At 35.3% G+C, this 72,089-nt stretch overlaps 5 protein-coding genes across 5 annotated transcripts; 1 reads left to right on the top strand and 4 right to left on the bottom strand.

Annotated features, from left to right (window-relative positions):
- Nucleotides 1-1,715: 1,715 nt before the first annotated feature.
- LOC142635017 (uncharacterized) lies at nt 1,716-2,499 on the bottom strand. Its single transcript, XM_075809236.1, has 2 exons — nt 1,930-2,499; nt 1,716-1,778 (listed from the first exon to the last, which is right to left on the bottom strand). The coding sequence occupies exons 1-2, from the start codon at nt 2,497-2,499 to the stop codon at nt 1,716-1,718; spliced, it is 633 nt and encodes a 210-aa protein (XP_075665351.1).
- A 6,143-nt stretch (nt 2,500-8,642) lies between these two features.
- Nucleotides 8,643-23,808, top strand: LOC142637052 (pre-mRNA-processing-splicing factor 8A). Its single transcript, XM_075811340.1, has 25 exons — nt 8,643-9,144; nt 10,236-10,359; nt 10,487-10,579; nt 10,757-11,147; nt 14,051-14,537; nt 14,659-15,449; nt 15,565-15,833; nt 16,005-16,319; nt 16,408-16,712; nt 16,817-17,271; nt 17,397-17,523; nt 18,042-18,283; nt 18,372-18,495; nt 18,576-18,765; nt 18,851-18,958; nt 19,045-19,298; nt 19,908-20,524; nt 20,613-20,719; nt 20,804-21,058; nt 21,190-21,663; nt 22,000-22,161; nt 22,347-22,544; nt 22,626-22,904; nt 23,018-23,260; nt 23,382-23,808. The coding sequence occupies exons 1-25, from the start codon at nt 8,903-8,905 to the stop codon at nt 23,574-23,576; spliced, it is 7,047 nt and encodes a 2,348-aa protein (XP_075667455.1). The 5' UTR covers nt 8,643-8,902; the 3' UTR covers nt 23,577-23,808.
- A 708-nt stretch (nt 23,809-24,516) lies between these two features.
- Nucleotides 24,517-30,519, bottom strand: LOC142636633 (PTI1-like tyrosine-protein kinase At3g15890). The gene is made up of 4 exons (XM_075810906.1): nt 29,973-30,519; nt 29,304-29,451; nt 25,494-25,756; nt 24,517-25,419 (listed from the first exon to the last, which is right to left on the bottom strand). Exons 1-4 carry the CDS (start codon nt 30,014-30,016, stop codon nt 24,777-24,779), a joined length of 1,098 nt encoding a protein of 365 aa, XP_075667021.1. The 5' UTR covers nt 30,017-30,519; the 3' UTR covers nt 24,517-24,776.
- A 14,347-nt stretch (nt 30,520-44,866) lies between these two features.
- On the bottom strand, nt 44,867-46,394 carry LOC142634487 (protein TOO MANY MOUTHS). The gene has a single exon (XM_075808781.1). The coding sequence runs from the start codon at nt 46,390-46,392 to the stop codon at nt 44,917-44,919; it is 1,476 nt and encodes a 491-aa protein (XP_075664896.1). The 5' UTR covers nt 46,393-46,394; the 3' UTR covers nt 44,867-44,916.
- An 18,574-nt stretch (nt 46,395-64,968) lies between these two features.
- On the bottom strand, nt 64,969-68,743 carry LOC142635018 (uncharacterized). Its single transcript, XM_075809238.1, has 6 exons — nt 68,511-68,743; nt 67,850-68,124; nt 67,368-67,513; nt 66,545-67,265; nt 65,648-66,164; nt 64,969-65,134 (listed from the first exon to the last, which is right to left on the bottom strand). The coding sequence occupies exons 1-6, from the start codon at nt 68,741-68,743 to the stop codon at nt 64,969-64,971; spliced, it is 2,058 nt and encodes a 685-aa protein (XP_075665353.1).
- Nucleotides 68,744-72,089: the final 3,346 nt, after the last annotated feature.

The raw sequence follows: 72,089 nt of genomic DNA on the forward strand, positions 1-72,089 counted from the left end.
AAAGAAAGAAAAGATTAAGAAAGGGATAGAATATAAGAACAGCTCTCGACTTACATCCGAGGAGGCCAATTTACAAAATTCCTTCTTGTTTCCAAGTATTCAAAATCCTTAGTTTTTCATTTAGTCCCCACATACTTCTAACCTGGGTTTCAAGCCCACACTCTACAAATTCATATTGTTTAAGGCTCATTGGGCCTGGGCCCGTAACTGTTCTTGGGGCCAGGTGCACTTGTGCACTTACAATCATTTAAATTAAATTTTAGATTTTAGATTTTTAAATTTTAGTCTTAGTTGTGGAAGTAGCACTTCTCTAAGAATTAAGTTGACCCCAATAGTCCCAAAAAAGGAAAAGGAACCTCTCATCCACACCTATATTCCCTCCTAAAAAAAACCATATTATTTTAAAATTTGAGCCTAAAATACTTGGCACCCTAAAAAATTTTAAATTGGTCTATTGCTTTCAACAAATTGCGATGCAATAAGTCTATGTTTGATTTGAAAGAAAATATTTTCCAACTATAAAATATTTTTTGAAAATAATTTTTTTTTTTTTTTGGAGTGTTTGGTTGCATTTTTTAAAATACTCCGAAAAATATTTTGAAGTATTTTGTTGCATTTTTTAAAATACTATGAAAAACATATTTTCTACTACTTTCTCACATTTTTTCATCTCCCAAGCACATATATAATAAAAAAGAAAAATTTTAGATTAAAAAAAAACTTATTTTTTTAAAATTTAAGCCTAAAATATATGGCACCCTCAAAAACTTTAAATTGGTCTAAAGGACCCAACGAGATATTACTTTAACAAATTTCGATGCAATAAGTGTTTATTCAAAGGCTTTCATGGTAACAAAATAATAAAGGCAACAAATAGGAAATCTAATTAGTTGAAGAAGGATATTACGGCAAAAATTTTATTGTAATAAGGTATTGCTCCAACAATTTGTAGCGATAAATGTTAGAAATGTTTAGAACCCCAATTGATAATTGGCCAAAAAAAAAAATGATGATTCTTTGTCCTACATACCAAGTTCAAAAAATATAAAAAATAAAATTAACAGCCAAAAAGGACTATACAATTAATAACACTCAAACAGACAAACAAACACAATTTTTTTGAATATAAAGACATGAACCTCAAAATTTTTTGTCCACTTCAATATTTGGATTGCCAATACCACTCTTACATTACATCAAACCAAATTCACAACTCTAAAAGGCCAATATGCAAAAATTTTGAATTTAATGCAAAACGTTAGAATCTAAAAATGAAGAGGGCAAATTTGCATTCCATATTCCTATTGAAAGAAGTTATACAACTGTTCAAAAACTAAAACCTACAACTGGTTTAAGTTTAACCACTTTCTATAATTGAAAAAAATGAGGAAGAAAATGCTTATGCTTGAGAGATAAGTGGGAATGGTTAAGATCCAAAAAATGCACTAAATATATATATATATATATATATATATATATATATAAATTTTGGTTGAGAAATAGGCCAAATCGGCAATTTATATTAAACCTTGCAAATCAAAAATGTAACAACGATAAAGATCCAAAGGAATAGACTCCATCCAAACTTGAAAACTCAACAAAGGTGGTGCTTGGATTCAACTTATGTGCGTTTGCGTTTTCTTCAACGCGTTTCCTCCTTTTTTTTTTTTTTTTTTTTCTTTTTTTCTGCTGCTGCACAAAAATGGGTGTTATGGCTACTGTTCATGAACAGTAGCCGCAACTTTTGACCAATTCAACCGTGAACAGTGCATCGTATACTGTTCATGGAACCCACAAATTTCACTTTTCAACCACTTTTCATTAAAAATGGGTTCCACGGCACTATTCACACATTTAAAAATTATTTTGCTATAGTATTTTCAGTTTTCAGTTTTCAGTTTCAGCAAAATAAGTTCTATCCAAACGGACCCAAATTCTCGCTTTCTTGACTGGAGCATGAGCCAAAGCGTTGCCTTGCTTAAGAGTATGCAATAATGAATAGTTTTGAAAAAAACTAATTGAAGACATTATGTCTTTTATCAAGTGACCGAAAGAAGAATTTGAGAAATTTTCATGTCGAAGAGCATTTGTAGAGATCTCTGAATCACCTTCAAGGATAGAACTGGGAGTACCAATCTTGTGAACAAAGTAAACAACTTTTCTTGCTGCCATTGTTTCCAAGAGTACCACTAAAGGAGGCTGGGGAATTTTTTCAGATAACACTGCCAAAACTTCACCCTTTGAATTGCGAACCACCTCACCAACACCCGATACATTCTGCTCAACAAACATAGCACCATTATAATTTGTCTTCCATGTACTAGGATCTGAAGGTCTCCAAACAGCTTGCTGAGGCCAAGCTATGCTTGTAAATCTATTTCGCAATTTGTGGAACTCTTGCAGATGAGCTCGAGCTGTAGTTGAAGTTTTTTCAGCAGGCAGAATTGGTTCATTTGCCCGAGCTTTGTTGCACCTTTGCCAAATTGTCCAATACACCATTGCAAACAATTCTGAGTTGAGAGAAGAAAGCTTGACTAGGCCAAATAAATTTGCGAAAGAGGTTAGAGAAAAAAAATGGGATTTAACAACCAACTGTCTGATGCCAAATTGGCCTGATCTTATCACACAACCACAAAGCATGAAGGGTGGTTTCAAGCTCTTTTTAGCATTGACAGCAGTTGAGATTTGAAACAATTTTTCTCTTCAACAAATTCTTTAAGGTAGGCAAAGAATCTATGCAAGCTCTCCAAGGGAATGACTTCACCTTATTAAGGACTTTCAAATTCCATAGGCTAGACCAAAACTGTTTGGATCCATCTGAATTTGAAAATGAAGCTAAAAGTCACTGTTCTCAACCTCACACAACAACTTATAACCCAACTTAACTGTGTAGACCCCGTGTGTGGAATCTGGCCAATATAAGTGTTAACGTGTATAGTGTTATGGGTTTAGGCCCAACTAGATTACTTGTATAGCACACATTCTTGTACTACACTTTTACTTGTATTGTATTCTTATGTCTCTTATATAAAAGCACATATGTATATTCTTTAATTGAAAAATACAATACTATTGAATTCAGTACTTCTAACATGGTATCAGAGCCAAGGCTCTGACCTTTTTCTTAGCAGTCTTGTCTTTATTGGTGTTACTCCATTCTCAACATCACTTCCGCCTTCATAGCAGCTATCGCATCCTTTCACCATTGAACCTTCGATGTCTTCCAAACATTGTCCTTTGGTTCCAGACCTATAGCAGCCACCGTTGAGGAGTTCCACACTACAAAGACCACTGCCAATTTCAGCACCGCTGCGTATCTTGCTTCAATCAATTTTTTGCATGTACCATTAAGATCGTCTTGCACCGATCTACACAGTTGTGGAAGTCATGAAGCCATAGGAGCCCACACGCACCCTTACGCGCTGCTCAAAGATTCTATGCTGCAGCCCATGTGACCCACGCTACCACACGCCAATAGTCTTCCTTACGAGCTACACGCGCTTGCACATGCCAGATCTACACCTGCTGTCGTTAGCCCTAGGTGATGTCATCACTAACACGTCATCAACCGACATCATCGTCCACTTGTCTGCTAACGTAACACTCCATGTCATCGTTAACCAGACCGCTGACTCGCGTTGACCGTGTTGACCAAACCATTAAGTTTGACTAAAGGTTGACTTTGATCGTTAACTTTTCTCCACGGTTGACTTTTTGTAGTCCAAGTGCTTCTTACCCAGTTTTTCACATAGATTTCATTTTTGCAGTCCATTTTTGTATATTTTACTTCTAAATGAAGAATAAGGACAGATCTTCTTCTTGTTGCAATAATCATCGCCGACAATTTACCAAATGTTTTTGCAAACGTTTTGCCCACAATATTGAGACTTACTATTATCGCAATAAATTAGCTGTTTCAATTTTTTCTACTACTGTTGCTAACACTGAGAGTGTCCAACCAATGGCTCCCGTCTCTGCACTGTCTAAGTCTTTAGGTCGCACTTTCACCATGTTCACAGATGACCTTAAAAATATCATCGTCAATGTCATTCGTATGGTTGGTAATGCATCTTATTCCTCTTCTCTCTCAGCTTTATCTAGTATGTCTCCTTCCTCTTGGCTTATGATTCTGCTCTTTGTAATCACATGACATCTCACTCGTCCTTATTTTCTGAACTTAAACTTGCACCACACCATCTTAATATTCGCACAACAAATGGTTCCACAATGTCTGGTCATAATATAGGTTCCGTTTCGACCTCCAACCTCTTAGTTCCTGGGGTCTTTAATGTTCCTGACCTGTCTTAAAATTTGTTTTCTGTAGGACTATTAGCTAATTTGGGTTATCGCATTATATTTGATTATTCTGGGTGTATTGTGCAGGATCCAAGGATGAGACAAGAGCTTGGGACCCGTCCCAGAGTTGGGCATAAGTTTCTCGTGGACAACTTTCGTCTTCCACTTGTTGCTCCTGTTTCTATTGTCGTAGCTGCTACAATTTCTTCTATTCCTTCCCTTACACTTTGGCATGCTCGACTTGGTCAGACATCTTCTTCTCGGGTACAACAATTGGCTTCTAGAGGTTTGTTAGGTTTAGTGTTTATAGAAAATTTTAATTGTGTTTCATGTCAGTTAAGAAAACAATCAGCTTTGCCTTTCAATACTAGTTAATCAATATCCACTAATATCTTTGACCTTGTTCATTATGATGTTTGAGGGCCTTCCTCTGTCTCTAGTATTTGTGGATCTTGATATTTTGTTGTCTTTGTTGATGATTACTCTCCCTACAGCTGGATTTTTAATATGAAACATCGTTTTGAATTATTGCAAGTATATTCTAATTTTGCAAAAATGGTTGAAACTCAATTTTCTTAACGTATCAAAAATTTTCAATCTGATAATGTTTTTTAGTACACTCAATATGCTTTCCAAGCTGTTTTGCATTCCTATGGCACTGTTCATCAACTAACTTATCTAGGTACCTTTCAGCAAAATGGTAGAGTCAAACGAAAACTTAGTCATATTTTTTATACTGTTCGTGCTCTCCTTCTCTCTGCTCGAGTTCCTGCTCATTTTTGGGGTGAAGCTGCTCTTCGTGATTTTCATGCTATTAATCGCATTCCCAGTCCTATCATCCAAAATCAAACTCCATATGAGTGCCTTTTTGGGTCACCTCTAAACTATCACCACTTTCGCTCCTTTGGTTCTGCTTGTTTCGTTCTTCTTCAGCCACATGAGCATAACAAACTTGAGCCTACGTCAAGGTTTTGTTGTTTTCTTGGCTATGACAAAACTCAAAAGGGGTATCGGTATTATGATCTTATTTCTCATCATCTTCGTATCTCCCAAAATGTTGTCTTTTGGGAACATCGCCTCTTTGTCAAGCTCTCTCACTTTTGTGCTTCTCTATCTTCCTCCTCTATCTTAGATCTATTTTTAGATGAGGCACGTGTTCCTTCTATAGCTGCTCCTGACCCTTCTATAGTTGCTCTGATCCTCTTGTAGCTGCTCTGATTCTTCTATAGACTTCTCTGTCCAACCACCAGATATCCTTGATCCCTTTCCTAGTTCCCCCTTTAATGAACAAGTTGAAGATGAGCTACCCAACCTTGAGCTTGGGTCCCCTGCTCTTGCTCCGCCTAAAGATCATGCACAAGACATTTCACCTTGTCACTCAACTCGAGTAAGATTCATTCCTGCACATTTGCTTGACTATCATTGTTACACTACCCTTGCTACACTACACGAGCTTCACACCTATCGTGAGGCTTCCACTAACCATTTTATGGAAGATTGTAATGAAAGAGAAACTTGATACATTATCTAAAAACCATACTTGGGACTTGGTCACTTTTCTCCCTCAGAAATCTGTGGTTAGTTGTAAGTGGATCCATTGAACGCTACAAAACTCGTCTTGTTGCAAAAGATTTTACACAAGAGTATGAGATTGATTATAAAGAGACCTAAAGATTTTACACAGGAGTATGAGATTGATTATAAAGAGACTTTTGCTCCGGTTGCTTGTATCTCCTTTGTTCGTGCCCTTTTAGTTGTTGCTGCTGCTAGTAAATGGGACCTTTTCCAGATGGATGTCAAAAATGCATTCCTTAATGGGGATTTAAGTGAAAAAGTTCATATGCAACCTCCTCCTAGTCTCTTTGTTGAATCAAACAAGGTTTGTCATTTTCGACGTGTACTTTATGGCCTTAAACAAGCTCCACGAGCTTGGTTTGCCAAATTCAGCTCTACCATCTCTCGCTTAGGTTACATGGCCAGTCATTATGATTCTTCCTTATTTCTTCATCGCACTAACAAAGACACTATTTTACTTCTCCTGTATGTAGATGATATGATCATAACTGGTGATGACCTCAGTGGCATTCAAAAACTCAAGAATTTTCTCAGTCAGTAGTTTGAGATGAAAGATCTTGGACGTCTTGGCTACTTCTTCGGTCTTGAAATCACTTATTCTACAGATGGACTTTACATTACTCAAGCGAAGTATGCCTCTAAACTCTTGTCTCGAGTTGAACTCACTGATAGCAAAACTGTTGATACTCCAGTTGAACTTAATGCGCATTTAACTCCTTTAGGGAGAAACCGTTGTTTAATCCCTCTCTTTACAGACGCTTAGTTAGCAGTTTAGTTTATCTTACTATTATTCGTCCAGACATTTCCTATGTTGTTCACCAGGTGAGCCAGTATCTATTTGCTCCACGATTGACTCACTATACTGCTGTTCTGCGCATTCTTCGGTACCTAAAGGGCACTCTCTTCCATGGTCTTTTCTACTCTGCTCAGTCTCCTCTTATTCTCCGTGTATTTTTTTATGCTGATTGGGCAAAAGATCCCACTGATCACAGGTCTACCACTAGTTATTGCTTTCTTCTTGGTTCTTCTCTGATTTCTTGGCAAAGAAAAAACAAACTCATGTGGCCCGCTCCAATTCTGAAGTAGAATATCGTATCCTTGTTGATACCATATCTGAGCTTCTTAGACTACGATGACTTAGGTATGTTTACATCCTCTGCCACTCCTCTTTATTCTGACAACAAGAGTGTCATTCATATTACTCACAATGATGTCTTCCATGAACGAACTAAACACATCGAGATCGATTGTCATTTTATTGGTTATTATCTTGTCCATGGTGCTCTTAAGTTAATCTCAGTCTCATCTATAGATCAACTTGCAGATATCTTCACCAAGTCACATCCTAAGGGACGCCTTCGTACTTTGGTTAACAACCTCAAGTTGGTCTCATATCCACCTTAAGTTTGAGGGGGGCTGTTAATGTGTATAGTGTTATAGGCTTTAGGCCTAACTAGATTACTTATATAGCACACGTTCTTGTACTATACATTTACTTGTACTGCACTCCTATACTTCCTATATAAAGGCACACATGTATATTTTTTAATTGAGAAATATAATACTATTGAATTCAGTATTTCTAACAATAAGAAATCTGGTTGTGAAATGGTACTTAGCGGAATAGATTTTATTTTTTCAACTTTGAAAGATAGGAACACCTAATCCAATAATTGAGAATTCCACTAGCCATCTTGTTAGTTCGTCTTCCCTCTTTTGCACTCTATCTCCTTTGCTCTCTTATAAAATTTGTTTTGTATTTCGCACAAATTTTTATTTTTATTTTTATTTTATTTTTTTGTATTTGGTACTACCTTATCACTCATATGGTGAAATCAATGATGGGATCAATCAAGACGTTGGCAGTAATGTGGTGAGAACAACGACTACTAGAACTTCTCTTTGCCCTTTGCTTTTGGCGTTTTATTTTTTGAACACAAGTCAACTAAAGGTCTATTGATTGGCAACAGCATGGTAAGAATGACAATGAATCTTATCAATGATAACAGCTTGGGATTAGTTTTGTGTTATGAAATGAGTGGTTTTATTTATTTTTATTTATTTTTTTTAATACAAGATAGAATTTCTAGTTTAGCATAATCTAAATGTATATGTGTGTGAAGTTCCTTTCTAGAGATTTGAATCCTGACTTTTGCCTCTCATACTTTACAAGTATTTATATTTGTAGAGTGACCATTGTACTAAAGGTGTGTGGTGGTAATTTTTTTTTTTTTAAAAGTTCAATTGTGTATAGAAAAAAAAAACTTAGAAAAAGTTATTTTAATGTAATGTATTGTACAAGTAGTTATGTTACTTATGTAAAGTAAAACATGATTTTTTAGTTGGTTAAAATTAAAAGGGTCATGCTAACGCTGGTGCCCTTAAAACAATAGTTAATAATTTATTTTAGGAAAGTTTTGACACTATTTTTATGAAAAATGGAAAAAATGTCAAAACATTAATTACTTTTTTTTTTCCTCATAAAAACTTTCTTTAACTAGATTATGACCATTATTTTAAGGGTATCCGTTAACATTTTTCAAATTAAAATAGAAAAATTATAGTTTCTAATTTTTATTATATTAAAATAAAATAAAATTAGAGAAACTATAGATAACCTCTTGCTTTTCCAAGGCCCAATCCTACCAATCCAACCAATGAACAACACAATGCCCAAACCCAAGTGAACACCCAATACCCCCAAGTCACGCGCCACAGCCATATATCCATCTCCCAAAAAATATAAAATATAAACCAATAAATCCACACCCATTTTCTATCTATTTTCTCACTCTCTCTCTCTTTCTCTTCCTCACTGAGAGAAAGAGACTCTCACACACAAATCCCCAAAACCCTAGAAACCGCCATTGAAGGAAGCTTTGAGACTTCCCTCTCATTCTTCTTATTCAGACCTAACCCTACAAACCAAAACCCTCTCATACACTAACTAACCTTCAAATCCACACGCACTATACTTCGGTTTCTTCTTTTCATTAGGTTTTGCTAGGGTTTTAGGACCTCGTTCTCCACCATGTGGAGCAGCGGCCAGATTGCGCCGCCGGGGACCACTGGCTCGTCCATTCCTCCTCCGCCGGCAGCGCAGCCCTCGTACACGGTGCTGCCTTCGCCGGCCGAGGCCGAGGCGCGGCTCGAAGAGAAGGCCAGGAAATGGCAGCAGCTCAATTCGAAGCGGTACAGCGACAAGCGGAAGTTCGGGTTCGTCGAGACGCAGAAGGAGGACATGCCTCCTGAGCACGTCAGGAAGATCATTAGGTCAGAGCTTTTCCTTTTCCTGACAGCTTATTTGGAGTGTTTGTTGAAAGATTTTGAATTGCTGTTACTTTTTTTTTTAATCACTGGTGATTTAATTATGTGTATTTTTTAGGGATAGGAGATAGTTTAGGTGAGTAGTTATAGGATTTTGTATGTGGGTACTTGATTATTGGGGTAGTTCTGGATTATAATTTGGTATTTTCAGTGAAGATTTTGATGGGGTTTTTACTTATTTCCTATTTGTTAATAGTATTACACGATTTCATACGTAAACATACACACACATGTATATAAGCACAATTTTGTATGATTTGTTTGAGCTTAGTTGGATGATTGGTTATATTATCTATAAGTTATAATTGACCCTTCTCTGAAAGGGGAGGAGGTACCATTTAAGCTAAAACCTATTGGTGATTTTGTGAATCTAATCGTGTGTTTTTAGCATTGAAGATAGTTAGGTGAGTAGCTGTTGGATGTTATATTTGGGTACTTGATTTATTAAATTTTTTTTTCCCGGGGTACTATTATAAGAAATGGAGTTCCTAGAAAGCCTGTATACATGATCCAAGTAGTTTGTTAGGCAGGCAGGTTTTCATTCTTCTGTTTGATTTGGGATTCTTTTGATGTTATAGTATGTGATTTCATGTGTCGTTTTTCTACCTTTCATTTTGGTGTCATAAGTTTAAACATTTTTTTGATGTGGATGTTGGTTTCGCTGAAGTATGAATTTAATGGCTGAAAAGAGAAGAGATATTGATACTATATTTTAGGATGTGAAATCATTGTTCTTTTCTGGTGGGTTGAAATCATTGTTCTCTCTCTCTCTCTCTCTTAGTCTGCCTTTCTTCTTTCGCTCATGGTATTTATTTTTAAAATGTCCCCAAGTAATAGATTTTGTCTCACGCCTTGCTATATTATGGAAGCTTCTTGTTTTTTTATTTAATGTATATTGTTTGATATATTTCTATACTCCTTTTCATTTAAAGTTTTACCCCCTGTATTCCCTTCCGTTGTTATCTTAAAAAGTATGTTTGTGTAACTGTGGGATTAATACAGTTGGTCACCATGAGTTTTTGTGTTCTCTTTGACAGAGACCATGGGGACATGTCCTCTAAGAAATATCGTCATGATAAACGTGTCTATCTTGGAGCCCTTAAATTCATTCCACATGCAGTTTACAAGCTTCTTGAGAATATGCCTATGCCATGGGAGCAGGTATGCCTTCTTTGCTTCTTTTTCATTTCTTTAGATTTTTATTGATTGATTTATTTATTTTTATGCTTAGAATGTGTCTTATGTGTTTCCCCTTGCTAAAGTTTCCTTGCTACATTTGTGGTTCTAGGTCCGCGATGTGAAGGTTTTGTACCATATTTCTGGGGCTATTACATTTGTGAACGAAATACCATGGGTTGTTGAACCTATATATTTGGCTCAGGTTTGTTTCTCTTCCCTTCCCTTCCCTTCTGAGGATATTCTTTTTTAGTTCATGAGGAGATCATGAGAGGTCAACGATGGTATGGATATCTGTGCCATAAATATTGTGCTGTATTGTTATCATATTGTCATTATCCCTTTCAACGATGATGGCTGATCGAATCATAAAATTTTACAGTGGGGTACAATGTGGATCATGATGCGAAGGGAGAAGAGGGATCGTCGGCATTTCAAGAGAATGCGGTTTCCACCATTCGATGATGAGGAACCTCCATTGGACTATGCTGATAATCTTCTAGATGTTGATCCTCTGGAGCCTATCCAATTAGAGTTGGATGAAGAAGAGGATTCTGCTGTATATACTTGGTTTTATGACCATAAACCTCTTGTGAAAACAAAGCTTATAAATGGTCCAAGTTATCGGAAATGGCATCTCTCTCTTCCTATCATGGCAACTCTTCATCGGCTTGCAGGGCAGTTGCTTTCTGACTTAATTGACCGCAACTATTTCTACTTGTTTGACATGGAGTCGTTTTTTACAGCCAAAGCATTGAATATGTGTATACCTGGTATGTCTTCCTTTCTCTCTTCTTTTCATTTTATTTTTAATGTTTTGCTTTTCTTCTGAGTTCTTTGGTGCTGTCAAATATCTTCTTTGATAATCTCTGTATATAATTGGAGTAGAATTTTTGGTGTCCAGATTTGGATACTCTCAAAAATAACCCTATAGTATATTTTAGTCTACTCCTACCCCCCCTCACTATACATGCAAATAAAGAGAGGAATAAATGAAGGAGATACAGAAATTTAAACACTCAATGCATTGGAAATGCTTGGTGTCCACTTTCCAGTAAATCTCAAAAGTAACCTTATAGTATGGTTGAAACTTGTCCTTTAATGAAATAAGCTCAAAGGGCATAAATTAAATTCATTAGCACAAAACAACCCTAGAAAATTTGAAACCTATTATCAAGTGGTTATGCAAACTCAAACTTCCCCATTAAAGACCAGTTGCTACAACTTAGAATTACACCAATGTACATCTCTCCACTCTTGCTTTTAAGTTGCTACTATCTGTTTCTAAAAAGAACACTACCACACAACTGAAAAAATGGTGCCCTTCTAATAACCAATGTCATCATCACTCCAAGAAATCTAACAACAAAAATGCTAGCTTGATTTCACAAAGAATTTCCAAGAGGAACCTGATAATCACTACAATAAAACCAACAAGGGTGCTGCCTTGGTTGTGTCTACTATCTGATTGATATTTGTTTTGTTGCTGGTTATTCTCATTGCCCTGACTTGTGTCTTTTCCATGGAACTTTCAAGGCAAACACTCAATCACTATTATATTGAAAGGGTAGAATATTAAAAAGTCATTTGTACTATCAGTGTTATCTTTAATAGCAACTTTTCATGTCATCTTTACTTTTCAGAAATGTTTTGAGCAACCCTCCCAAGCTACCAATCCAATTCTTCCTTTGATTAAAAAAATCAAACATAATGCATAATCAAATCCCCAAAAGGCTTTCAGCTTTTACAAATTTTGGAAAGAATATCTATCTATTCCAAAGTGAGATGGGAAAATCAATGTAAAAAAAATCCAATTGAAAGTGCATGGCCAGACAATGCTAAAGAAGGAACGTCTGTATTCTCCTCTGTTTTTGTGCTAGCTGGAGGTGACATTTTGGTGGCAAATGTGCCACAACGACAACAAAAAGCTATTGTGGATAAAGGTTGTGATGGGTGGGCTAGAGAAGGAGGTTTGATTATCAAATTACATCTAATCTAAACTTCCAAGGAGATGGGGGTAATAAACCAAAACAAATTTTGGAAAAAAAATCAGTTTATTTTGTAGTGAACAATCTGTTATGAAAGAAAGTTTCCAAACTGGTAAAGAGGTTGGGGGAGGGGGGGAGGTGTTCAGAGGGTGGGGGAAAATCATCCAAACAATATCAACAAAAGGGAATATAACCTTAAAACCACAACCAAGGCCAAGGAAGCCAACACTGATCGAGAGTGATGGCCAGCGTTGCATAATTTATTTTTTCTGTAGTGTTGTAATTAAGGAAATCCCATGGAGAGAATGACAACGACACAAACTTAGCAAGTGGTAGGAAAGTGAGAAGAGTGATGTGGGCCTGTTACAACAGCCAGTGCTTGGTTGAATTGTATTGCCATGAGTAGTGACAGTAGTCCCTAAAGCTGCAAATTGTAATACATTTTATATCAAATGTACATAAACCATTGATTTAGTAGTATATTCTATAGGATAGCAATTTTTGTGGGAAACAATTTGAATAGGCAATGAAAGACATAAATCCATTTATTCTTCATAATCTGTATTTACTTTTGCATAAGAATTTGTACCATAGCATAATGTAGTGAATTATTATGCAATTTGGTTGGATGTAATTCTGTATATACACATTTTGATGGTCTAAATTAATTTTAAGGATAGGTTGTAATGCAATTGTCTCATGGGACAAATGTATAAACCCTGAATCGGGATTAATGGAAAAAATTTACAAAGAAAAAAGAGTATATGAGCTTGCATATAGCGTGTGATGAGGCTAGTTATATATCATATGGCTAGAATACTCTAATAACTGGTTGGGGTGGTAAGGAATACCATTAGTGCCATATGGTGCCTGTTTGGCATTGTTGTAAGAGATAGCTCTTTTGAGATAGAGAGCTTTAGTTGAAAAGGTCTTTAGTGTTTTTGAGTTAATGAGAAATTACAGTGAATAGCGTGTTAAAGTTCTAATTTTTTTGGGTAAGAAATATTGTGTTAAAGTTCTAGATAAAGCAGTAGATGTTTCTCCTAAAAACTCCAAATTTCAGCTTTAGCCTTGTAGTTCGTTTTTAGAGGGCTGCAACTAGACACCCCAATTTTTCTCAGGAAAGAGCTTTATATCTCTTGAATTTCTTCTATGGTGTGATGTGATATCAATTATTAAATTGGGCTTCTTTTGATCTATTACTTAATATAGAATAAAAAAAGCTTCTTATGATGTGTTATGATGGTTTAGAGGCTGTTTAATTTTAAGAGATCTGCTGTGTGCTCAGGTTGGCTTTCTTTTTTCAATCTATATTACTTGGTTCATTTGCCATGCTGGTATACAGTTGTGCTGGCAGTTGGTTGTATGCTGTGCTGTGGTCCTATTATTACCCAGTGTTTGGAACTTAGTAAATAATTTGATATCATCGGAATTTGTAAAAATTATTGTTGTTATTATTTACTTATCTGAAAAGGGGGAACTAAATGGAAAAGAAAAAGTGAGTTATGTGATGATTTTGAAATTTTATATGCTAGGTAATCTAGTATCCTTATTGTGAAGATAATCAATTTGGTTACAATTAAGGTTGGATATACTTTGAGAGTTGCTGTTAGATTGCTTTCTGTTGGCCTTCAATTGTGTTCATAAGTGTGGTTTGAGTTTGTATTTAATTAGTTTCACTTATGCAGGTGGACCTAAATTTGAGCCTTTGTATCGTGACATGGAGAAAGGTGATGAGGATTGGAATGAGTTCAATGATATTAACAAGCTAATTATTCGATCACCTCTCCGGACAGAATACAGAATTGCATTCCCTCATCTCTACAACAATAGACCAAGGAAAGTAAAGCTGTGCGTGTATCACACTCCCATGATCATGTACATAAAAACCGAGGATCCTGATTTACCTGCTTTTTATTATGATCCCTTAATAAACCCAATAATTAGCATTAACAAGGAGCGGCATGAAAAGAAAATTCGTGATGATGAGGATGATGATGATTTCTTCTTGCCGGAAGGGGTGGAACCTCTGCTGAGGGACACTCAACTTTATACTGACACCACAGCTGCTGGAATTTCCTTATTGTTTGCCCCACGCCCTTTTAACATGAGATCTGGTCGGATGAGACGTGCAGAAGACATCCCTCTTGTGTCGGAGTGGTATAAAGAGCATTGGTGAGTTCTTTATGGTTTTTTATTTTATTTTATTTATGTTGCTCTGGCGTATATAAAGCATATGAACTATCTAGTACATATTAAATATCATTTAAGTTGATCCCTGCCTTCGCTTTTGCAGTCCTCCATCCTATCCGGTTAAAGTTCGAGTCAGCTATCAAAAATTGCTAAAATGCTTTGTGTTGAATGAACTGCATCACAGACCTCCTAAGGCTCAAAAGAAGAAGCACTTGTTCCGATCTCTTCAAGCAACTAAGTTTTTCCAAACCACAGAACTTGATTGGGCTGAAGCTGGTCTTCAAGTTTGTAAGCAGGGCTATAACATGCTAAATCTGCTGATACATAGGAAAAATTTAAATTACCTCCACCTTGATTATAATTTCAATCTGAAGCCGGTGAAGACCCTCACTACAAAAGAGCGCAAGAAGTCACGTTTTGGTAATGCTTTCCATCTGTGTCGTGAAATTCTGCGCTTGACAAAGCTTGTGGTTGATGCCAATATCCAGTTTCGCCTGGGTAATGTGGATGCCTTCCAATTGGCCGATGGCTTGCAATATACATTTTCTCATGTTGGTCAACTGACCGGCATGTACCGTTACAAATATAGGCTTATGCGGCAGATCAGAATGTGCAAAGACTTGAAACACTTGATCTACTATCGGTTCAATACTGGTCCAGTTGGGAAAGGACCTGGATGTGGGTTTTGGGCTCCAATGTGGAGAGTGTGGTTGTTCTTTCTACGTGGTATAGTGCCTCTCCTGGAACGGTGGTTAGGGAATTTACTTGCACGGCAATTTGAAGGGCGCCATTCGAAAGGAGTGGCTAAGACTGTTACTAAGCAACGTGTTGAAAGCCACTTTGATTTGGAACTAAGAGCAGCTGTTATGCATGATGTTCTTGATGCTATGCCAGGTAATCTTTGACTCAACCTATTGTATTTCTTTTTGGCTTGTGGTTTTCCCCTTAATTTCTTATATTTTGGTTGTTATTGTCTTTGTGATTCCAACATTGTATTATTGAATTGCAGAGGGCATTAAGCAGAATAAAGCCCGAACAATATTGCAGCATCTCAGTGAGGCATGGAGATGTTGGAAAGCAAATATTCCCTGGAAGGTTCCTGGTTTGCCAGTTCCCATTGAGAACATGATTCTTCGTTATGTGAAGTCAAAAGCTGACTGGTGGACAAATGTTGCCCACTATAACCGTGAGCGTATAAAAAGAGGAGCCACTGTCGATAAGACAGTTTGTCGGAAGAATCTTGGAAGACTGACTCGTCTTTGGTTGAAGGCAGAACAGGTGCAGATACTAACTTCTTCATTCTTTTGTGTAAACTTCCACCACATAATATGTGCGGGTGCACATTTTTCTGAAGGAGTTATTGGCCTTTTTCTTTTTCAATTGTCTTTGAATACATGTGTTTCTTCTCTATCTTATTTGTCTTTCAATTTTCATTTTCAACTGTTATAGGAACGACAACACAACTACTTGAAAGACGGTCCATATGTCACACCAGAAGAAGCAGTTGCCATTTACACTACGACAGTGCATTGGTTGGAGTCAAGAAAGTTCTCTCCCATCCCGTTCCCTCCATTATCATATAAGCATGACACAAAACTTCTTATCCTTGCTCTGGAGCGGTTGAAGGAATCTTATAGTGTAGCTGTGAGGTTAAACCAGCTTCAAAGAGAAGAGTTGGGTCTTATTGAACAAGCCTATGATAATCCACATGAAGCACTGTCACGAATTAAGCGTCACCTGCTCACTCAGCGTGCATTCAAAGAAGTAAGTTTTTTGATTAATGCATCAATCTGTCCTTTGTACTTCACAACCTAGTAGAATGAGTTTGAACTGAGTTTTTTTTCCCCTGTAGGTTGGCATAGAATTTATGGATTTGTACAGTTATCTCATTCCAGTTTATGAGATTGAGCCTCTTGAGAAGATTACAGATGCATATCTTGATCAATATTTATGGTATGAAGGTGACAAACGCCATCTTTTTCCGAATTGGATCAAGCCTGCAGATTCAGAGCCTCCCCCACTTTTGGTTTATAAATGGTGTCAGGGTATAAACAATTTACAAGGAGTATGGGACACAAGTGATGGCCAATGTGTGGTGATGCTTCAAACAAAGTTTGAAAAGTTCTTTGAGAAGATTGACTTGACAATGTTAAACAGGTATGTAATGGTTGGCCCCTTTGCAACTGTAATCAGTGGATTTTTAGAGTTCTTGAATTATTATCTAGTTATCTATTTACGTATTTTTTACTGTGGCGTTGCAGGCTCTTGCGATTGGTTCTTGACCACAACATTGCTGATTATGTCACCGCAAAGAACAATGTTGTGTTGTCTTACAAGGATATGAGTCACACAAACTCATATGGTCTTATCCGTGGTCTCCAGTTTGCTTCTTTTGTTGTACAGTATTACGGACTTGTGCTGGATCTCTTGCTCCTTGGATTGACTCGAGCTAGTGAGATTGCTGGGCCCCCACAGATGCCTAATGAGTTCATTACTTATTGGGACACGAAAGTTGAGACACGTCACCCTATTCGGCTTTATTCTCGATACATAGACAGGGTCCACATATTGTTCCGCTTCACCCACGAAGAGGCTCGAGACCTTATCCAGCGGTATCTTACCGAGCATCCTGATCCTAACAATGAAAATATGGTTGGATATAACAACAAGAAGTGCTGGCCTAGAGATGCAAGAATGAGGCTCATGAAACACGATGGTATGTATCTCATTCTTTTCTTTCTTTAGAGTTTTGACTTATCATTTTTAAGCGAATGATGCCATGGCTTTCATTATTGTTAAAAATAATGTATGTCATGAATCTTTTCTAAATTCTCCTTACAGTAAATCTTGGGAGGAGTGTTTTCTGGGATATGAAGAACCGTCTTCCTCGAAGCATCACTACATTGGAGTGGGAGAACAGTTTTGTTTCTGTATACAGCAAGGACAATCCAAACTTGCTTTTCAGCATGTATGTTTATCTAACTAGCTACATTATTTTGTATGTGTGTGTGCATATATATATATATTTTATCTGTTTCTTGTGTTGGACCTATGTTTTCCAGCAATGATCATGTGTTCAATGTTGCTTGGATATTTTTTTTAATTGATACTTGGAATTTCTTTTGCGCTGGTCTGTCTGCCTTTTCTATCTCTCATACTGGTAGCTCCTGAATATTTTACTTGACAATTCAAAATGTGAATCTCAACAAACAGAATTAGTTCAGTGTTGCTCCAGACCTTATTCAATGCTGAGAAATTGTTTCTGAACCTAAAATTTTAATTAATTTGTTCTGCGTTTTGGGTGAGCCTTTGTTATATGTTGTATATGATCTTATAGGAGAGGTTTCCGAATCTTAGGACCCATTCTGTTTTCTTTGCCTCTCTAGGCTCAATCTCAAAGAGGTTTGTCAGGTTATGATTGTGATGTGTGTTTTTTGATGAATGGACCTGTTGTCTGAAACATCTCCTCTCCTCCTTGATCTTTAGGTGTGGGTTTGAAGTTCGGATACTTCCTAAAATAAGGATGACCCAAGAAGCTTTCAGTAATACAAGAGATGGTGTTTGGAATCTGCAGAATGAACAGACCAAAGAACGGACTGCAGTTGCTTTCTTGCGGGTTGATGATGAGCACATGAAGGTGTTTGAGAATCGTGTGAGGCAGATTCTTATGTCTTCAGGATCCACAACATTTACAAAAATTGTCAATAAATGGAATACAGCCTTGATAGGTATTTATTTTGAAATTTTTATTCTGCCTTGTTACTGTTGTTTGACTTCATGAGGATTTTTATGAATGGTTTTTATTTTTTTAAATAGGTCTCATGACTTATTTCCGTGAAGCCACTGTGCATACTCAAGAGCTGTTGGATTTGCTGGTTAAATGTGAAAATAAAATCCAAACCCGTATTAAGATTGGGTTGAACTCAAAGATGCCTAGCAGGTAAAGTTATTGGTCACATAAAATAATATATTCTAGTTGAAATTTAATCTTGGTACTGATGAAACTCAACCTGCCTTCAGGTTCCCTCCTGTCATTTTCTACACTCCAAAGGAAATTGGAGGACTTGGCATGCTTTCTATGGGTCATATATTGATTCCACAAAGTGACCTCCGTTACAGCCAGCAGACAGACGTTGGTGTAACTCACTTTAGGAGTGGAATGAGCCATGAAGAGGACCAGCTGATTCCAAATCTTTATCGATATATACAGGTAATTTAAGATTCACTCTTCATATGTATATGGTGTGCTTGTGTATTTTCTTCAATTTTTTGACAGCATATTGGTTTCTTGACAGCCATGGGAGAGTGAGTTCATAGATTCACAACGTGTTTGGGCAGAATATGCATTGAAGAGGCAGGAAGCTCAGGCTCAAAATAGGCGTTTGACCCTTGAAGATTTGGAAGTTAGTATTTATACCTTTATATATATATATATTAGGACTTATACAAAAGTCATCTATTCTAATGGCTTTCTCAATTCTTTGGACAGGATTCATGGGACAGGGGCATACCTCGCATAAACACTTTGTTTCAGAAGGACCGACACACATTGGCATATGACAAAGGATGGAGGGTGCGTACTGACTTCAAACAGTACCAAGTTTTAAAACAGAACCCTTTCTGGTGGACACACCAGAGGCATGACGGGAAACTTTGGAACTTGAACAACTATCGAACTGATGTCATTCAAGCTTTGGGTGGTGTTGAGGGAATTCTTGAGCATACCTTATTCAAAGGAACATAGTGAGTATACTGTTTTGATTTTGTTTACAGTAGTAGTTACAGTCGTTGTTGTTGTCATTATCATAAATATATTAGGATTGCACATGAATCTATTCTGCAAATAGGTGATGTGAAAGGGACAATTCAACATATATCATCTGGTTGGTTAATACACATAGTAACATTGTAGGTTAGAGTTTATTGCACTGTAGTTCATAATTGTAACAAAAGTTGAACTTGGCCTTCCATCTGGTTTGTTATATTGTAAGATTTTTTTTGATAGGTAATTACAATACACATCCTTAGTGGATTGAGCCCATGACTTACCTTTCACTTTTAGCTTATGGGGCAGAAATGCTATTTGGTCCAAAATTCCATTAGCATCTGTGATTCTGTATTGGAAGATTTGTTCATCCTTAGGTTGGCAGAAATGCTATTTTGGCTCTAGAGACTGAACCATATCTGAAAGAAGTATGTGTGATATGATAAAGAACAGATATAATATTTATTTTTCTAATTGTTACTATAGTTGTGATTATTTATACAGTTATGGTTGTCTTTCTCTCCTGAATTAATATGCTTTTAAGAAGAAAAAAATTTGACTGACTTTGCTTATCTAAAAATTTTCAGCTTTCCAACTTGGGAAGGTCTCTTCTGGGAAAAGGCATCTGGTTTTGAGGAATCAATGAAGTATAAGAAGCTGACAAATGCTCAGAGATCTGGTCTCAACCAAATCCCTAACCGTAGGTTTACGCTTTGGTGGTCACCTACGATAAATAGAGCAAATGTGTATGTGGGTTTTCAAGTCCAATTGGATCTAACTGGAATCTTCATGCATGGGAAGATCCCTACCTTGAAGATATCACTGATTCAAATTTTCCGTGCTCATTTGTGGCAAAAAATCCATGAGAGTGTTGTCATGGATCTTTGTCAAGTTTTGGATCAGGAGTTGGATGCTTTGGAAATTGAAACTGTGCAGAAGGAAACAATCCATCCAAGAAAGAGTTACAAAATGAACAGCTCTTGTGCAGACATTCTTCTCTTTGCTGCACATAGATGGCCGATGTCAAAACCTAGTCTTGTAGCTGAACCAAAGGATGTGTTTGATCAGAAAGCAAGCAATAAGTACTGGATAGATGTGCAGCTCCGCTGGGGAGATTATGACTCTCATGATATTGAGCGTTACACTCGGGCCAAATTTATGGATTATACAACAGACAATATGTCTATATATCCATCTCCTACTGGTATGCTTTTTTTTCTTTGTTTGCTTTACTCTGTTCGATCCTTCAGTTTTGTTGGTTTGAAGTAATCAGCATTGAACTATCCTTTCAGGTGTGATGATTGGAATTGATTTGGCATACAACTTGCATTCTGCATTTGGTAATTGGTTTCCTGGGTCAAAGCCTCTGCTTCAGCAGGCCATGAATAAGATCATGAAGGTGCACACCTTAATTTTTTTTTCTCATGTTATAAATTAGTGTAGGCATGTAGCATTGAACTAATGGTTCTTTGTGCATTTACAGTCAAATCCAGCTTTATATGTCTTGAGGGAGCGGATAAGGAAAGGTTTACAGTTGTATTCTTCTGAGCCCACTGAACCATATTTGTCATCTCAGAATTATGGAGAGATCTTCAGCAATCAAATAATTTGGTTTGTTGATGACACAAATGTCTATCGTGTTACTATCCATAAGACGTTTGAGGGAAATCTTACAACAAAACCCATCAATGGTGCCATCTTTATATTCAATCCAAGGACTGGACAACTGTTCCTGAAGGTCTGTTTGTCTTTTTCTTTCTTTTTTTTCTTTCATTTTTTCTTCCAATGATACTTTTAAGTAGTCTCTCTCTCTCTCTCTCTCTCTCTCTCAGACACTGGAAATTTATTTCATGATATGATTTCTTGCAGGTCATTCACACAAGTGTGTGGGCTGGACAAAAGCGTCTTGGTCAGTTGGCCAAGTGGAAAACAGCAGAAGAAGTTGCTGCTCTAGTTCGGTCTTTGCCTGTTGAAGAACAGCCAAAACAAATTATTGTGACTCGTAAGGGAATGCTGGATCCATTGGAGGTTCACTTGCTGGATTTCCCGAACATAGTTATCAAAGGAAGTGAGCTGCAGCTTCCGTTCCAAGCATGCTTGAAGATTGAGAAATTTGGTGATCTGATTTTGAAGGCTACAGAGCCGCAAATGGTCCTTTTCAACATTTATGATGATTGGTTGAAAAGTATTTCCTCATACACTGCATTTTCCCGACTCATTCTGATCCTGCGTGCGCTACATGTTAACAATGAGAAGGCAAAGATGTTACTAAAGCCTGACAAAACAATCATTACTGAGCCACACCACATCTGGCCATCTCTCACTGATGATCAATGGATGAAGGTAAACTCCATTATTGTAATAGTGTACATTTCTTTTCTTGGATTTGTAGCTTAGGCCCCCAAAAAAAAGTCACTTTTTCTTCTCTCTAAATATTTCACCTTAATATATAGGTAAGAGAAGTCTGTACTTTTTGTGACAAATATTTTCAGAGATGTACTTTATAAATTTATTTATAAAATACTCATTCATATCCTGTTCTGCTTTTGGCATAATCAGATTCCTAATTTTGATTATATGTTCAGCAGCAATAACAACGCTCTATCAAACATCTATTTATAAACAGATGGTCATGCTTCCCTTTAATGATGTGTTATGCTAATATATTTTATGGTACAGGTTGAGGTTGCTCTTAGAGATCTCATACTGTCGGATTATGCCAAGAAGAACAATGTGAATACGTCAGCTCTGACACAGTCTGAGATCCGTGATATTATACTTGGAGCTGAGATTACTCCTCCTTCTCAACAGAGACAACAGATTGCTGAGATTGAGAAACAGGTGATGCTTCTTTTTCTGCTTCTTATTGGATTTAACATTGTCTTGGTTCCTGATATAAACTAGCATTCTCTCTGGACAAAAATGGCGTTTCTTGCAAATATTGTTTGGGAATCTCCTATTTTGACGTGTCTATTGAACTCAGTTGTGTGTTATTAAGTTGATCATCTTCTGTGTAACATTATCAGGCGAAAGAAGCAAGTCAGCTGACAGCAGTTACAACAAAGACTACAAATGTGCATGGTGATGAGCTTATTGTAACCACCACAAGTCCATATGAGCAAGCTGCGTTTGGGTCTAAAACTGATTGGCGTGTGAGAGCAATATCTGCAACAAACCTCTATCTTCGTGTCAATCATATTTACGTGAATTCAGAGGATATAAAGGTGCTGATCTACCTACTCTATTATATCTGATAATCATTGATTGTTTATATTTACTGAAATGGAGTATACTTGATAATACAGGAAACAGGATATACCTATATCATGCCAAAGAACATTTTGAAGAAGTTTATCTGCATGGCAGATCTGCGGACACAAATTGCTGGTTACTTGTATGGTATAAGTCCCCCTGACAACCCTCAGGTTAAGGAGATCCGCTGTATTGCCATGCCACCACAGTGGGGAACCCATCAACAAGTCAATCTTCCATCAGCTCTCCCAGAGCATGATTTCCTGAATGATTTGGAACCTTTGGGATGGATGCATACACAGCCTAATGAACTTCCCCAGTTATCACCACAGGTATTTGTCTAATCCAGTACGCTTTATTTATTAAATAGAAATGCTGAAGGTTTTCTTCTCATAGAGTGGTTTAAGTCCATGATTTGTTATCTTACCTGAGATTTTGCTTGCAGGATCTCACAAGTCATGCTAAGATCCTGGAAAATAACAAGCAATGGGATGGGGAGAAGTGCATTATTTTGACCTGCAGTTTCACTCCAGGTTCCTGCTCCCTAACTGCATATAAGTTGACACCATCAGGGTATGAGTGGGGCCGTGTCAACAAGGACACTGGAAGCAATCCTCATGGTTACCTTCCCACTCATTATGAGAAGGTCCAAATGCTTCTTAGTGACCGTTTCCTTGGTTTCTACATGGTAAGAACATCATCTGTCTTTGAAGTATGCTTTGGTTGGTATGCTTTTGATTGGATTTTGTATTGACATGTGTCTTCATTCTTGGAGTTAACTTGGTCATTCTGTGGCTTTTGTTTCTTAGATGCCGGATAATGGTCCATGGAATTACAACTTCATGGGGGTGAAACATGCACCTAGTATGAAGTATGGGGTCAAGCTCGGGACACCACGTGAGTATTATCATGAAGACCACAGGCCAACTCATTTCCTGGAGTTCAGCAACTTGGAAGAGGGAGAGACTTTTGCTGAGGGAGATCGTGAGGATACCTTTACATAGGAGTCGAGATTATTAACAGATATTGTTAGTTACAACTAGAAAATGTAGTTCATTTGCACACTTGGGACAGACATCGTAGAGCCCGTTGTTGTAATAATCATGTATATCATGATATGGATGGATATATTATATCCAGATTGAGGTTGTAAGCTTTTTGTAGCGATTGTAAACTAATCGTTTGTATATATAATATTTTGGTATCTTAAGTGCATACATTCGAATTCAAGCTTAAGACTCGAATCGCACCTCTTTTGTTAGTGTTTGCTTTGGCATTTGTGTTGCATTTGGTGGAATATGGTTGGTGGTTTCTGCATGTAGGCATTTAGTTGTTGCCTTGCCCGTTCAGAATATGAGGCCTTGCACGTATGCTCAAAGAAAATATAAAAATAAAACTTGCACAATCTCTATATGTAATAATGATGTTTGTTATTATATTTTTTTTTGGAAAGGATAATGACGTTTATGAGTGTGTTTAGATAAAACTTATTGCTAAAAATTAAAAATACTGTAGTAAAATAATTTTTAAATGGATAAAAAATAATGTTTATATAAAAAATTACTGTTTATTAGCCTAAAATTACTGTTCATAACCAATAAACAGTGACAGACGCGTGAAAAAAAAAAAAAAAAGACACAAAACTCAGATGTGAACGCGGACGCCAATCCAAACGCCCTCTGTTTATTTGTGCGAACTCCCTACTTTTGAGACTTTTTGATTAATGATATGGTCTGTTTTTGTTGAGCATGTAAGATGAGAGTATCTAATGACCTGCTGATTCTATTCATTAATTACGATGGCTCTTGTTTCTTGACAGCTCCAACAAAGGCGCAAATCTCAGATTGGGCTGTACTGAGATACATACATACATACATACAAATAGATATATATATATATATATATATATAGACACACACACATGAAATGGTAAAGCCAAAAATATGCGAGAGCCAAAAATTTAGCACAATTCAATAAATATTAAACATAGTTTCCATGTCATCCACTCCAGGATAAAGTAAGAAAAGTAGACGAGCACACACAAATCTTACATCAGTCACAAAACCATGCTTTCATGTGGTTCCTAGCAATAGTAACAAAAGGACAGCCAGTGCTACCTTGCCTTGAGAAAAACCAAATAATAAAATAAATACAAACTTCATATCGAATGTATACTGGAGTTAGTAGTGTGATTATGTTCAATTTTAAAGCTCATTCTCCTCTTTCAATTCCTGTTTTGAATCCCTCTCCTCTGAGATGAAGTCTGTGCTGTCTTCAGCAATGGAAGTCCCATCATTATAATCTGCAGCATGAGGGGCCTTGAACAGTTCATCATTTTCCAGCTCAGATAATTTCTCTTTTGAGATTCCCTTCAGAAGCTCCACCACCTCGGGCATTGTGGGTCTTTTCTCAGGCCGAACTTGAGTACATATTAGTGCAACCAAGACAAGTCTTTTCAGCTCCTCATTGACGTACTTACCGTTAAGCTTTGGATCCGCCAGTTCATCATACTTGCTCTCACAGACCAATGGCAGAGCCCAATCAGTAATTGAGCGTTTTACGGCTGCATGTTTTTCAATGGGTTTCTTGCCACTTGCAAGCTCTAGTAGGAGTATTCCAAAGCTGTAGACATCACAACTCTCATTTGCTTTCCCTAACATAGCATATTCTGGTGCAAGGTAGCCAAGGGTACCCTTAACTCTTGTTGTCACATGTGTTGCACCCTCAGGGATTAACTTGGCAAATCCAAAATCAGCAACCCGAGCCTGAAAATCTAAATCTAGCAACACATTGCTTGCTTTGATATCTCTATGGATTATATGTGGAGTGGATTGGTGGTGGAGATAGCTGAATCAAACAAATTAGGAGGTTATGTATATGGTACAAGAAAGATGAACAGGAAAGTTGGGATCAGTACTTACGCAATGCCCTCAGCAGACCCAATTGCAATACTCATCCGTCGGTCCCAATTGAGATGGCATTCTGCGGAGTGCTGCCCATGAAGATGAGAGAGTAAGCTTAAATTTGGCATGTAATCATATACAATCAAACGCTCTTGCCCCTCAGCACAATAGCCACGTAAACTGAGCAGATTCTTGTGGCGTACTCGTGCTAGTATCTCAACCTCAACAGCAAATTCCATCTCTGCTTTGTTGCTCCAAACCTTCAACCTTTTGACTGCAATCTGCAAATATATATCACCTCTCAGAATGGTATTCAGTTTATAAGACGCATCACAAAAATATTGAGGAAAGGCTGTATATAACAAATATATGCCATTGCAAAGATTACCACAGGTGAGGAATGTTGAGGAAAGGCTGTAACTAGGTAACAATCAAGCACATAATAAGTTGTGATAGCATCCAAGACTCAACGCCAAAGAATAAAATTTAAAATGAGTGTGTTTAGGGGAAAAAAGCTTCTAATAGCATTAAAACGGAAAGTTGTTTTTTGATGACTACAATGCCGGTCAACTATTAAATGTTTTACTATTACAACTAAAGTGATTTTTAGAGAGATAACTCCAAGCGATATTTGTAAAAAGCCTATCATGAAGTTCTATACCCAAGCACTTTGAATCTGTTATCATTGGGTTTCCACCCAAATCAATTAGTTCCATTTGCACTCCTGCAATTCAGAACTATAATTTTGACATTATATATAGGAAAAAATGCACATTAATTTCAGAGGATGACTAAGAAGTCCTAATCAATTTGCATGAAAAAGGTGACCAATACAAGAACAGCATTAATTTTATCCTCGAGGGATTAGTGCACCGTGTACTTTAAGAGGCATCAATTGATCCTATTAGCAGAATTGTCCAAATTTGGCCCAACAAAGCACAGAACCATCTTCTTACTATGTCAGTTAAAGATGCAAGGTCTCTGTGTCTCAACATGGACTGTAAAATTATTAATATCCATCAGGAAGAACAATTATGATAAAAGAAAAAAAAAAAAAAGGTGTACTATTGGCAATAGCCTACCTGGAAGAAGAGGGCTTCAAAACAGAATAATGATGGCAAAAGTTCTTCAACCTATGAGGTTGAAACTTAAAATTAAAGCACTTAGCTTAGGTACTGATTAAGTACCTTTGAAGCCCACAAATTTCTGGGTTACAGGACAAGTCTAGTGAAACAGAAGTGGCAATTTTCCATTTACAAGTATGTTATAAGATCGATACTCTCACTAGCACCTTATGTCCAACATTACTTCAGTGCATTTACATAGTCCAAGCTAATTATCGCGGTGACCAATTCCCCACCACTCCATGCATATCAACCACAAATTTTTTTTTTTTTTCTTCTCAAAATGAGAGAGAGAGAGCTCATAATTTTTTTCTTATTCTTCTCCTTCTGAGCATGAGGATGAAATCATTTTTGTTTATGAAGTCACTTAACCTGGTGTCTTAGGGAAACTTACAACCAGCTAAGCTGAATCACCTGTCTTGCATACCATGACTTCTCAATGCTATGTTCTTGCTTGACTTAAAAAGTCTGCCCTGACTTATCATTCCATTTTACAATGCTAAGCTACCCGATTTTTGAGGCATGTAGAGTAAGGATAAGTAAACAGGACACCACTTGCTGTCAAACTTGGGAAAAAGGGAAGCTCAATATTTTTTTTGTTTGCAAGTAAGTTACATGTGCATCCAATAGGTCTAGAGCCCAAGACCTCACTCTCCACCTAGAACTTATAAGGGGAGGAGGTGCCAGTCAAACTAGAGAGCTCGAATGTCATATTGTTTTGTTATATGCAAGTTAAAGTTTGATGACATAGTTTTAGATGTAATGTCAGTGTTTAATTCATTCAATGTAAATCCTGCCTCACTAAAACAGAATATAATGGAAAGAAATAAGAAAAAGCTTTTAACTCACTGAACTTCTTGCCATGGAAGTAAAGAATGTTCCAGCTCAAGCAATCTAAATTGACATTCTGGTGCGTTGGAAAGCAATGCTGACACTAGGAAAAATCAATCACTGGTTCAGACCTAAAAAACATCTGTAATGTAATTTCATATAATTCGAAGAGACCATCAACATGTTCTGACACTGAGGCTCCACCCCACCTCCTCTAGTGGGGTGTGCTCACACAGGTCTGAAATAAGGTTGGACCGGATTCAAGAAACTACAATGCCCCAAGCAAGATTGGGTGCAATAGCAGGTTTTATGGTTGCCCCATAATATATATATATATATATATATATATATATATATATATATATATATATATGGGTTAAAAGTCTGGATCTATTGGTATTATTACAAAGTCTGTTATGATCAGTACTCAACTCAACTCTTGTCTCTCGCCTTGATTCCAACTAACTGGGGTTGATCTGTTTTTCCATTGTCAGCTAATGGGGTTGGTTATGGCTTTCTTTCTTGGCCATTCCACCCTAAGGCCAAATTCTTTGGTCACCTCTTTGTTTATCTTATCCATATTTACTACTTGAACCTCCCTCTAACCCTTTTCATTTATTCAATATGAAATCAAGCCTCTCTTTCTCATTGATGGATTTGAGATTTGTTATACACAGTCAAATCATCTTGGGCATCTCTTCCTCATTTTTTTAATAGGTGCTATCCCGCTTTTGAATGGATATCACAATCCTCCTATTCATCCTCTAATATATAAATTGAATAAAGTAAAATAACAGGGGTGGAAGGATAGGGTTGCGCCACCTCACATTCACTCCATTCCCAATCTTACTTATAAACCATTTCTGTCCTCCAAAAACTAATTTCTTCATCATATTCCACTTCAGGACACTATTCTCTCTCTCTCTCTCTCTCTCTCTCACACACACACACACACACACAAACAAAATTCACAGCTTCAGGCTACAACCTTACTCAGTAACATTTAATAAACTTGATTTCCCTTTTTTTCTTTGAAACAATATTATGTTTTTTTTTAAGAGTATAATAATACTGGTTATAGTCTGATTTTTCTTTCACTTCAATGCTTGAATATAAGCCTCAAGCAAGTTGACACGGGAAACAAACCAGAATCTAAGGAGACAATCACCATTAACAACAAGAACACAACATACAATTAACCAGGGCAATTCATACTATTCAGCCTCCAATATCTGTACATGCACGACCTCCTAGACTATACAGTTAGAAGTGAATGTTTGCTAGAGCAAGCTATGAGTCTTAATTACAATGTTTAATATCCATAACGCTCATTTGGATGCAATTGTTTTTATACAATATTTCATCGGGTCAAGTTTGAAATTTTACCTTTCAAGAATGCGTTTCATTTAAAATTTTGAACATTTAAAATATATTCCTTGTTAAGTATTCTTTCTGAAATAAAAGAAAATTAAACGTTTGACAAGAATGGAAGAAAGTAAACAAAGGTCACATTGCTGTTTAGCTTTATTGGCATTGTCTTATAGTCACAAGTGTATTGCTAATTTGCTATTGATCAACTTCAATATTCAAGACCAGCAAAAAAGGGGGTGACAAACTACCATAAGTGGAACAAAGCACTATGAGATAATATAATTCGTAATAAATTAAACAGATCCAGAACCTAAAGTTAAATCAATCAAAACCAACACTCTTAAGATAGTCATTTTCTATATGAATTTTACACATATATCAACAACATAGCCATTGAATGTTTTGTGATAAAAATAACTGTTTTGCAATTGCACAATCAACAAACAATAAGCAGAATTCACAGTAGAAAGTTTAAGCAGAAACTGAGAAATGGATTCATTACTTGTGATCCATCCCAAAGCTGACCCCAGTAAACACTGCCGAATCCCCCTTCTCCAAGCTTGTTGTCATAATTAAAATTGTTTGTAGCTGCATGCAGCTCCCTTAAAGAAAAGACTCTCCAAGTTTGCTGCTTCTTCCCTAGTTCACTCCTGTACAATCAACCACTCTATAATTAAACTTGCATCAAAACATTATAATGAAAAAGTGAACGCAATTAAGCCTGATATAATTTCATATATGTGTAAATGTATTACTCTTCGTTTAGTTTCTCACATAAACTAAAACATAACATGTTTTTCTAGAATCAAACTAATCAAATACTTAGTTAAGTGATGCTCAGGTATTCTGTACTATTGGGTCATTAAGATTACATTTTTAAGTCTCCTTATTCTATTTTCCTTTTCTATCTTTTCCCACCGAAAACCAAACAACCAAATACAGCTATTTAAGAGAGATTCCTCTCAAGTCTCACCCACACCCAAGAGCCTGTTCCTAAAATCTAAGCTAAACCCAGAATTCAAAACTCTTTTCACTCTCATTATCATCAGAATATAAAGCATATCACAACAAAAGACTCAAGCTTGAATAATTAACACCATTGAACCAATACTATATTTCAAAAGAACAAAAACCCACAAAATAAATCAACATAATAACTTCATATACATACCGATTTGTACCCTTTCCACAACATAGCATTGAAAGAAAAGCCATATCCCCCACTCCTATCAAACCCACCAAACAAAAAAGTCAAAAAAAAGAAAAGAAAAAGACTCCCCCTTTAAAATTCTGGGTTTTGAAAATCAGCTCCTTCTTCTTCTTCGTCTTCTTTAACTTAGCTTGTTGGAGACTAGAGGTAAGAGCAAAGCTGAAGCTGAAGCAAGTTTAGATTCGAAACACAACCGCTTTGGAATAAAACACAGACATTTCTTTCTTTTGTTCTCTCTCTCTCTCTCTCTCTCTCGGTCTCTTTGTTCAGTGTGTTTGTGTTTGAGAGTTAAGAGCAAAAAGGCTAAAAAAGTATTATTTGTTTAGGCAAATGTTAATGTTAAGTTACCACGAGAATTGAGGAACAACAACGACAATAAAAGAAGAATTGTACTTCTGTTTTACTTTTGTAGAAGAAGGAAGCGTGTGTTTGTGAAAATTGTGGAACATGGAGAATAGTATCATTGGGTAAGCACTTGCTGTTGGAAACAAAGTCTTCTTCTTTAAGCATTTTTTTTTTTTTTACTTTCTTTTTCTATTTGTTTCTATTCTAAGGTCCTAGCTGTTCTCAATTTTTTAAATTCACATTGATGGGGATGGGGGCCATTTTTCAAATAGTTTTCCGTTACATGATAGCATATCATTATAATTTAAAATTAATATTGTTTTATTCAAAAAATAAAATTTTATTATTTTTTTGAGAAGGAAAAATAAATTATACTCGGTGGTTGTTGTACTGTGGATTGAATTCAAAGGAGAGTCCAATTTTTGTACCAAACACAAGGAATAAATGGTAAACTCTAATTTGCACATGGGATTTTTTTTTTTAACTGACAGTTATTGTTATTATTATTGTCGGAATTTAGACAAATCAACTCAATCAACAAAATTTTTGCTTTCAAATAAATGATATGTGTTTAAATTCTGTCTATTCAATACAAAATCATTGATGTTTTAACTTAATAATAGAAAGTTATAATGATGGAGTGAATACTATAAATTTTTACTATTTATATTTTAAAAAATAAACAAATTTTATTTTCAAATAAAGAACATGAGTTTGAATACCATCTATTCAAAAAAAAAATCATTGATGTTTTTATATGAAAATAAAAAGCAATTATAATTGTGAGGACCCGAGGACCTAAGTACCCGAGGACCCGAAGAAAGAAAGGCCAACATTTAGAGTGAAAGATGAGGTCTCTCCGGGTGTGCCCGAAGATGAGGTGGCGTGGACGATAACGACATAAGGGACATGTTACAAATATCTGGATGTATTAGGCTGATTTGGAAGGTTGCATTAAATGCTTGGCAACAACCATTCTGGCCGCATTAATTAACAAGCATCACCTCTATCCGTCGCATTAATGTGGACATGACCTGAACAGTGCGGGATGCAAAGTGGAATCTTGTTCCATTGCCGACGGACAAGTGTCACAGGAAAAGGACCGCAGATTGCAAGGTGTAAGGCTACGATGAAAACAGAGAATAGTATAAATAGGAATCAAGAGACTACGAATGGGGGCTTTTGGTTGTTGAACCCTCTCTACCAAATGTATTGTATGAGGACTCTTAAATGAATAAAGTAGCAATAACGTTTGGAAGTTGATTTTATGAGTTTTTGGTCCTCACAATAATTAAGTGAATACCATCATTTTTAAATTCTATCTATCTAATAAAAAATATTTATTACATATATATATATATTTCTCTATCTCAATTTAAATACTTGTACTTTTCCAAAGAAAATCTTTTTTTATAAAAAAAAATTATAATTTTTGACAAATTTTAAACTATTAAAATAATTTCTTGAGAGTAATGCTAAGATATTAAAAAAATTTTCATGTTGAAAAAAAGTCAATTAAAGTCAAGCTAATACTAGGGTGGCAAACTCTGACACGACCTGCGAATCCTGACATGACTAACTTATTTAATAAATGGGTCGGGTTCGTGTTTAACATGTGAACCTGTCTGACTCATTTAGTTTATAAAGTTATTAGTTATTTTGACATTATTATTTACTTTTTGGTTGTTTTTATATGTTTATTGTTATATTTATAATTTTAATATATACAATTATTTAAGGGACTTTTCCTGTTTAGATTCCTCATTTTTTGGTTCAACAATGCCCTATACTCTTATGTTTAAGTAAAGACAAAACTAAAGAATGCTACGGTAAAAATGCAACTCTAACTCCCACTAAAATATTACCTAAAAATAAATACATGAGAATTGATAAAGATTATATTAGTTAAGTATGACCTATTAATTAAATAAATTATAAAACGAGTCTATAATAGCCCACCACTTCTTCTCCTACTATTTACTTATATATATTTTAAAAAAAATTATAAGATTCCTATCTTTTATAATAAATTAATAATCATGTTATTTAAATTTAAGATACTTTATTTTGAGACAGGCAAAAATGCTAATCCAACTGGTGTGTGTGTGTATATATATATATATTTTCTTTTTTTCTTTTTTTCTTTTTGAGAACCAATCCAACTGGTACTTCAACATATGTTCTTATCCGTATAATTGTTGAATGAGGACATAGCTTTTGGAAGACGCTTGCAACTGTGGTTACTGGTTAGTCATTAACCTTATCCATGTAATTTTCTGTGTAACTCTTTCTTGGATTGAAGAGGCTCTGCACAAAATTTCATAACACATACTAGTTATTTACTGAACAGTAAAAGACAAGGTGTTTCTTGTCACTGTATTGCTGTGTATATGTTCAAATTATTTGAGGATAAAAAATGTCAGTATCACAAAGCTTTTTGGGAAAATCTTCTTTAATTTGTGCTTACTTTAAGGTAGAAAAACTACGGCACTTACCTAACCCAAAAATTGCTAAACAATTAAAGGATAATCAAACAATCAAAATTTTAATTGAGAAATTAGTTGGTACCTGAGAGTCCAACTATTAAAATTATATTGAGAAATTAGTTGCTCTCTTCTTGAGACTATGTAACTATTACGACATTATGACCACCTCGATCTCAACTCTCAACTAACACGATGTCTACCACAGAGAGTTATGGTAAAGTGCTGTAACTATTTTAGTAAACAAAAGAGAAAATGAGTTTAATTCGAGGAAAAATTAGACCTCCCAAAAGACTAATATTTGCGATAATTTTTTTGATTGGTAATATTTTGCAAAAGTGTTCAATTGTTTTGATTGACTCCAAAGTGTTCAATAAACAATCAATCAACCTAAACAACATACTCAAAACAAATAATCTTAAGCAACAATCCTGTGGACATGACATGCAACTTACCTGTAAAGGTAATGTAAAGAATATGAATGATTTTTGAGGTGATTTTTGTTCCGTTGTGTTTGTTTAAAGTGCAGTGAGCCCACGACATGTGTTTTCAAAAACATAAAATCCTTGAACTTGAAAGGAGATCCAGTGGCGATAAGGTACATAAGGACAACCGCATGATGCTGTTTTTCTTTTACATTCATACTTTAGCCCTTCGTATTAGCATAATTAGTTTTTTTTTATTATTTACACTAATTTTTTATTATTCATCTAATTTTAAGATTCTTCTTTTGTCTTTTGTCTTTCATTGGGTAATTTTATTCTGAAATTCGGAATTCCCCTTTATAAAATAGTCTGATCTGGCAGATAAGCAGCCAAATTACTACGTTACCAAGTGTATCAAGGTTTGATTTTTATTGTTTTTTTAATTTTAGAATCCCAAAGAAAGTGATTTCCGTTGCCGGGTATCAATGTTTGATTTTAGTTAAATATACTTATCTACTTTGAGCCTGGGGCTTATTTGTAATATTTACACAATTTTTTTTTTTTAAATGTCACAACTATGGACTAATTTTAAGATTCATCTCACCTTTAAAATTAATCTTTAAATTTACGAAGAGTTTTGAGATATCAAATATTTTGCCCAAAATTTTGCATACTCCCTCTTACCTTTGTATTGGGATAGACTCCCTCCCAAGTGAGATGAATGGCAACTCGACTTGAATGAGTATGAAATTTTTGATGCAACTTTCAGTTCCAAACTCTGTAATTTATTGATTTTGACAGTAATTTTGGATTTTACAATTTTAGGGTGAAGTAGTGTGGTTAACTTTTTTTTTTTTTTTTTTTTGAAAACATCACACCTAAGGCACTAATAAATCCCAGAGTAAACCCAATTCCCTCCTTCAGTTTACTTAGGGGGGAAAAAATCCACGTGCCTAAGTAAATGTTTTTTTATTTTTTTATTATTTTGAAGCTACATGCCAAAGTAATTAGTATATCAAAGAAACGTATATAATTGCATATGATGCATTAGCATACATTGGTTTTACTTTTACATCTCACTGCCAACACTGTTTATATATATATTTTTAAAAGTGTTGCTATTTATTTATTTATTTTTTATGAAAAAAAAAAGTGTTGTTATTGATTAGTGAGTATCCTTTATTGAGGGACTATGCAAGTGTTCTTATGTGTCCATATTCTATTGACCCTGTTTTTTCAGAAAAAAGAGGGGGAGGAGTTTATGGTTATGGACCCCAAAGAAAAAAAGGGCTATTGATAATGACAACTTATTTTGAAGTCTAAAAAATGCACTGAGTAATAACATTTTTTATGGAGTAGACATCTGAAATTCATTGAATGCAACTAATTTGTGTATCATTTAATTCACACATTTAAGTCAATCCAATTGTTTGATTTGATGTATTATTTTGATTAGTTGTTTATTCAAATATTTTTTGAGAGAGTTTCCCTATCTTATATTATTAATTTATTATTAGCGAGATTCTCAATTGTTATCTGTTTGTTAAAAAGAAAAATGCTTTTTGTTTTTGGTTTTTTGTATCAACTTTTTTTTTTTTAAACCACAAAATTAATTTTCTTAAAAGAAGCTAATTACTATTTTTTTTATTTAACAAATAAGTTATCAAAAACTACGAGGATAGCAAAATTCTACCCACGAAATGTTTGTTTAACAATTTTAACAAAATGAGTCAATCTCCTATCGGAGACTGTACCGATTTGACTAGTAGAACGGTATATTTCAGTACCGGTCAATACCGATGTACCGTTTCAAGTTTACCGTTATTTTTTTTATTTATAAATATATATATATATATATATATATATATATATATATATATATATAATGTATGTGTGTGTACACACACACGCACATATATATTATAATAAATATAAAAGTTTGCCATAAAATATTACTTCAATTTAGAACAAATTATTCATGATTTTAGACTTTAGTATCAATTAAAAGAAAAAAAAACAATATAAAAAATAGAAAACTTAATTGTTCATTGCATACTAAGAAAACAAATAATACTAATAAGTTAATGTAAGTACGTTACTATTCTGTCTTTACAAAAATTCAAAAATTACAAAACTAAAAAAAAAAAAAAGTTTTTTTCCTGTACCGACTGGTGTGAGGGGTAAAAGTGCTTGAATAAACTTTTGAGTTTTGAGTCTGATTGGTTGCTACAAGTTTGTTTGATCAGAGTTTCTAGGCTCACAGGTCAGTCCGCACTATAGTGGTCCGAGGAGGAGTATCTCCTCGGACAGGCCCAACAAAGGCCCTAGGACTTGCTAGATGGCCTAAAGGCAGAATTCTAGAAGAACTGGTGGGTAAAAGCGTGATCCAAGCATCCTTTAGAAGCAGGAACGTGTGAGAAGTATCTGAGGAAAAAGCTGCTACCACCACATTAAAGGCCTTACATCTACCTCCCTGGCCGCATTAATGGAGAAATGACATCTGAATAGTAGAATTTAGCCTTTCTACTATTATTTGAAGATTTCAAGAAGGTGGTGGATGAGACAAGTATCTAGGAAGAAGATTTGTGTGACACGTGGATGAAACAACAAAGAAGAAGAAGTATATAAGAAGACGAGAGAGGAAAGAAGAGGGGGCTTCTTCTTAAAAAAAAAAAAAAAAAACTAAACTTTGTAATCTTTGGCTTAGAAAAAGAAATACTATACAAATTGTCCTCAGCTTACGTTCGATGAGGTTTCTTTGTCATATTTATTTATCACTTGCATAGATTGTGGCATTCTAGCCTGTTAATCAACTTCTAACATCGAAAACCTAGGTTTCAAACCCACACTCTACAAATTTCATTGTATCAGGCTCTTTGGGCCTGAGCCCATCACTTGTTTTTGAATCCGGGTACAAATTGTGCACTTACAACTGGTATGCCTGGGATTGCTCGAAATTTACCAGTATAGCCGGTACGGTTGGTATTTAAGCCGCTACGAAACGTTGGCGTTTCGATACCGGTATGATATCAACCACATTTTTTAACTCCAGGGATTAGATTTCCGGTCCAGAGTGAAGGCACTAATTTTTTTTTTTTTATGAACTTTTTTTATTTATTTAAATGAACGCACTAATGTTTATTCATTCTCGGAAATATAGGAAAAAAATTGATTCATGTCTGGATGAGCAATAGAAAATTAAAAGGTACTGTGGATCCTCTAAAAAATTAAACGGTACTGTGGCAGGTATTTATAGATTAAACCGTCAACCTTGGTGGACCTTTTTTTCCTTGATTGCAAATAAGTGACATCATTGCTAAAAAGTTCAATATATATTGTCCCACAATGCTTAAATTATTGGGTCCTACTGCAACTTGATTAAGATCTTGATAGTACCTAAAAATGACCTTAAATAATACCTCAAATCTACTGGTCCAATAGTTTCTATCACAACCTACTTTGAATATTTTGAATTTTGTTTTTGAATCTTCCCCATGAAGCAAAAGTTGTTTTCTTGGTAGAAAAAGAACAATTAAACACAACTACTAAATAATTATAGCACAAACTTTCCATATAGGTATATCTAAATGAGTTTAACACTTGAACAACTAAAGTACCATTTCAACAATCAAGTGTGAAGATCTCCATATCCTGAGCTAGTAGAATTCCATCTTTGGTTGCAAAATTGTTGATAAATCCATGAGAGCAGGAATGTATGACATCAAACATGAGTTACATCCAGAAATTTGAAAACAATTTCTTTGCATCATATGCACCTTTTTCCTGGTTAGATGAACATAGTGTGTTTATCCAATAAAAAATTCTTTTATTATTTTGGAACAATGAAAAAACTAAGCTGAAAGAGGATAAAAAAAATTTCGGAACATGCCAACTTGTTAGGAAATTTTTTGGATTCCTATAAAGTTCAATGACAGAACCCAAGAAAATGGAGAAATTGCTAAAAACTACATAGTACTATTGTATTATTTGTAAGAACCCAAGAAGCTTTGGCTGGTTGGCTGGCTGTGTCTGTGCACGTGACACAGACCAATTGTGTCCGTGGAAATTCCAATACATTTATATATAAGAATACAGCTACCAACAATTTAGTTTCAATTTCAAAAATTTTGTGGCCTTTTACGTATTCTCAACCAATTAATTAAAATTGTCCACATATATACCACATGGACCAATTTTGTTAATAGAATTTCAATACATTTATGTAAATGAATACTAATACCAAAAATCAAGTCTCAATTTTAAAGTTTCGAGATAAGATACAGATTCTCAATAGATTAATCAAGATTATCCACATAGTCTTAAGATTTTTTGCATAGTATAATGAAAATCTGAAAATATTTGGTCTTATGAACCCCACAAACAATTGAAAATAAGAAACAAAGATTCCTATAAAAAAACAAAGAAATAAGGAAATACAGAATAAACTATGGACACATATACAATTACTTAAAAAAGAAAATTGTGAAAGGTGTGGATATAACTATTATGATTATATATTTTAACTTTTATGCAGTAGCCAGAGATGCACTGCATTATGATCCAAATTTCTCAGTTGGTAGGCCTACTAATCATTGATGCCAGACTAGATTGCCAATAGTTTTGGTGTGCCTTCCCTGTATGATTATTTTTCTTCTTTCTTTTTTCTTTTTTTTGAGAGACCCTATATATATATGACAAAACTGCAAATGGGGTAGTTCTAAATTCTTTATGCAAGTTACTATATATATTTTGTTGTATTTGGAATATGATTGTTCCAGAAGGATGCTCTTCTCTAATTTGTTTGATAGTTCCAAGGGCACATACTATATACTCTTCAATACCCTTCTTGGATTACTATAATTTTATACCTTTTTTATTTTTATTTTTATCTATACTCCTTTTTGGTTTTTTTCTTTTTTTTAATATACTGTCCGGCTTGATTGAAAAAATTTGTTTTAGAAAGTCAGGGTTCAATGAGTTAGAACAAAAATAATAGACACACAGTGATTACCATTGTAATGGCCTGCTTTTCACTAATTTATGTTCAAAATTATTAGTCAAATTAGTACTATAAATTACCACAACTTACAATATGAATATTTTGACCGCAAGTCTGCAACAAAAAAAGGAAACATGTATCCTAATACATGATCTTTTCAAATTGTTTTATTTTTTAATACAAGATAGAATTTCGACTTTAATCTAATCTAAGTATATATGTTTGTGAAGCTCCCTCCTAGAGACTTGAAACCCGACCCTTACCCCTCACACCTCACAAGCATTTATACTTGTGAAGTAACCACCACATCAAAAGTGTGCGGTGGTCAAATTGATGTTAAGGTGTCGTGTTACTAATGAAAATGAGATGATACTGACACACCTTTAAATCTTGTTAAGGATCTATTTTATGTAGTTGGCTAATCCTTTGACAAAACGCACTTTACTTGTATTTGGATTGATCTAGGATGTGTTTAATACTTCAAAGAACATGTTGTTCAAGTCTAATATTAAAGCCATGAAGATTGGACCAAGAAACAAGTGAAGAAAAGGTGTTTACTAAAGCTGGACACCTGCGGATAGCTGCTGGACACCTGCTGGACAGCTTCTCGATAGATAGCTATCTATCGATGTTTAATGAGGCTCGACAGATGTTATCTATCGAGACTATCTATTGAGGTTATGAAAATCAGAATTTTCAAATCTGATTTTTTGGCCAGGCTTTTGTATTTGTGTAGGGTTTCTTTTCTCACAACCTTAGACATATATAAGGCATATTTTAGAGGCCGTTACATAAGAGAATACAAGGAGAAAATATGCAAAAAGTGACCAAAGCCTTATTCTCTCAAAAAGAAGCTACTACGTCTTTGCGCCTTAGGGTTTTGTAACCAAGTGCTTCTTGATCTTCATTATTGATGAAGTGAAGAACTTTACAACCAACATCTTCTTCTCTAGTTGGTGATTGAAGTCGCGTACTGGGATCCGCGCAATTGGTTAGTCACGTACTAGGATTTGTGCATCAAAGGGTGGCGTTCATATATTGAAGAATTCAGAGGTTCTGAAGCGGTAGAAATGTTTTTGCTGTGAGTTCATCTACAAGGATTGTAGAATCTAGGGACAGAGGTTTTGTACTAGATCTGAAACTTCTCTTTACTATAGTGAATTGCTTTTCGGGAAGGTTTTTCCCTAGGTTTTTTACTGTGAAACTGGTTGGTTTCATTGGTTTTCCTAGGTCATCATATCTTGTCTTTTTTATTTTTCCGCTGCACTTAGTTTTGACATGATATTGATGTTTGTTTGTTTTAACAAGTTTTATGCATAATAAATCTAATTAACAACTTGGATTTAAAACTTGTTAATTCTATCAACCAGGGTCTAAATTTCCAAACAAGTGGTATCAGAGCGGGTACACTCTGATTGGATTAATTTCCTGAGTGTGATCGTTGACCCTCGTTGTCATGGATCGTGGACAATCTTTTTTGATTCCTCCTTTACTTGATGGCACTAATTATACTTACTGGAAAGTTCATATGAAAGTCTTTTTACAGGTTTTAGGTGAACAGGTATGGCAAGCTGTTGAAGTTGGTTGGATTAAGCCAAAGGAATTGCTGATGGATTGGGATGATGCAACAATCATAGCGGCAAATTTTAACAGTAGGGCCTTGAATGCTTTATTTTGTGGGGTGACCAATGAGGAATTCAAGAAAATATCATCCACAGAAGTTGCCAAGGAAGCATGGACCATTCTTGAGACCACCGATGAAGGTACTATGGTAGTAAAGACTGTGAAGTTTCAAAGACTCACTAGCAGTTTTGAAGAAATAAGGATGGAGGAGGATGAGACATTTGATGAGTTCTATACTAAACTCATGGATATTGTGAATTCTGTCTTCAATCTTGGAGAATCTATTATGGAATCCAAAATTTTTAGGAAAATCCTTAGGTCCTTACCTGAAAGATTTCATACCAAGATCACTGCCATTGAAGAAGCAAAGGACATTGATCAAATTCCTCTGATTGAGCTTGTAGGGAATCTTCAAACCTATAAGATGGGATTAGGCTCAATGGGAAAAGGTGGAAAGAGCAAAAATTTGGCTTTTAAGGGTATAGAGGAATATATAGAGGACTCTAAAGATGAAGATGATGATGAGGATGAGGATGAGGATCTAACCTTCATAATTGATGAGATTATCAAGTTTCTTCAGTTTAGGAAAAATGATAAGGGCAAACCTCCTAGGAAATCTAAATCCTCTAGGAATGGTAAGAATGAGAAGTCCATCATCCAATGCCATGAGTGCAAAGGTTTTGGTCATATGAGAATTGAGTGCTCAAACTACCTTATGAAGGAAAATGCCAAGAAGTCAGAAGATAAAGGGTTGGTTGCTACTTGGAATGACACCGAGAATGACTCTTCTGATGAGTATGTGGATGAATGTAGTCACGTTATGACCTTTGTTGTCTCAACCGATAAGGTGATTGTGCAGAGTGCTAGTGACAGTGATGATTCTTCTGATGATGAAGTGTCCAAGAAGATGACCCTTCAGGAAGCCTATGATAAGTTATGCACTGAATTCATAAAATCTGAAAAGACTTCCCATCTTTGTTGGAAAGAACTTAATGAGGTAAAAACTAAAAAAGCTGAATTGTTAGTCAAACTAGATGAGACTACAAGGTTAGTTGAGACTTTCATTGTGGAGAACACCTCATTAGAAGAGAAGGTCAAAAATCTCGAAGTTGAGCTTAGTCAAGCTAGAACTCAAATAGAAAGAATGTCTAGTGCAAAGCTTGAAGAAGTCTTGAGTGCTCAAAAGCCTAGTTCTGATAAGATTGGCTTAGGATATGCTGTCTCCTTCGACCCCTCCTCTTCCACGGCTTCTGGATCAAAGACTATCATTGTGCTTCATCTGAGAAAGGTAATAAAGGTATGAAATCCAAAACTGTTTTGGCTAATTCTAAATCCTTTGTTAGACCTCATATTTGTCACCATTGTGGTGTTTCTGGACATATTCATCCTAATTGCTTTAAATTGTATCCTTAAAAGCAAGTGTCCAAACGGTCACAAGTTTCCTCTCAAGGACCTACACCTTTGTTTGGAGAATTATTAAAAGTCTTGAGTTTTTTAACTCAATTTCAGGAGAATCTTAATTCTTCTATGCCCTTTAGTAGTCTTATTAGGGCACGTGCCTTTTCATTTTCACCGCCAAAGACTCGTGCTGTGTGGGTGAGAAAGGAGCCTAAGACTTAAATGTCTTTTCTGTTTGTCCTCTGCTTTAATTCTTTCTATATAAAATAGAATTCTCTTTGCTTGATTTCTTATCTGCTTTTGGAATCATGCTTTCATGCATTTGCACCATTCTATCATGCTTTCATGCATATGCATATTTCCTTTATGCTTTTATGTTGTTTGTCTGTTTTTGTTGGGTTGTTTAATTTTTATTTTGTTTTATTTTCAAAATAAAAAAAATTGAAAAATCAGAAAAAAAAATACAAAAACAGTGTGTGTTTGTGTATATCGGTTCTTGTGAACCTTAAAATGGCCTTTAAAAACAGAATTTTTTAAACTTTGTATCTCTTGTAACTTAGATGAGCATTCTTATGCACAACTAAGCAAATGAGTTTTATAGCTCTTTGTTTGTGACGAGTAAGGTTAAGTGATCTCTTGAACTTAACACTCGTATCACTTTTTTTGACAGGTAGGACTAGAAAATCCTAAGAGAAAGGCCTAAATAACCATTTCACCACTGTTACCCGCCAATCATGATATGACATCTGTATGCTTCGGCATAGCAAAAGTGCAATGTCAATGACATCTGTATACTTTGGCATAGTAAAAGTGTAATGTCAAAAGCTCAATATAATTGGGTATCTCTTCTCTCTCTTTTATATACCCATGCATGAGTTGCTTAATAAAAAGAAAATATGCAAAGAAAATAAAGGCAAAAAGATAAAAAATGCTTTAAATATGATTGCAAGCGTGTTTTCTAGGAGATGTGGGAGTTATAGGATGTATCTCAAAGGTGATAGTCCCTATCAAACAGTTATGATTGTGTGTGAGTGAGAGTGATTTTCTCATATTTCAAATCGTCATAACATAGAGACACTTATGCAATCTTGCGATGTTTTCACACACAACGTGCAATATTCTTTGCTACTCTTAATACATGTGCAGGTATAATGTGATTTGGCCATCACAAGGTTTACATATGTTGATGTATGCTCACTAAACTGTCTTGACTTGTTTTTTAAACATAAAATCGGTTAGAAAACACTTGCTGGACAAGAAACAAATGAAGAAAAGGTATTTACTAAAGCTGGACACCTACGGATAGCTGCTAGACACCTGTTGGACACCTGGTGGACAGCTTCTCGACAGATAGCTATCTATCGAGATTTAATGAGGCTCGACAGATGCTATCTATCGAGGCTACGAAAATCATAATTTTCAGATCTGATTTTTGGGCCAAGCTTTTGTATTTGTGTAGAGTTTCTTTTCTCACAACCCTAGACATATATAAGACATATTTTAGAGGCCGTTACATAAGAGAATACAAGGAGAAAATATGCAAAAGGAGAAAATATCAAATAGTTATGATTGTGTGTGAGTGAGAGTGATTTTCTCATATTTCAAATCGTCATAACATAGAGACACTTATGCAATCTTGCGATGTTTTCATACACAACGTGCAATATTCTTTGCTACTCTTGATACATGTGCAGGTATAATGTGATTTGGCGATCACAAGGTTTACATATGTTGATGTATGCTCACTAAACTGTCTTGACTTATTTTTTAAACATAAAATCGGTTAGAAAACACTTGCTAGACAAGAAACAAGTGAAGAAAAGGTATTTACTAAAGCTGGACACCTACGGATAGCTGCTAGACACCTGCTGGATACCTGGTGGATAGCTTCTCGACAGATAGCTATCTATCGAGATTTAATGAGGCTCGACAGATGCTATCTATCGAGGCTACGAAAATCATAATTTTCAGATCTGATTTTTGGGCCAAGCTTTTGTATTTGTGTAGAGTTTCTTTTCTCACAACCCTAGACATATATAAGACATATTTTAGAGGCCGTTACATAAGAGAATACAAGGAGAAAATATGCAAAAGGTGACCGAAGCCTTATTCTCTCAAAAAGAAGCTACTGCGTCTTTGCGCCTTAGGGTTTTGTAACCAAGTGCTTCTTGATCTTCATTGTTGATGAAATGAAGAACTTTGCAACCAACATCTTCTTCTCTAATTTGTGATTGAAGTCGCGTACTAGGATCCGCAAAATTGGTTAGTCACGTACTGGGATTTGTGCATCAAAGGGTGGCGTTCATATATTAAAGAGTTTAGAGGTTCTAAAGCGGTAGAAGGTTTCTGTTGTGAGTTCATCTACGGGGATTGTGGAGTCTAGGGATAAAGGTTTTGTATTAGATCTGAAACTTCTCTTTACTATAGTAAATTGCTTTTCGGGAAGATTTTCCCCCAGGTTTTTTACTGTGAAACTGGTTGGTTTCATTGGTTTTCCTGGGTCATCATATCTTGTTTTATTTATTTTGCCGCTGCACTTAGTTTTGACATGATATTGATGTTTGTTTGCTTTAACAAGTTTTATGCATAATAAATCTAATTAACAACTTAGATTTAAAACTTATTAATTTTATCAATCGGGGTCTAAATTTTCAAACAAATCTAAATTGCAAGGGAAACATCACTGTTGTTTCTTCCATTAGTATATTTAAGCAAAAGTAAAATAAATATAAGGCCCTTTCATATTCATTGAAAAAAAGAAGTTTTAGGCCTTTTCAAGTCAATCAGAGTATTAAACTGTGTTTACATGCTAATAAAGTAATCATACTTCAAATTCCAACAAGCAACTTGAGTTAAATTAAGCATTTCAAATCTCATTTTTCTTATTCCTTTTCATTCTATATTGAATTGAACTTTGTAAAGCTTGGTTGAATTTATGCATCAAACAGTTTGGAGGCTATTATGGGCCATGTTGTGTGAACTGTAATAAGCCCAACTGTAAACCGTTCCTTACCTGGGCCTCCTAACTTGGATCACATACACTCTCGTAGCAACCGAAGTTGTCCAGCATTTTTTCAGCAAAAAATAAAAAATAAACCAAAGATAAGTAAAAAGTTATACTAAGCAGGGCCTATGCAATGGAGTGCTTGTGACTTATCCATCCCAAATTTTAATAAAGATGTAAATTTTTTGTTAGTCAAATGATATGTCTGGATAATTCAAAATTAACAAACACTCTTATTTAGATCCAAGGTTTAATTTTCGTTTACACTAAAAACCAATTGGTATTTTGATCTGATGATAAAGAGCTTTATCAGAAACAAACGCAATAAATTGAAATTCTCCAAAAAGAAAAAAGAAAAAAGAACACACTTTTATCTTTTCATATTATCCATAAATATTAGCTAAAGAGATAAAGTAAAAAGTTATACTAAGCAGGGCTATACAATGGAGAAGCTAGGCCACTCAATCCTGGCACATTCATCTTCCCAGTGATTTCATTTATACTTAAAACAGTGTCAGATGAAGTCTTGGAGAGATGGAAATTGTGTAACTACTTTTCTAACTTATTCATGATACAACTAAAGACTAATATTAGTATATTACACAAAACATTATTACATTTCTGTATATTACATTAAAGTCAAAGTACACAGAACAAATGAAGTTAGCTGAAGCAACCTAACGTAAACTGAAAATTTAAAAACTGCATCAGATGAAACATTAAATGTTGTTGGTCCAGAGGTAGAAAGATGCTGAACTGTTCTTGCCGACTCAGGCTTTGGCATGTCACATGAACCAATACCCGGATGAGACCATGAATCCAAATCTTCTTCAAAACCACTATTGGCATTGTAACAAAGTCCTGAATTGTTGTAAAGCCTCAACTTACTTCTCATCCTCCAGACCATGTCTCTCCCAAGAGGAACTCGACCAGTTAGTCGATTATCGTTTATTCTTAACTCGCTAAGATTCTTCAAGTCTTGGAAGTTCGAAGGAATTGAACCGTTTAAGTAATTGTTGTCAAGATAAAGGACACGAAGGTTTGTTAATCGGCCTAGCGATTCAGGAATTGGACCATGTAGGTTCATGTTTGACAAAATTAAAATCATTAAACTTTTCAAACCCTCAAAACAATGACTAGGAATTGGGTTGGACCCCATTGAATTTCCTTTGAGATTCAATGCTTGGAGAGAAGTTAAGCTTCTAAGTGGTGAAGGAAGTGGGCCCGAGAGGCGATTATAGCTTAAATCCAGGAGCATAAGGTTTGATAGGCCGCTAATTGAGTTGGGGATTGGACCATTTAGACGATTATGGCTAAAATCAATTTTGATTAAGGAATGGCAGGTTCCAAGACTAGGTGGAATCGAACCAGTTAAAAGATTTTGGCTAAGGTCTAAAATGTTCAGAACTGAGAAGTTTAAACTAGGAATTGAACCGGTTAGTTTGTTCCCACTCAAATCTAACGACCTTAGACCGGTGACTTGGCCTAGGGAGACTGGGATTGAACCATTGAGATTGTTTTTGTGAAGATCAAGAACCCTTAAATGGGTAAGATTGCCTAGTTCACTAGGTATGGGACCCATATGCCCGTTTTCTCTAAGTATTAAAGTTTGTAGTGTGGGACTCAATTTACCTAAAAACGGTGGAATTGGTTGAGGAATGTAACTAAAACAACGGTAAAAGAGTAAGGTCCTTAGGTGTGGAAGTTTAGTGATGGATGGTGAAATATAAGATCGGGTTGGGTCGCAAGGTGGGAATGCGGTGTCTTCGGATAAGGCCCCGAAGGAGAGTGAGACAATGTGGTGGATGTTGTCCTTGTCAGGCATGCACTCGATACCATGCCATCGGCTACGACACACGTCGGGGATGTCGGTGGCCCAGTTGTTGCCGGTGGCCCTCATGATGTCGTAGACTGCTTCTTGCTCATGGGGGTCGGTTCGGATCCCGTTCTTATTAATGGAGTATCCACTTTGAGGCCCATCAACTAGGTCAGAGGAATCAGACATTATAATAGTAAAAGGCCTAGCAAGTGGCAATAGGCACAAGAAAATTAGTACTAGCACTAGTAGTACAACAAAGTTTTGTAGTGAGAAAAAGAGTGCCATTTTGTGAGAGTGGAAAGTAAGTGGAATGAGGCGATATGGGCGTTGAATTTATAGGGAAGGGCCGAGCTGTGAGGTAAAGTTAATGAGGTGGGTCGGTTGGTGGTGATAGACAAGTGAGAAAAATCTTTGGTTGGTGCATGGATTGAAGTGAACTAATTATGGGTTCACGGGAATAGGAAGAGTATAAATAAATACACAGAATTTAAGGCATTAATGTGTTTCACGGGAATTTCACGCTCACAAATGTTGGGCGAGAAAAAAAGAGTACCAATGTTTAGGCGGTGGGTAGGAGACTATGAATATGGATTCAGATCCAGCTGCTTCATGTGATCACATTCACACGGCCAACTCCCCTGCAGTTGGTATCAATGTAAGGTCTGTCGAATATAAGTTTTAATGTTTTATTTTCGAAAAGAAAGAGAGAGAAAAAGAGAGAGAGAGAAAGTTCTAACATAAAATCAAACCAAAACATCACTTAAAAGTTAGTCTGAGTGTAAGTTTTTTTTTGAAGCTAGTATAAGTTGAATATTATTTATTGTAATATTTGTGTCAATTTCTAAAAAGTACAGTTAATGTGTTTTAAATTTTTTTTTTAATTTTTTTTTTTCAAATAGTGGCGTATTTAGTATGCATTAGGGATTAAGAGCTATAGATACAAAATTTTGTTTGCACCTAGATTTTGATGGAAATTACAGTCTTAAATTAAGCATTTACATGTTTTTGATTACTAATTCTTAGGTACTCCCGGAGCACGGAGAATGGTGCTCCCTCCTCTCACATTCATAGTGGGGTCCGCTTATTAAATTCATGATGGGGTCCACCATGAATGTGAGAAGAGGGAGCACCATTTCACTATACTCCGGGACTATCTAAGAATTTTCCGTTTTTGATAGTAGTTTATTTATTTTGATAATTCTTTTTATAGAATTTACCAAATTTGGGTGAGCTTTAACTAAAACCCAACCATTTAATCCGATTAATATTGATCCTAGATTAAAAAGTAAGGGTGTCAATGTTTGACCTAACCTGCTAACACGACATGGGTTTTTGTGAATTAGGGTTGTGCCTTAATGGATTTGGGTTATAAACGGGTCGACCTGAAAACGACATGATAAGAAACATGTTATAAATGAGTCAACCTGCATAACTCGCATTAGACATGTTTGACACGCCAATTTACTTGTATCAACCCGAAATGACCTACTTAACACAATCTGTTTAACTTGTATAACAAATAAATATTCATTTTATTTTAGATTTGTCAAATACCTTTTATATCCAACATATATTTTAAATTTAAAAAGAAAAGTGAGTAATTACAAAAACTTATAAGGGATATAATTGGAAATTGAAACTTTACAAACCCTAGATATCTAAACCCTACAAACCCTAAATCTCTAAACCTTCTTATAAATATCTAATTTTTTTTTTTTAATATTTATTTTAGCCATACTACTCACTCTACTATCTTATAGTCTTATACCCAATTCTCAAACTCAAAATCTCAAACCGGTTATTGCTCTCTCTCTCTCTCTCTCTCTCTGGATGATAATTGTAGTCATAGTCAAGATTAGTCTACTGTTTACTCTAATTCTTTCAATATTGATACTTAGCATTTGGCAAGTTCCAAGGATATTATATTTTTGTTGAACTATGTTATTTTTGTTAAACTATGTTATTTTGAATTTGGGTTGAAGTGTATGCACTTCTTTTAAAGTGTAAAGAACTTATTTTTAGATGAATGTTATATTTTTATTGAACTATATTATTTTGAATGTGGGATGAAGACTTGAAGTGTATGCACTGCTTTTGGGATGTAAAAAAAAAAAAAATTATTTCTAGATGGATGTTATAATAAATATTATGTAGGTTGAAATGAGTTATGTTACATTTGTGTCAACCCAACATGACTCGTTTATTAAGCGTGTCAAACAGGTTGGGTTAAGTCAACTCTCCTTATTAACAGGTCAGGTTAAAGTTGAAGGATCATGACACGAATATTGAATGGGTCAGGTTAGGGTTGAGCCATTTAGTCAAATACGCCTACCTCGACATGACACGAACCCGACATGCTAACCCGAATTGACACCCCTATTAAAAAGTTGGTTTAGTTAGCTTGAACTTTAATTTTAAATCTCTATTAGATGTTGAGAGTTTGAATTTTACTACTAACTCAATTTTATGTATATGAAATTATTATTAGATATGCCAACATGGTTGCTTCAACAAGTAAGACTTTTATTGAGTTTAACATCAAATTGCATTATTTATGTCATCATGGTTGATTAACGAAGTTGTTATTTTCCCCAAAAAAAATAATAGAATAAACTTTACTTATGTAATTTCCTATTTTCACGATATTTCACTCTATTTTAAGTGTGATTTTCCCCCATTAGTAGTCAAGTGATAAGGAATTTCAAACTTCTTAATATAGCATCAAAATTAATCCGATCAAATGGTCGGGTTTTAGTTAAAACTCACCCAAATTTGGTAAATCCTATGAAAAAATTATCAAAATCAGCAACAAAAAAAAAAAAAAAAACTTTGACCATTCAAACCATGCAAATGCTTAATTTAAGACTTAAATTCCATTGAAATTTAGGGGTAGAAAAAATTCGTTATCTAAAGCTCTTAATCCCTAATGCATACTAAGTACAACATTTTATTTGAAAAAAAAAAAAGACTCAATTTAATTTTAAAAAATCATTAAATTGAATTCTCACCCCCTAAAATTCATTATTTTCTTGTTGAAACCATTTTTACCCCCTTACTTATTATGATCTCTCTCTCTCTCTCTCTGCTATTTTTAGTATAAAATAATGAGTTTTTTTTAGTTTTAGTAATCTTTAATAATTTTATACCACTATCAGATGTCAGGAGTTTGAATTTTACCGCTCACTAAATTTTATTAATCATTACCATATAGATCAACATGGTTGCTTCAACAAGTAAGAATCTTATGGTACTAACCTATAATTTCATTATTTATATAATTTTGGTCAATTAACAAAGTCAAAAAAAAAAAAAAAAAAGGCTCAATTGCATTGATATTGGTATTGTAAAAAAGAGTCAATTTCATAAAAGGTCTTTATATTTTCTCTTTTACGTGTATAGCGTGACACAAAAAAAAAAAAATGGAATGAACCTAAATTTTTTAAAATTGTTACAAGGTTATAGTATGTTTATGTATACAAATACGTTTAAGTTTAGAAAATATTTGTTGTAATATTTGCGTCAATTTCTATAAGTTGAACATTATTGGTATTGGTTTTGAAAAAAAAAAAAAGAATTTAAAAGATCTTTACATTTTCTCTTTTATGTGTATAGCATAGTACAAAAACAATATGTATATGGAATGAACATTAAAATAAATTGTGCATGTTTTACAAATTTATTGTTAACAAGTTTATTTATACAATTATGTTTATGTTTAGAACATGTTTATTAGATATATTAATTTTTTACAAATAATTAAATGCAGGTTGATACAATTATTGTTTGATGTTACTTGTAAGAGTTTACATTTTGTGGGGTACAAGTTGAACATTACTTCTAGTAATATTTGCGCCAATTTATACAAAGTATAGTTAAAGATTTTTATTATTGACGTACATTTTTAAATTTTTTTTAATTAATGTATTTAGCATTATGGATTAAAATTTGTAGATATCAAATTTTGTTTGCACCCAGATTTTGAAAAAAAAAAATTGTGTCTTAAATTAAACTTTACATGGTTTTAATGGTAGTTCCTTTTTTTTTAAAATATTTTTTTTTATAGGATTTACCAAATTTGGGTGAGTTTTAACTAAAACCCAACCATTTGATCGGATTGATTTTGATCCTTTATTAAGAAATTTGAATTTCCTTTGAAGTTGACTATTCAAAAATCATTGTTAAAATCAACTCAAATATGGTGAAAATAGGAAGATTATTTAATTAAAGTATATTCTATTATTTTTTGAAAAAATAATTCAAATTTGTTAATAGACCACTATGATATAAGTACTTTGCAATTAATGGTTAATAAGATTCTTATTTGTTGAAATAACCATTTTGATGTATCTGGCAATGATTTCATTACATAAAATTGAGCAACTAGTAAAATTTTAATTCCTGACACCTAATAGAGATTTTTAAAGTTCAAAAGAAACTAAAAAAAAACTCTTTTTATTTTGTACTAAAATTGAGAGAGAGAGAGAGAGAGTAATAACTAAGGCAGTAAAAATTGTTGCAGCATTCCAAGACTATCATTCAAATTACAAATTTTAGGCAGTTATAATTCTGATATATGAAATGGCATTGCTATCAATTTGATACCTGTGCCAATGTCAAATATGAGTCTTCCTACTATGATCATCCAATGACAGAATTCCGATATAGTAATTATTGAGCCATAAAGGAAAACACATCTGCTAATAATATTGATAATCTTCTACAACAGTCATTCACCAATATCCCAAATTTTATACCAATAATGATTGTAGTGATTGCCGTATACACAATTATTCCCTTATCCATATATGTTTCAACTTATTCAAATTCCTTGCTGATGTATAGTAATGCTACAAGCATGATATCAACAACCCAAAAGAAAATATATATTATTTACCACCTCATTTTTGTTTAGACTTCTTAACTTTATTATGATGGAAATTTTCTTTAATTTTGGGCCAATTGGTTAATTCTCTTCATCATTTATGCAAAATAGATTGACTACTTGCCAAGTGTTCATAAGCCTATCTAGTTGTCAACAATCGAAAGGTATCCCGGGATTTGGAAAAACTTAGTTACAAACACATAATACTAATATTAAAAAAAAAAAAAACTTAAAAACTAGACATATAAGAATTGTCATTTCATTGACACCAATAATTTTTGAATTTTAAACACTAACAACATGACCTTGTTTCTTTTCCATTTTTTATTTACATTTTGGAATTAAAAAATATTTATACTCAATTGCATTAATATTGGTTTCTTTAAAAAAAGACTAAATTCAATAAAAAGGACTTTACATTTTCTCTTTATGTGTATATCATAGTACCAAAAAATATGTACAAGGAATGAAAATTAAAAAAAAAAAAAAAACTTGTTTAATAGCATGTATGTATTACAAGTGTACGTTGAACAACATGTTTATGAGTAAACGTATGATTCTTTCTAGAAATTTTTTTGTTAAACATATTAAAATGTTTGTTAATGGTCATCACTTTATGTTGTTTTCAATCACTTTATCTTGATTAAGCTTCATGACTTGGAATCAAAATGATTAATTAAAACTTGTTTATATTTTGAGTACTCTTATTGCTTTGAATTGTCAGCTTATAAATTTTCACTTGAGATAAGCTAGGTTCGATTGATGTTAGAAAGGAAACATATACTACAGTAGAAAAAGCCTTGCAATTCCCAAAAAACCTAAGTGATCAACTAGATTCCGTGGTCCACAAGTTTTGGTGGAATCTACAAACGAGTTTGAATAATTATTGGGCTCCTATTGCTTGTTCTACTCTTTGTAGATCTAAGAATGAAGGTGGTAAATTGGCAAGGCTAATTGGCATTCATGATAAATTGCAATTTGGTGAGTATTTGGTGTTTCAAAAATTACAAGGGGTGGTGGTTTGGCTCTCTTTTGGAAAAAAAGATATTGAGCTGCATGTGGAATCCTAGTCTCAGAATCATATTGATGCTTTAATCAATATAGGGAAGGAGGATGCCTGGAGATTTACAGGTTTCCATGGAATTCTTGAAACACAGCTTCAAATGGAATCTTGGAATCTTTTAAGGGACCTACACCAACGTTTCTCTTTGCCTTTGTTATGTGTGGGTGACTTCAATGAAATTGCAAAAACTCATGAGAAATTAGGGGGGGGTTCAGTTGAGACTATATGCACGGATGAAAAATTTTCGGCATGCTTTGATGAATGTGGACTTATAGACTTGGGATTTGTGGTTAGTAAGTTTACTTGGTCTAAAAATTTTGCATATGGTGTCTCAGTGTGGGAGAGACTTGATCATCCAGTGGGATCTACTGACTGGTTTGCTCTTTTGGTAATCCCATTGACTATGTCACATCTGATCATAAACCAATAATGATATTCCCTAGTGGTGTACCTATGAAATCAAAAAAACCGTGGAGATTTAAACTACTGATGGTTCCCCAATGAATAAGGTGGTGGAAAAACTGATGGCCTGTCAGAATAAACTTTAGTGGTGGAGTGGGAAATCTTTTGGTAATATTGCTCAAACACCTGCCAGTTGCCAAGAAGAAAAAGCTTCTGAAAAAAGCTGAAAAGTTGGCTTTGAGGGGAGGTGGGACTGTTGGACTGATTGGGTTGAAGAATTAGATTATGGGTTTGCTCTTAAAGGAAGAGAAATTATGGCAGTAACTATCAAATATTTGGTGGATGAAATCGGGGGACAAAAACACAAGTAATTTCCACAACAATGCCTGACAGAGGTTTCAAAGAAATAGAATGTCGGGACTTCAAAACTCAAATGGTGTTATGTAAACAGGAGATGATAAGGTGGCTACCATGTTGAAGTCTTACTACAAAAATCAATTTACCTCGGCAAACCCGATTGAAATTGAGGAGGTGGTGCAATATACAACTGGGTGTTCACGGATGATATGAATAGCATGTTGGTTGGGGATTTTACAAGAGGGGAAGTGGATATAGATCTTAAGCAAATGGCTCCCTTAAAATAACCAAGCCTGGGTGGGATGCCTCCAATTTTCTATCAACATTACTGAGATAGTATATTGGAGAGGAGGTAACGGAAACTGTTCTTTCATGTCTTAGTACTAGCAAGATTATTCCAAATTTGAACCACACTTTCCTTACACTCATTCCTAAGGTTAAATGCGCTGAGAAAGTTTCTAAATTTAGACCTATAGCTTTATACAATATCTTGTATAAATTTGTTTTTAAAGTGCTAGCAAATATTGAAACAAAAATTTTGTCTCAGATAATTTTTGAGTCACAAAGTGCTTTTCAAGTTGATAAGGCTATTTCAGATAATATTTTGGTTACCTTTGAAACCTAACATCACATGAAAACCAAAAAGTCTGGAAAATTGGGGTTTATGGCAATGAAACTTAATATGAGTATAGACACTTCATTTTGTACCTGTTAATAACCTTTGGTACCTGCCCTAGTGATGATCTTGACAAATGTCAACCAAGGGTAATTAAAGAGTTCACAATAGTTTGGAAGTAATCACAATTAAAAAGTGCTTGAATCGCTTTGAAACAATGCTAAAAAATGACATTTGCTCACTGATTCAACCATAACCTTTGATACACGAAGAATGTTTGAGTTAGGTTTACTCCATTGGAAAGTAGCCATCCTAGGCTCCAATTAGAATAAATTTTTTTCCTAATTTGGACTTATATATAACCTTTGATACACAAAGAATGTTTGAGTCATGTTTACTTAATTGGAAAGTAGACATCCTAGGCTCCAATTAGAATACAAATTTTTCCTAATTTAAACTTATACTGAGTAAATTATGACTGTTTGAAATTTGACTAACATAGAAATCAAAATTAGGGTTTTTTGGGAGTATGAATAAGCATGAATCAAGGGTGCGTGCGCACCCTTGAAAGATGCGTACGCAAGCTCAATTCTAGGTTATTAAAACATGAGTTTTGGGCCACCAAAGCATCATTCTTTGATGTGGACCAGCCCCTAAACCCTTGGGAATGTCCTAAGACCTCTAAAAAGCCCTGAAGCGAAAACTCTAGTTTTAACATATAAATACTCACCTTATGTCTCCAATCAAAGGGATAGCTAGAAAGAGTGCCTCCAACTTTTCAAAACCTTATTCTCTCTTTCTAAAACACTGGGGAAGCAGCTAGCACGTTTTTTCTAAATATTCAAAACCTTTTTCTAGCACAAAACTAAGGTAGAAATTTGTTCTTAATTGGATTTCTTAAAACCTTTTCAAAACCTTTTGTTCTTGAGTTGTGATTACCTAAACTATTGTGTTCTTTTGATTATTTTTGCTCTCTCAATCTAATATTTGTGTTGTATGGGGGTCGGTTAAACAGTCTCTAAACTCATAATCTTAAGCAAGTTGGGGTTTTTTTTTTCCATGAACTCCTTATTTCTTTAATAGGATTCACATGAGTTTCTTAATGTAGTTTCTCTAACTGTTATATTGGTTGTTTTTAATTCTTTTGATATGTAATGGTTGTTTATAATATGTTCTTAGTGATTTTGTGACTTTATTTGGTTTTTATGTTATATTGACATGTTCTTTATTTTTATGTTAGTTTGATTATTCACATGTGTTTTATTTGATTGTTTTATATTTATTTTATGCACGTTAATCTAACCATGATGTAGTTTTTATTTAGTTTTGTTTTTCCTTTGTTTATTTCTTTGATTTAGATACAAGAATGCAAATGATTAAAGCATAAAAATGTGATTTTTACATTTTTTGTGCTAAAGGATGTGTACAAATCATCGAGTATGTATGCGCATGATTTCGACCATGTGTACATATAGTTGAGTATGTGTACGCGCGCACCCCTAAACCCAGATTTGACATAAATATAGGTTTTATTGTTTTAAACATTTTTCACATGTTATTTGATTATGTTTGACTCTATTACGTTAATTATTTATGTTTAATTATTTTCCATCTTTGTTTGAGTCTTTTTTCTATGCTTGGTTTATTTGATATTTTTTCCTTGTGTGTTTTATTTAATTGTCAACATTCCATGTTTAATTTATTTTGTTTGTTTGTGTTTTATTTATTTCCTTTTATATTGTGATGTGACCTTTAACAGGTTGTGTGTGTTATTTTTTTAAGTGCATGATGTATGTTTAGGTTAAGGATTAAGGCTCTTTAGTAACTTTTTTATTTAAACATGGCCTAGTAACACATAATGGAGGTTGGCTCACAAACCGGTCGGTCTTGGGTGCCTAACACATTCCCAAGTTGTACCCATAATTTGGTTTGCAAACCCATGCATGTAAGTGCGTGGCTCAAAAGGCCCTATATGGTTCCTAGACCTAAGGTGGTGACTCCATTTTTTACCCTTTGCCCGGTCCACTCCAAGGCAGAGGCATACTTCCCATGAGGAAACCCACTTGTTCGCAGACGTTTGCACCCACAATGAGTAAGGCCTATGATAGGGTGGAATAGAAGATTTTGTTGAAAATAATGGAAATGATGGGTTTTCATAGCAGGTGGATTTGCTAGATTTTGGAGTGTATCAATTCTGTATCTTTTTCTAACTTAGTTAATGGAGGACCATGGGGGCATACTATTCCTTCTAGGGGCTTGAGACAAGGGAATCCTCTATCTCCATATCTTTTTTTTTTTCTAATGCTCGGCAGGGTTGAACGGTTTAATCCAACATACTGTTAATGTGGGGGATATTCAAGGTTTTTCTCTTTATAGAAGAGAGCCAAGAATTTCTCATTTATTTTGTACAAATGACAGCCTCCTATATTGTCGTGCAACAATGGGTAATATTCAGGCTATTCAAAGCATTCTTCAGGTTTAGAAAAAAGCCTCTAGTCAACATATTAATACTGAAAGACCAAGTATTTTTCAATAAAATAGTAAATGAAGTGAAAAGTTCCATCAAAGACTTACTAGGTATGCCTAAGATAAAATAGTATGAGAAGTATCTCAAGTTGCAAACAGTGGTGGGGAAGAATGGAAGGGCTAGCTTAAACTATATTAAGGATAGAGTGTGGGGTAAACTCCAAGGTTAGAAGCAAAAATTCTTATCTCAAGCGGGAAATGAAGTTCTATTAATGGCGGTTGTCCGAGCCATTCTCGCCTTTGCTATGGGTTGTTTCAAGTTACCTTTGGGTCTTTGCCGAGACATTAAGATGTTGATTCGTAAATTCTAATGAGGAACAGTGGAAAATTCATTGGAAAAATTGGGAGATTCTATGCCAACCAAAAAAAGATGGCAGAATGGTTTTCAAAGAGTTTGCAAAGTTCAATGATGCTATATTGGCAAAACATTTTTGGAGGCTTCTTCACAATATAAATTCTCTCTTTTATCGTGTTTTTAAGGAAAAATATTTTCCACATGGTACTATCTTTGATGCAAAACAATCTTCGGGTTCATATGCTTGGAAAAGCATCTTGAAGGCAAGGAGAGCGATTTCTATGGGAACAAAGTGGGACAGGTGATGGGAAATCTATCTAAGTTTATAAGGATAGTTGGCTGCCAGGGAAATTAGGGGGACAGTTTTGTCCCCTCTTTCAAACCTCAACTGTGAGGTGAAGGTGGCTTAATTTAGAAGCTTATTTTCTGCCATTCGAAGCTCAATGAATAAAATCCATTCCATTATGTGCTATTCCTCAGGTGGATTCTTTATTTTGGCTGTTATTTGGTGTTGGGATCTACTTGGTGAAATCAGGTTACAAACTACTGTGTGAAGATTCAAGAGAGGCTTTTGCTTCGGGCTTTAGTTTAGTGGGCAAAAACAATTTTTGGTTTGGTTTATGGAATCTCAAGGTTCTTGAAAAAATTGAACATTTCATATGGAAGACTTGCATAAACAATCTACCAACTAAAATAATCTTGCTCAAACGAAAAATACTTATGGATTCACCCTGTCATCTCTATGGCAAAGTAGTTGAGGATACTATGCATGCACTATGAGAGTGTGAGGCGGTGAGGATGGTTTGGTGTAGAGATTTTGGCTAGATAAATAGGTTCCAAGCTTCCCAGGGGTCATTCTCGGATCCGATGTGATTACTTCTCTCAAAGTTCAGGACACCTGATATTTTTGCCACAACAGCTTGGTTTCTTTGGTCTCATTGAAATAAAACCAGATGAAGGGAGCAAACCCAACCGATTGAGAGAATCAAGGATTCGGTCTAGAGTTGTTTGCAAAATTTCAAGGCTAGCCATGCTTCCAATCAAGAAAATAGTTTGGGTAGGGTGAATACAAGACAAACTTTAATGATGCTATTTTTAATGAAAGCAATGAGGCTGGGATTGGAGTTGTTGTCAAGAATACCCGGGGCAAGATGCTGGCTGCTCTATCGGGGAAAAAAAAAAATCAAAAACCTCCTTCTATGGAGATTTCAGAGGTGCTAGCTACAAGATAGGCTGTGAAGGTTTTTTAGGAAATTAGATTACATTAATCCAAATTTGAAGGTGACTCGGAGATTGTCATTAATGTGTTAAAAAGGGAGGTATGCTGTCACCTTCCTTTGGTCACCTAGTAAAAAATATTTTATCTTCTATTAGCTCCTTAAGGAGTTTTTCCTTCTCTCGTACCGTTAGACAAGGTAATGCTATTGTACATGCCTTAGTCCAGAGAGTAAGGCTTTCTTTTCCTTTGTTTGTGTAGATGAAGTCTGTTCCACTGGATTTGGATGATGCTATTGTTGGAGTTTATACCTTAAAATCCAATTTATTGGTATGTTATAAATAATTAAATTGTTTAATTATATGAGACTATCTATAAATGAACTAATGAGACATTATCATAGTCCATGAGATGCATTGTATGTGATTTATGTGATTTAGTCATAGAAGATGTAAATCACAAGTTCCTTGTAAATTCAAAATGTAGTTCGTAGTCAGTGATGAAATTTGACGTTTCATCTGCGAAGACTATAACATATCAACTAAGATGATTTGTCTTGATCATGGAAGTGGAGACTTCTAGTTTATATGGTGATATGTTTTAAGAGTTAAGACATATTGAATTGGACCATTGTGAGATTTATTATTCTCCTAACGATTGTCAAATGTATAATAAATTTCACGACTTCTATTTACATGAACTCTTAATCCTAAGAGGATAATGGACCTAATCATGAAGTGTAGGTTGCTTTGATATATCAGGAGTGAAATCTAAAGTCATGATCAAAATCTCAATATGTTGGGCAGCCACATTTAGTGTTGAAGGAACATATATTCTCAAGACGGAATTCATAGTCTTTTAACAGAGATACAAAATATTCCCTTAAGATAAGTTTAATGATTTTGTTTATTTAGAGAGTTGGACCCAACCACTTTAGTAAGGAGTTACTAAAATATATATTTATGGAATTTGATTTCATAAATATATGATGAATAACTTAAATGATTAAATCGGGTACTCAAGGATTAAGATATAGTAATCTTTAAAGTGGCAATCTACATTCATGATTTTGTATTACTACGAATATTTTATGAAGGGGTTGCATTTACAATAAAATCTTGGGATATAATTTATAGATAAGGCCTAGAGTGCAACTATATTTATATAGTGGTATTAAATATAGTTAATGGTAACTTTGGACTTGTCAAGAGTTGACAGAAAAACCCAAGGTCCATTGGAACTAGTGTCTTATTGGTCCCTTTTGGTCCTACTCCAAGCCACACACTTAAGCTTAATTGGAAAGGCCCAAAAGGCCAGTCCAATTAGATAATCATTTAGATACAAAAGGAGAAACATACAGAATTTTAAGTAAGGAACAACACTCTTGTTAAATGGTGTATGTGTGAGTGTAAGCCACACTCTCTAATTCTCCATTGGAAACTGATTGAGAAACCACACTTTTTGGGCGTTAGTGGACAGAAAAACCCAAGGTCCATTGGAATTAGTGTCTTATTGGTCCCTTTTGGTCCTGCTCCAAGCCACACACTTGAGCTTAATTGAAAAGGTCCAAAAGGCCAGTCCAATTAGATAATCATTTAGATACAAAATGAGAAACATACATAATTTTAAGTAAGGAACAACACTCTTGTTAAATGGTGTATGTGTGAGTGTAAGCCACACTCTCTAATTCTCCATTGAAAACTAATTGAAAAACCACACTTCTTGGGCGTTAGTGGAATTGGGGTAAAAATTAAAAGTGTTCCAAAGTACTTCTAATATTTTGTTTTGAATTTCACTGCACCAAGGTACATTCTCTTATTCTTAAATTCTGAAACTTACACAGTACATGTTATCAATTGCAAATGAAGTAGATTTGTTTATTTTCCGCTGCGTATGCTTTGTATGAGATACAAACATGTATTTTTCCAACAGCTATTGCAGCTGACTTTCAAGCTTGCTGATAATATTCAAATGACTTTCTTCCCAAAATAATAATAATAATAATGATGAAGGTGGTTTGAGTTTTACAAAATTTTGGGTGTACAACCTAGCTAGCCTTTGTAAATAACCTGGTGGTTATTATCTGGAAAAAATTGTTTGTGTGTCAATGTTGTAGGGGTTATTACACAAAATAATAATGGAATAATAAGGTTAACACAAAGACAAACAGAATATAAATAACTTGGAGGCACTATATCGTTTTCCTTAGACAATATTTTCCCTCTATGCTATTATTGCTAAAGAGTTATTACACAAAATAATAATGGAAGAATAAGGTTAACACAAAGACAAACAGAATATAAATAACTTGGAGGCACTATATCGTTTTCCTTAGACAATATTTTCCCTCTATGCTATTATTGCTAAAGAGTTATTAGAAATTTGTCCACATGATATAACCAAGATATTGGGTTCTACAGATAACAATTTTGGAGAATGAATACAAGATTTCTTGTATTTCTCTCTAACTTACTACTTTTTTCAAGTGAACATAGGGTTATATTTCATCAAAATGTACGTATGGAGAGTTAAAATATTTCATAAAACTGTTCACAAGTTTGAAACATCTTCAACCTTTCTGAACAGTCTTTTGAAAATTCTACTAAAAATTCTGTTTCACGATTTTCGATCGGTCGAAAATTACTTTCGATCGATCGAGTGCTATTTTCAATCGGTCGAATAGGAATCGAATAGCGATCGAGACATCCAGAAATTCCAGGATTATTTTCTTATCATTTTCGATCAATCGAGCCAAAGTTTCAACCGATCGAAAATACTGATTTTTGAATTTTCATTTAAAAAGTTCCAGAGCTTGAATTTTCACTTTATGAAACCATATTCTCCAAACTCAAACATCATTATTACAACATATTCTTGTATATACCTATATATACAACAAATGTTTTAAAGGCCAAATATAAGGTAAGACACTATTAGCTAAACCATTGCTCTTCAAGTAAATTCTCTCCGGTATGGAAAAGCTTGTTAGGTGTTAAACATCTCATCTCAAAGGCTGCTTGCAAGATTGTGGGTGATGGTACTCCTTTGAGTCATTTTTTCATTTTTCAAAGAAAGCCTGGTGTTCTTTCGCCCCGCATAACGTAGAAAGAGTGCAATAAGAATATGGGATGATCTGTGGGTTCCAGATGTTCAAGGATTTATTCCTATCCCAAAGAGGGGAGCTGATCTGGATGGAATTCTGCTTACCTCTCAGTATTTAAATTCTGAACATTTGGATTGGGATATTCACAAATAAAAGTTGTGGTTTGAGGACTCCATTATCGATCTGATTTTGAAAATTCCAATCTCTCTAGTTGCTGGCGTGTATCGCTGGGTTTGGACTCCTTCAAGTTCTGGGGTTTTGTTAGTTAAATCATCCTAGTGGATTTGCAAGGAGGAGGCACATCATAATAATTATTTTTTAGAGCTATATTTGGAAAGCCAATTTGCATGAGAGGCATAAAATGTTGATATGGAGGATTGCAACAATGTTTTGCCTACCAATGCCAATCTTGGTAAGTTCTTTGAAATTGGTGGTGATATTTGTCCTTTTTGCAAATCAAAAGTTGAGTCCTCAATTTTTTGCTCTATTTCCAGTTGCAAAACCAGTTTGGTTCAATAGTAAATGGCGGTTAAAAATGGATTCATTAGGTTTCTCCTTTACAATGGACCTTATTCGATTCTTATTTCCCTTCCTTTTACAAATGTTTCGAGCCTAATGTTTGGAGCCATCCTGTGAGATGGAATTTGGAAATTGAGGAATCAAGTGCAATTCGAAGATCTTTCTCTGAGTTTTGATGAATTAGTTTCCAAAATTTGGAGGACTCTTGTTGAGTTCAAAATCTTAGAGTTACTAATGGGCCTCCTATGAGTCTTAGTCCTTAAAAGCAGAGCTGGTCCCCCAAGCCGTTTAGCTGTTAAGCTCAATGTGGATGCAGCAGTTGGATCTAAATTCTCATCCATAGATATGGTAGCGAGAGACTGGAGATGAGAGTTGGTTTTTTCTTGCTCTCATAAAGGGAATACCATCCTCCCTCACCAAGCTGAAGCTGAAGAAATTAAAATGGCAGTGTCTTTGGTTCCTAAGATAGAAGTGGAGAGTATTCTTATTGAGACGGATTCTATGATCTGTCATGAAGCTCTCCTAAATCTGAGTACCCTCCTCCTAGAAGACTAGCTTCCTGTTTACTTGAGCTGCACTTTTATGTTATCTGTCTTACTAATGCTTCTATGTCTTGGGTGCCTAGACATGCTAATATGGCTGCACTGTGGCGGAGCTAGAATTTTAGTCTAAAGAGGGCAAAATTAAAAGACAATATTAAAAGTAAAATTTATCTAAAAAACATTAATCAACAATAATAACAAAATAAATAAACGATTGTAAGCAAATATGAATATATTTCATATTATTAAAATAAATAAACAAAAACAACCAATTCATAGCTACTAAAAAATTTACAAACTGATGGAGTAAAAATATGATTAGTATTACTTAAAAAATATAATGAATAAATGTTTGAAATTATTTTTTGTGATTGATAACATGCCAATTTGTAAGACATAAGTAGTAAAATTTGTAATATCTCTAGCATCATTCAAAGATAAAATGCTGTGAAAAGTATCATAAATAATAAAAATTACGTAAATAATTATATAAAAAAAAAAAAAATAAAATAGGTAATTTGGTCACTTTCAAGTTTCAACAAGCAGAAATCTTTTTTTGTTTTTTTCCTCCATATGACTACTAATAAAAAAAATTAAAAAAAGAAAAAAGAAATTAGGAGTCAGGGGGGGCAGGTGCCCCCCTCTGGCTCCATCAGTGGGCTGCACACACTCTGGCCAAGTGGTCTTTATCTTGTAATTTTTTTTGGTTCCTTTGGTTTAGGCAGCTGACCTCCCTATTTTGGTTCAGTAATTAGGGAGGAAGCTTGCTCTTGTTTGTAGTTTTCTTTATGTTAATAAAGCCTTTTCCATTTGTTTCTTCTCAAATAAAAAAGACATCTTTCTGCTAGCGATGCTAATTTTGTTTCAATATAGTGCTCCCTAATTGGTTCGGTAGTTTGCAAGAAATTTCCTACTAATGACTGTAACTTACCATCAACTTTGATATTTATTGCTTAATTAAGGCTGGCTCCTTTATTATTTTCTATTTTAACTCTCTTGTAATTGTGGAACGAACTCTACCCACTAGGCTACTACTATGTTAAAATTCAGAACATCTTACTTATATGCCGTCGCAGTGAATTGGCAAATGGCAAGTTATAGTTTCAGGTTCAGGTTGAGTCATCTTGAAATCTGGTTGAAAGTCGAAACACATTTTTCTTTTTTGAGCCCAAAATGTATGCATGATAAAAGAGTGTTACAATAAATTTGACTTTCACACATATGGGTGCGGGTACGTGTACTTGTATGGTACGACGACACAACAATTTTTGAAACAATAAGACACATGTGTAGCGAAAATATGTATATTAATTAATAATTAAATATATATATTTTTTATTTTCTAAATATTTTTTAACATTTTCTTTCAAATATTAATTTAAAAGTAACAGTAGATAATAAAATAAATACATATTAGTATTATTATTTAGTATTACTAATTACTATTACAGAGCCAAGTGATTTAAATTAAAGAATTTAATATGGTGGTTTAAAAAGAAAATCATAATAAAGAAGAATAAATATTTTTTTTTTAAATGGCGAAAATATTATTTTGACCCTTACATTTTGTGGTTATAGTTAATTTAGTTCATACATTTTAGTAGCAGTTAATTTGGTCCATATTACTTTTAGCTTGTAGTTAATTTGGTTCTTATTGTTAACTCACTAACAGAAAATGCTTGCATGGAATACGGTTATGCATTGATAGCGCACATATGGTTAAAATAATAATATTATATTAAATAATTAAACATTAAAAAAAAGCTAAATAAGCATTTTAAATGAAAAAAAAAGGCATGTTAAAAATGGAAATCTTTTTTATTTTTTGATTGGAAGAAATAGAAATCTTGACAAAACTAATTGAATGAAAAATACAAGGAAAATGAATTTTGAAAAAAAAAATCATCAATTTCTTCTTTTATTTTATTTTTGTATTTTTGCTCTTTCTCAACTACCAAACATAGCTCTTTCAATTCAACTCAAATTAAATCAAACAAACCATGGTGTTCCTCCAATCCCAAAACACTCCCTCCATCAGGACCATCACCACACCCACATCCCTATCTCCCACCCTATCCCACTGCTGTTAGTGGGCATTCTGGGTTTTAGGATGGGTTTTCGTCTAGGCCTTACAGCGTTAAATCTGTTGTTGGATTAGAAACAGAAAAACAAATCTGTGGTATTTAAGAGGTTACAATTTTGGGTGAGTTTAACCTTCGGTAATTTTTGTATTGATGGTCAAAGTGGTTTTGATAGTTTTGTGATTGGCTTTTGATTTCTGGGAAAATGGATGAAAAGTAAAGAACAAAAAAGAAAAAGTGAGTCTTGATAATTGCGTGATTAGTGTTTTGTTTCAAATTGTTGTGCCGCTGAAGTCTGGACATTGTGTTTGGTAAATAAGAAAGTGCAAGAATACAAAATAAAATAAAAGAATTTGATGGTTTTTTTCATAAATTAATTTTCCTTATTTTTGTGTCATTTTTATTATTGAAATGCTTATGTGGCTTTTTTAATGTTTAATTATTTGATTTTATGTTATTATTATTATTTTTTGGTTAAAAAGACGATTCATTAAACAAACTAAGAGACTACAACAGTAGCAGGACAACGCTTGTCAAAAAACAAACCATTAAAAATAGCCTCAAAGGCTTCCAAAACATCCACAGGCGGATTATGGAAAAGAACATAATCTAAAGGTTGATTAGAACCCATCCTAGCCATAACATCGGCACAACGATTCGCTTGCCGATAACAATGTCTGACCTGCACCTGTTGGAAGCGGCTCAACAACTGCTTGCAGCCATCCAATAAGGGGGAAACTACAATGTTAACATAATCATTGTTAAGCAAGGTAATTTTGGCATCAACTTCAACTATTAGACATTGGAAGTTAAGGTTGCTGCAGAGGACTAAACCATCTCTAAGACCCCACATTTCTGCTACAAAACTGCTACCTGAACCGATGTGCTTAGAGAACCCAGCTATCCACCTCCCCTGATCATCTCTCACGACACCACCACAACCAGCCCAACCATTGCTGCCCATATGAGACCCATCAGTATTAAGCTTTTTCCATCTAAATGGAGCTCTCCCACCGGATCCACTTTATCACATTGCACACAAAATGTCTAGGCGAAGTTGCACAAAAAAGGAACTCAAAGGCTTGAGCACGAATGTATGCAGATAGCCTCGGATTTGGGCTTTTTCTCTTGAATACACTTTGATTTCTACTCTTCCAAATACTCCACACAACAACAGGGAAGAAAATCCTCCACTGAACGCCTCCTCGAAGACTACTATCCTTCCCATTAGACCTTAGCCACTCTTGTAAATCATACCTCTAGAAGTCTCGGTTTTGATCGTCAATCCCCAGCTGAAGCCACACAGCCTTGACCCTTAAACAGTCCCTGAGAGCATGCAAAATTGTCTCTGACTCCACTTGGCAGATGGGACAACAGTCATCTTCCCCAATACCCCTTCTCACCAAACAGCCCTTCACCCCTATACTGTTATGGGCACATTGCCATATAAAAGATTTAATTCTAGGGAGGGTATCAAACTTCCAAACCCACCCCAAATTAGTCCGAAGGTTGGTGTCATCATCTAATGGCATAGTGTAAGCACTCTTTAAATCAAAAGAACCCCTAAGATTGCCTGCCTAAGCTAATTTATCCCTTCCCCTACTCACAGCAGAAACAGAAATTGCTTGAATCAAGGATTTCAAATCTGAAGGGAGGTCAAAAGGAAGCTAACCCCACTGCCAACCTGTATCTGTCAATACATCTTTGACCTTTAATTGAGTGGCTTCTCGGGTTAAAAGGCCATGGATTAGACGACGCAAAGGACCATGAGCCATCCAGCAATCGAGCCAAAAGTCCAAAGTAATATCTTTTCTAATCGTCCACATAGCACCTTTGTTAAAGGTGTCCATCCCTTTCTTCATAGCTCTCCAAACCGGAGAGCAAGGAAGCCTATTCACATTACTTGCATTTACTCTTCTGTTATTGCAGTATTTCTACCTTAATACTTGTGACCACAAGGCATCTCTTTCCGTATGGAACCGCCAATTTAGCTTGGCAAGAAGAGCATTATTTCTACCATTTGCTGCCTGCAGTCCAAGGGTCCCTTCCTCCTTAGATTTAGCCACTTTGTGCCAGCCAACCCAGTGGACTTTCTTAGTAGTTTCTGACGAACCCCACAAAAAATTCCGGTTTACTAGGTCAATACCATCAAGAATTCTACCCAGCAATTGAGCACACTGCATAACATAAGCTGGAATAGCAGATGAGGAGGCTTGGATGAGCAACATGCGGCCAGCTAATGAGAGCAAATTAGCTTTCCACCCCGCTAGCTTGGTCTTCACCCTATCAAGAATGTAATTGAAGTCTTGTGAAGAAGACCCGGTGAGTCTATTTGGGAAGCCTAGGTATTTTCCAAGCGATGGAGTAGAATGGAACCCAAGAATGTCACAAAAGGACTCTCTGCTATCCCTGTCCACATTAGGCGAGAAGAAAACTCTTGACTTGGCTTCACTCACTGTTTACCCCAAGATCTTGCAAAACTCATCTAGCACATCTCTTATTGCGGAGAAATTGGTGGCATTTGCTCTAGCAAAAAGAACTAAATCATTCGCAAAGAAAATATGGGAAAAGCCCGGGCCACTTTGGGACACTTTCATCGGCTGCCAAAGTTTGGCATTGCATTTTTCTTGAATAAGCTGACCAAGGAACTCCATACATAAAATAAATAGGTATGGTGACAGCGGGTCGCCTTGCCTTATTCCTCTCGACGGGTATATCGGATCCAAAGCTTCCCCATTGAACAAAATTTCTGTCGAGATTGTAGAAACACAGCTCATAACGATGTCCACTAAATCTTAGGAAAGTTAGGTCTAATCATCATATCCCTTATGAAACTCCACTTAAGTTTATCATATGCCTTTTCCAAATCAATCTTCAAAGCCATATACCCTATGTTTCCTCTCTTTTTGCTAAGAGTATGGATAATTTCTTGAACAATGATTGCATTGTCAACACTTTTCCTCCCCGGAACAAAGGCTGGTTGGAGCAGGGAAATGAGTTTATCCAAAAAGGGCCTCACCCTTGCAACAATTATCTTTGTGACAATTTTATAAACAGTGTTGCACAAGCTAATAGGCCTATAATTACCCAACGTTTCAGGTCCTTGAATCTTTGGGATGAGGGCAATGTGGGTCTTATTCAAGTACTTTGGCATTTTCCTTTCCTCAAAAATTTTTCCCACTTCCTCCAAGACCGATTTACCCACAACCAACCAAAATATTTGGAAGAATCTAGCATGCAGTCCATCCGGGCCAGGCGCTTTGAAAGGCTTAAGCGACCAAAGGGTTGTTTTAATCTCCTCATTTAAAGCAGCCCCACTAATACTCATCTTCTCTTCCTCTGACAATTGGGCTTGCCATTGAGAAACTAAGGGGTTATGCCGAGGGCTACTTAAGAAAGAAGAGGTGTACACCCCCTCAAAGCCTCTTCTAATGAAATCCTTGATCTCATTCTCCTCATGGATCCATTCCCTAGTTAAATCTTTTATAGCCAAAATCCGATTTCTTTTCCTTCTGACCAGAGTCGAGACATGATAAAAGGCTATATTTCGATCTCCCTAAACCATCCAATTCACACGAGATTTTAGTGCCCATAGCTCCTCCTTTTGACTAAGCACTAGCTCAAGATTCTGATGAAGCAGAAAATTAGAAGGCCTAACCGACATAGCCCTCTGAATACCATTTAACTTGGCCATAATGCTTTTCTTTTTCTCAAAAATATTTCCAAAGTGCAACCTGTTCCAGTTGGCTGCATCCTCAATGAATGTCTTAACTGCCTCAGCCAGCACAGGATTAGGGTGCCAAGCTTAAGATACAACCTTGGGAAAAGAAGGATCAGACAACCAACAAGATTGGAACCTAAAAGGCCTATTTCTCCCTATGGAAACTCTTGGTTGCATGTCAAGCAAAACGGATCAATGGTCTGAATGACATCTGGTAAGGTGAACAACTTTTGCATCAGGAAACAATAAACACCAACTTGGATTCACAAAAAACCTATCTATCCGCTCTTGGATGAGGGCTTGAAGAGGTCTTTTATTTGTCCAAGTAAACCGAGCCCCAGTGAAGCCTATATTAATCATGCTACATTTATCCAAACAATCTTTAAATAATAAAGATCTACTCACACTTACTGGCCTACCCCAAAACTTGTCTTCCTTAGTAAGCGGCTCATTAAAATCGCCCGCAAGAACCCACGGCATATCATGCAACTCAACAACCTTAATTAAATTGTTCCATAAAATGTGCCGTTCAACACTCCTAGAACTAGCATATATGGCAAAAAACAACCAATTGGAGTCAGAATTTGGTACCTTTACAACAACATGAATCTCCTGTTCAGTGTTAGCTAGTGGCATGACATCCACCCTTTCCGAATTCCACAACATCCACAGACCCCAGCAAAGCCAATGGCATCTATACGGAAAGCATTCTCAAAATGGAGCCTATCAGTGCTCTCCCTAGCTCTCTCCTCACCAATTCGAGTCTCCATCACAACTAAAATTGTTGGATTATGGATATGGACTAGCTCTCTGACATGATTTTAGAAGTTAGGCTTCAAAGCCCCCCTACAATTCCATATTATTGTATTCATGATGAAAAAATGATTAGGATTGGGGCATACATTAACAGGCGGCATAAGCGTCGCCTCCTCCCCCAAACTCCATACGGTCCACTTATGCCATATCCTCATTTGCCCTGTTCCCGCAAATTGAAATACTCCCAGCACCATCTCCAGAGAACATAAATGAACCCAAATCTTTGTTACCATAAGGAGAATTTGTATGAGCTTCACGGCACACCTGTTGCCCATTATCGAGGTTGGAATCGATTGCCACTCTAGCCTCTTGCGCTCAGTTAGACACTCCAAGAGATCTGCTTTGCACAGCTCCATTACCTTGCACCCCGATGGTTTAATCAAAGGAATCCCCCCTTTCCATGCAATCACTTCCATTAGCAGAGATATCCATACCCAAACCTTCTGTAGCCTCGGCTTAACCCACACCAAACCCCACATTGGGTTCATCTTCGCCATAAGCACCTTTGGACCCTCCACTGCCACACACATCAGACCGAGGACCCATCTCTAACCGAATACCCATCCCTAGCCGTGATTTAGCTTAGAAATAAAAATTTTAAGAACCTCTCTTCTATTGATCTCCATCAGCGCTAGACAAAGGAGGTACAAGCTCAAGCAAACTAGCTGTGAGAGGTGGTTGCGTACTACTCCCTTCAACAACGCCTAAAGACCAACCTTTGTGCAACCTAGCCCGGGTAAGGTCCTTTTTACCCTTCACAGAGGCTGTACTAAAGCCTTTTGGGCTCACTGAATCTTTCCCTTGCTGGTTTCTTGCCTTCTCAAGCCCAATAGACGTTGGGCCTCCTTCCATCACAAGTTGGGTTGGTGGTTGGATACATTCCTTATACCTTGTAAAACACTTCCGAAATGGGCCCCATTGATCACTCCTAATGATGAGTGCTTCCTTTAGGGTTCCCTTAATGCTTCACTGCTATGTTCAGTTTTAGATGGCCCAATAACATTCTTAAAATCATTCCCATGCATCCCATGCACTTGTCATGGTTGTACAGGTTCTTGTTGGAGAGACGTTCCACTACTCCTGGTATTTCTTGTCTTCTTGCGAGTGACCATGACCCACGGTCCATAGGTACCTTCAGACGCCTTTTCATGCTCTGCATGCAGCACGCCCCCTGTGGGACCCTCCTTGTCTGTCACCACATCAGGATCATGCAAACTACATGAACCTGATGCCACCTCACCATTTGCCTTTTGTCTCCGTCGAGTTTGGTCATCGGATGGTGAATGGATAGTTTTCCTTACGGTGTCCCACTCTCCCACAATCAAAGCAAAGCCTATGGATCCCTTCATATGAAACCGATTGTTCAACCTTCCCAATCAGAATACCTGTGACAAAAGGCTTAGTAACATCTATTTGGACACACAACCTCACAAACGTTTCGCGAGTTTCAAACGTAGTGTGTATGTCAATTCTCTAGACAGAACCAACGGTCTTCCCAATCTACATGAGGGCCTCCTCATTGTAATATTCAATCGGTAACTCGTTGAGTCTAATCCATACAACTATGGATGAAACATTTGCCGTTGCCGGTCGAAGGTCTGGCTCCCAGGGTCTGATGGATAAAAAGTGCTCCCCAATGAACCATGGCCCTTTCTTGAGAATGTAATCATAGTCTTCTCTCAAAGAGAATCGGGTAAGGAAAAATCCATGCCCCAAATCTACACATTCCAATCTCCCAGCTGGTTTCCAAAGCAATAGCAACCGATTATGAAGGAAGGTAAATCCCACTGAGTGACCAAATACCTTTACTATGAGAGCACATTCCCAAGGTCTACGGATTTGCCATTTAAACTCCTTGGAGAATTTCACTGCAGCAAGCCCTTCACAATGCTTCCACCTCTCCTTCATCTGAGTCAGACTCATTTTCCATACGGTCCGTGAGGTTAAAAGCCTGGGAAAAGGCACCAGGAATCTCCCCTGTGAGCTTATCCTTAAAGGATGTTGCTCGGTTCCAAGGGCCATAGCAATGGCTAGGAGAAGATGGCATTGAATCCTGCCCTTCATGGAAGCCTGAATGATTAACGTCCTTTACCTTTTTATTACTGCGCACAAGTTCTTCATGTTCTTCTCGAGAGAGAATGAGAGAGCTCATGTCCTAATCGTCCTATATTAATCTTTCTCATGATTTTATGTTATCCTTTTAGCTACGTGTGTGCCAATAATATAAATCGTTTGCCATGTAAGCATTTTTTGTTAATAAGTTAACGATAGGGACCAAATTAATTGCAAGTTGAAAATAACAGGGACCAAATTGACTCTACCAAAATGTAAGGACCAAATTGACTATGATCCAAAAATATAGGAACCAAAATGATTTTTTCACCAAAATTTTTTTTTAATAGGGTTATTTTGTAAATAAATGAATATGTTTGGATATTTATATTCATGAAGCTTCTATAGGAAGTAGGAACCTTTACTCTCAAGTCCCACCAACTACCCAAGTGCTCCTCATTTTCGTTTCCAACCTTACAAAAGTTCCAGCTGCTTTCACTCCCCTATTTTTCATTTCCAAATTCCAACCTCGTAAAAGTTCTATTTTATTTCTTTGGGAAGTTTCAGAGACACAAATCGTTAGGGACAATAAACAAAGTAATAATGGAAGAACAAAGTTAACACAAAAGATAAACAGAAAATATATAATTTAGAGGCACAAACTTATTACCAAGATACACTTATTGGTAAAAGGTTATTGCAAACTTATTGCTAAAAGGTTATTGCAAACTTATTACCAAGATACAACTAAGTTGTTGGATTCTACAAATAGTAATTCTGTAATTTGGAGAATGACCACATAATTTCTTGTGTTTTTTTCTAACTATCTTTTGGGAGAGAAATGATATGATTTCAAGGAAACATAAACCTCTATTTATACCCATAAGGTTATATTTCATTAAAATGCATGTATGGAGAGTTGAAATGTTTCATAAAATCATTCACAAGGCGTGAAACCTTTTTAAACATTTAGAACAATTACCAGAAAATTTTATAGAAAATTAAGTTTTATGAGTCTAGACTGATTGAGAGGAATCGAGCATCGATCGAAGACTCTTTTCGATCAATCAAACAGGAAACGATTATCGATCGATTCCTTTATTTATACCCATAAGGTTATATTTCATCAAAAGGCATATATGGAGAGTTGAAATGTTTCATAAAATCATTCACAAGGCTTGAAACCGTTTTAAACATGTGGAACAGTTACCAGAAAATTTTATAGAAAATTCAGTTTTGTGAGTCTGGACTGATTGAGAGGAATTGAGTATTGATTGAAGACTCTTTTCGATCAATCAAATAGGAATCGATCATCGATCGAAGTAGGTAGAGACTCCAGCATTATTTTCCTTCATCACTTCGATCGATTGAGCAAAATGTTCAATCGATTGAATATATTGAATTTTGAATTTCACTTAAAAAATTTCAGAACTTGAATTTTCACTTTATGAAACAATATTCTCCAAACTCAAATATCATTATTAAAACCTATCCATGTATATACCTATATATACAACACAAATAGTAGCAAAGCTTCGTTCACCAAGAGGTACAAGACTTGAATTTGTTTTTTTTTTTGTTTTTGTACTTTTTTTCTTCTTGGTTTTATTCTTCTTCTTCTCTTTTTTTTTTCCTTACAATTTTATGGTTTCATTTTTCCAGATCTAAGAGTGCATGCCAGCCAAATATTTATTTTGGCCATATTAGTCAAAATTCACCAGAACAAGCGAAACAACCCAAAACTTGCTGACATAGGTTCGTTAGTCTTTTTTTTTTTTTTTAAAAAAAATA

This window comes from Castanea sativa, chromosome 5, assembly GCF_040712315.1.
Source record: "Castanea sativa cultivar Marrone di Chiusa Pesio chromosome 5, ASM4071231v1".
Taxonomy (NCBI): Eukaryota; Viridiplantae; Streptophyta; class Magnoliopsida; order Fagales; family Fagaceae; genus Castanea; species Castanea sativa.

What these genes read in the sequence shown, in the direction of transcription:
- LOC142634487 (XM_075808781.1), bottom strand. Translation starts at nt 46,392, where the DNA reads ATGGCACTCTTTTTCTCACTACAAAACTTTGTTGTACTACTAGTGCTA.
- LOC142637052 (XM_075811340.1), top strand. Translation starts at nt 8,903, where the DNA reads ATGTGGAGCAGCGGCCAGATTGCGCCGCCGGGGACCACTGGCTCGTCC. An exon ending in TGCCTATGCCATGGGAGCAG is followed by an intron (nt 10,360 to 10,486) that starts GTATGCCTTCTT and finishes TTGTGGTTCTAG; the next exon opens with GTCCGCGATGTGAAGGTTTT. An exon ending in CTGATGATCAATGGATGAAG is followed by an intron (nt 21,664 to 21,999) that starts GTAAACTCCATT and finishes TTTATGGTACAG; the next exon opens with GTTGAGGTTGCTCTTAGAGA.
- LOC142635017 (XM_075809236.1), bottom strand. Translation starts at nt 2,499, where the DNA reads ATGGTGTATTGGACAATTTGGCAAAGGTGCAACAAAGCTCGGGCAAAT. An exon ending in TCAAGAAAGCGAGAATTTGG is followed by an intron (nt 1,779 to 1,929) that starts GTCCGTTTGGAT and finishes TTCCATGAACAG; the next exon opens with TATACGATGCACTGTTCACG.
- LOC142635018 (XM_075809238.1), bottom strand. Translation starts at nt 68,743, where the DNA reads ATGGCGAAGATGAACCCAATGTGGGGTTTGGTGTGGGTTAAGCCGAGG. An exon ending in GTATTCAGAGGGCTATGTCG is followed by an intron (nt 67,266 to 67,367) that starts GTTAGGCCTTCT and finishes TGGATGGTTTAG; the next exon opens with GGAGATCGAAATATAGCCTT. An exon ending in TTGTGGTCACAAGTATTAAG is followed by an intron (nt 65,135 to 65,647) that starts GTAGAAATACTG and finishes TGCCCATAACAG; the next exon opens with TATAGGGGTGAAGGGCTGTT.
- LOC142636633 (XM_075810906.1), bottom strand. Translation starts at nt 30,016, where the DNA reads ATGGCTTTTCTTTCAATGCTATGTTGTGGAAAGGGTACAAATCG. An exon ending in TGTGGAAAGGGTACAAATCG is followed by an intron (nt 29,452 to 29,972) that starts GTATGTATATGA and finishes TTGATTGTACAG; the next exon opens with GAGTGAACTAGGGAAGAAGC. An exon ending in GGGTCTGCTGAGGGCATTGC is followed by an intron (nt 25,420 to 25,493) that starts GTAAGTACTGAT and finishes TGTTTGATTCAG; the next exon opens with CTATCTCCACCACCAATCCA.